This window comes from Taudactylus pleione, unplaced genomic scaffold, assembly GCF_031769625.1.
Source record: "Taudactylus pleione unplaced genomic scaffold, aTauple2 ptg000504l, whole genome shotgun sequence".
Taxonomy (NCBI): Eukaryota; Metazoa; Chordata; class Amphibia; order Anura; family Myobatrachidae; genus Taudactylus; species Taudactylus pleione.
In genome coordinates this window covers 966,120-1,027,500 of record NW_028284906.1, presented here as the reverse complement: position 1 = coordinate 1,027,500, position 61,381 = coordinate 966,120, and the positions used below count along the sequence as shown (strand labels likewise).

General features: G+C 42.9%; 1 protein-coding gene and 1 pseudogene across 4 annotated transcripts; one reads left to right on the top strand and one right to left on the bottom strand.

Moving 5' to 3' along the window:
- Nucleotides 1-17,343: 17,343 nt before the first annotated feature.
- LOC148501734 (uncharacterized) lies at nt 17,344-40,526 on the bottom strand. 3 transcript variants are annotated; one of them, XM_088450047.1, is made up of 10 exons: nt 40,506-40,526; nt 33,929-34,117; nt 33,132-33,210; nt 32,915-33,012; nt 32,630-32,768; nt 21,837-21,932; nt 19,155-19,223; nt 18,790-19,033; nt 18,175-18,383; nt 17,344-18,088 (listed from the first exon to the last, which is right to left on the bottom strand). In XM_088450047.1, exons 1-10 carry the CDS (start codon nt 40,512-40,514, stop codon nt 17,556-17,558), a joined length of 1,665 nt encoding a protein of 554 aa, XP_088306173.1. In that variant the 5' UTR covers nt 40,515-40,526; the 3' UTR covers nt 17,344-17,555. The 3 variants fall into 3 exon arrangements, with proteins under 3 accessions (XP_088306173.1, XP_088306174.1, XP_088306175.1); XM_088450048.1 differs by lacking the exon at nt 21,837-21,932; XM_088450049.1 differs by lacking the exon at nt 18,175-18,383 and having other exon boundaries at nt 18,005-18,088.
- A 10,531-nt stretch (nt 40,527-51,057) lies between these two features.
- Nucleotides 51,058-54,849, top strand: LOC148501733 (uncharacterized; annotated as a pseudogene). The gene is made up of 2 exons (XR_015870023.1): nt 51,058-51,144; nt 52,362-54,849. The product of XR_015870023.1 is annotated as an uncharacterized LOC148501733 (transcript).
- The last annotated feature ends 6,532 nt before the right edge of the window (nt 54,850-61,381 follow it).

Sequence of the window (61,381 nt, the reverse complement as noted above, 5' to 3'; positions counted from 1 at the left end):
GTGGTGTAACCCTCAAAGTGCGCTCCACAAACAATAAAAAAATTCTTTTTTTTTCTCTTTGTGAAATGTGTGGGCTGTAGCCGCACCTGCATCCTTAAAGCAGCAGCGACAAGCGTGCGTCTGTCTGTTAAATGGTGGTGTAACCCTCAAACTGCACTCCACAAACAATAAAAAAAATTATTTTTTTTTTCCTGTCTTTGTGAATTGTGTGGGCTGTAGCCGCACTTGCATCCTCAAAGCAGCAGCGACAAGCGTGCGTCTGTCTGTTAAAGGATTACATCGGTGACAGCAACCAAGTAGGCATGTCAGACAGTCCGTACCTGTACTGGCAGGAAAAAGAAGCAATTTGGAGGTCCCTGTACAAACTGGCTCTATTTTACCTGAGTTGCCCCCCCTCCAGTGTGTACTCCGAAAGAGTGTTTAGTGCAGCCGGGAACCTTGTCAGCGAAAGGCGTAGGAGGTTGCTTCCACAAAATGTGGAGAAGATGATGTTCATAAAATGAATTATCAACTCTTCCAGGGAGACCAGCCTCCAGGACGTACAGAGGGACCTGTGGTTGTGGATTCCAGCGGGGACGAATTAATATTCTGTGAGGATGAGGATGTACACAACACTGAAGAGGGTGAGGATGGAGGATGAGGACGACATCTTGCCTCCGTAGAGCCAGTTTGTGCAGGGACAGATTAATTGCCAGCTTGTTTTGTGGGGGCCCAAACGAACCAATCATTTCAGCCACAGTCATGTGGCAAACCCTGGCGCTGAAATGTTTGGTTTGTTAAAGTGTGCATGTCCTGTTTATACAACATAAGGGTGGGTGGGAGGGCCCAAGGACAATTCCATCTTGCACCTCTTTTTTTTCTTTGCATTATGTACTGTTTGGGGCCTAGTTTTTCAAACTGCCATCCTGTCTGCCACTGCAGTATCACTCCTAGATGGACCACGTGTTTGTGCCGCCCACTCGTAGCTCTTAGCATAGTCATCCAGCTACCTCGGTGCAACCTTTTGGATATAAAAACACTATTGTGAGGTGTTCAGAATAGACTGGAAATGAGTGGAAATTAAGGTTATTGAGGTTAATAATAGCATAGGAGCAGAAAAACACACAAATTCTGTGATTTTAGCTGTTTTTAAAAAAAAAATACAGATCCAGAACCCAAAACACGGAAGGGTGGTTTTGGCAAAACCAATCCAGATCCAAAACACGAAGAAAGATCCAGATCCAAAACCAAAACACAAAATATGAAAAGTGGCCGGTGTACACCCCTAATTATATATATATATATATATATAATATGAAAAAAAGGACAAGCGCCTGTAGCCTATATCCGATGTGGGATCCTACGACTGCGATCTAAAGGAGTATTCTCTTATATGCTTAATAAACAAGTATATTCACGGTATGCGCAAATTAGTATTCATATACGTACTTCACACTGTAATTAATTACTACACTATCAGGCGCTTGTCCTTGTCCCCCTTTTTTTCTTAGATTTATCCGACTTACCAATTGGTTTCTTCAAGGACTAAGCAGCCACCTGTATACAGAAAGGAGTATAGTGTGATTTAATACAAGGAGGAGGAAAGAGACTTCCTGAATAGTACACCCTCCCCATGTGATTAAACAATTTTAGGGGCAGCGCCATAGTTCTATTCTATTTGTTATATATATATATACTATATATATGTGTGTATATGTGCATAATTACTGAATAATCATTAATATAAATACACTTACTTTAGTATATCCGGTGTCAAGTTTCTCTTGATATGACATTGCCCTAATGATTTAAAGCTATATTATAACCGTTCAAGTAAATTATAAAAATAGAATATTTGCTTCAGGCATAGGAGATTAATTCCAAGCAGCAAAAGGTAAAATGTCAGGTTGCGGCCTAGGATCGGCTGTGACTCACCGCGTTGCCGGCTTCCCCTGATCCCTCGGGTGGTCAGACGCCAGGTGCAGCGGCGGGTGATGCGCTGAGCATTATTCTTAGTGCCATGTGGACATACGTGTGCCGCGCCGTGCCTTGGTTACTGCGGTCGCCGCCATGGACGCGGCCATGACAGTTCACATAACCTGACTACCCTTTACCCAATGGTAGCATGGTAGTTTTCAGCTGATGCTGTCCACCTATGATCTGCTACCTTAGGGTATAAAGCCTGCCTCCGGACAGAAGGAAGTTGCTTGTTCAATGTTGTCCCTATCCAGTGTTTACAGCCGCTACCTCGTTCCAGGTCCTCTCTTCGTGTTATCCTTGTGTCTACAAATACCAACTCCTTGTGCAACAGAGCGTCCTAACATCTTGCCTGTGTGCTGGCAAATACCAGTTCTTTGTGCAACAGTGCGTCCTGTAACATCTCGCCTGCATGCCGAACAACTGCCAACTCCTTGTGCAACAGTGCATCCTAAACATATCGCCTGTGTGCCGAATAACTGGCAACTCCTTGTGCAACAATGCATCCTGTAACATCTCGCCTCTGTGCCAAACAACTGCCTACTCCTTGTGCAACAGCGCGTCCTGTAACATCTCGCCTGCATGCCGAACAACTGCCAACTCCTTGTGCAACAGTGTGTCCTATAACATCTCGCCTGTGTGCTGAACAACTGCCAACTCCTTGTGCAACAGTGCGTCCTGTAACATCTCGCCTGCATGCCGAACAACTGCCAACTCCTTGTGCAACAGTGTCCTATAACATCTCGCCTGTGTGCTGAACAACTGCCAACTCCTTGTGCAACAGTGCGTCCTGTAACATCTCGCCTGCATGCCGAACAACTGCCAACTCCTTGTGCAACAGTGTGTCCTATAACATCTCGCCTGTGTGCTGAACAACTGCCAACTCCTTGTGCAACAGTGCGTCCTGTAACATCTCGCCTGCATGCCGAACAACTGCCAACTCCTTGTGCAACAGTGTCCTATAACATCTCGCCTGTGTGCTGAACAACTGCCAACTCCTTGTGCAACAGTGCATCCTGTAACATCTCGCCTGCATGCCGAACAACTGCCAACTCCTTGTGCAACAGTGTGTCCTATAACATCTCGCCTGTGTGCTGAACAACTGCCAACTCCTTGTGCAACAGTGCGTCCTGTAACATCTCGCCTGCATGCCGAACAACTGCCAACTCCTTGTGCAACAGTGTGTCCTATAACATCTCGCCTGTGTGCTGAACAACTGCCAACTCCTTGTGCAACAGTGCGTCCTATAACATCTCACCTGTGTGCTAAGCAAGTGCCTAACCATTGTGCAACAGTGCGTCCTAAACACCTGTGTGCTCAGCAAGTGCCTATCCATTGTGCAACAGAGCGTATTGACATCATTACCTGTGTGCCCATCAAGTGCCCTCTTGGTGCGCAATTGGGCGTCAGGACACCACACCGGAGTGTATTACCAGCGCCACACCTTGGTGCAACTCTGTGTCAAACCACCTTCATTTGTGTACTATTACAAGTGCCACCTCTCAGCACAATTGCGTCAAAGACCTTTCCAGTGTACAAGTTGCAATCTTCTCATTGGTGCAGTATACTTCTTACAGAAGTAGTTCTCTAGGGCCACTGTAGTAATTTCTCTTTCTGTGGGTACCAGACACCTGACCAAAGAACTGCAACCTGCCAGCTGGGTACAGCTAAACCCATATCCCGCTTGGTGGGGTCACTGGTGAACACCTCCCGGCTGGTTAGACTCTGCACCTTTGGTCAGGTCTCGCCAACATCTGGTATTCGTGGATGAGGAGATCTTACATACAGGCACCACGTCTCCGATTCCTTCCTCAGCCCGGGACCTCAGCTTTCATCCCCTCAGTAGGGGGTTCCACAAAGCTGGTCGTGACAAAAATGAAGTGCAAACAGATAAACAAGGAAGCAAAAACCCCTTAACATCCTCCCAAGGCTGGACTTGTGACAATTAGCAAATTTCCTGGGAAAGTTATCACACTGAGCTGTCCCAGGCTTGAACAAGGGAGTGCTGCCTATTGGTTTGCTGTAGTTTACGTGTGGCTCCACACTTGTTCCCCTGCATAGTGTCAGTCAGGCAGTGCCCTGGATACCCCTTACTCTGTGCAGCTGGCACTTCCCTCTCCGTCCTTGTGGCTGCATTACTGGGCACGCACCTCCAGGAGACAGGTAGACAAAGGCATTTTTCTCTGGGAACATGGAGTTGAGGGTCTGCTGAGCTGCTGTCTGGGTGTATATGCGAGACGAGGATGCTGACATGGGAGAGAACAGGCTTCCAGATCATCTGTCCTAATGTCTGTGTCACTTACATCCCAGTGCCTGCTGAAAACCGGGGTCTCCTTCCATCATCACTAAACAGTAATGGACATCAGCCAGGACTTCTGTAACATGTAGTTTCCTGTATACAAGTGTGTGACATTTACATTTCCGCTCTATTACATCCAGCAAGTGGTCAATATGTAGATAGAGGCCATGTGGGCAGTGCCCTGACTGGCACAGAACAGTAACGGGCATTGATGTCTGCTGTGTACATTTCTGTATCACACTCACCTGGTTGGGTCTCTCTGTATGTGTCACGGTTGCCGACACATGAGACTCCTGGGACGAGGCAGGTCTACTAGGCACAATAAACTGGGGTGGCTTTAGGAATGACCTTTTTATGAAATCTCGATAGCACAGAATAAAAGTAAATAGAATTTATTCACAGGAGAAATATAATAGCAACGTCTCACATAAAGTCTCATCAACACAGAGGTTCACATAAGCAATAATGAATATAGGAGAAAACCCCCCCATATAGTCTTTAACACAGAAAAGTTAATATGGTAGGGAACCTCGAGTCCAGTATGAGGCTAACACCTCAGGATGGTATAGAGGAGCTTCACCTGGGTGGAACCCTGTAGTGATGGAGATCCGGAGCAGAGTGAGCCGTGATGCGGTGAAAGACAGAGCAGGGTTGAGCCCTGTGATGCGGTGAGGTCGGAGCAGGGTTGAGCCCTGTGATGCGGTGAAGGTCGGAGCAGGGTTGAGCCCTGTGATGCTGTGAGGTCGGAGCAGGGTTGAGCCCTGTGATGCGGTGAGAGCGGAGCAGGGTTAAGCCCTGTGATGCGATGAGGTTGAAGCAGGCTTGAGCCCTGTGAAGCGGTGTGGTTCCGGAACAGGGTTGAGCCCTGCGGTGTGACTAGAATCCGGAACGGGGTTGAGCCCCGCTATGCGGTGATAACTGTAACGGTGCAGTTGACAACTATAATGAAGATGGATACGATGTCCACAGGAGTGAGAGGCAACGGGTAAAGTAAATAGTACAGCAAAAGGTGAAACCACAGCAATGAAGCAGAAAGCAATACTTAGGCAATGGCTATGCTGAGCTCTGTAGTGCGGCTGGTAACTGGCATCAGAAGTTTAGCTGGAACATGAGCAATATATAACAAAGTCCACAGCAACCCACAGGCACAGCAGGGATCTGGCAGGGGTCCAAGAAAGACCTGAAAGTAACGTTGCACAGACACTAGACACAGTAACAGGCTTTATACTAGAGGTCTGTGATCCATATGAAGTTCAGAGCATGTGACCCAAATGGAATCAGGTTAGAGTTAATGAGCAATCTAGGAATCCCACAACCTGACAACACCTTGGAAACAGATGATCACTTTAACTCTATTCCCTGTATGTGAAGAACACCAGCAAGAAGGATAGCTCCTCCAACGACCACAAAGGAACTTTGGAAAAAGTAATCTTTATGTACTGAAATAGTCGCAGTCCTGACAGTATGCGCCACCATGGCTTCTTTTATTGGCTGCCAGTGATCAGACATTCTTACTGGGCCTGTGCCATGTACACTGAATGGAGGTAAGGGGGGCACTGATAAGCACCAGACAGTAAACAAAACAAAATAAAGCAAGACAACATCAAAGTCACATTTTTGCAAGTGATGTTAAAGGGGTCGTTATGATGAGGCTGAAAGAGTTAAGACTTATGGGTGGGAGTTAAGGATGGTGTTGATTATTATGTTGGGGATGATTAAGAGATGATAATGACATGAAATAATGATTATGAGGTTAGTGGCTAACGACGAGGGGATTTATTAATGAGGGGGTTCATCCTAATGGGTGGCCACTTATTATGCAGATAATGAGTGGAACAAACCTGACAGAGGGGGTAACAGTCAGTACAGAGGAGGGATAGAAAGGGATTGATGGGGAAAGTCACACTGAGATGAGGACATGTGTGTGGGAGGGAATATAAAGAGCATTGAGGAGGGGTATGACATTGATGGAAGGGTGAAAGTACTGGTCTGCGCGGCTTGCCCCAGCTTCATTGGTCATTCTCCACCATGCCTGGGCCAGATCTGTCTTAGACAAAGTCGACCCCATGACTCCTCCCTCCCAAACACCAGAAAACAGACAAAATGGGTCATTCAGACAAAGTGGTTAAATCAAATGAATTTAACCAACTTTTATGAGCGACCATTTTCTTCCTTTTTACGGCATTTGGGAGAAATTGTCACTTCCTCCCTTTCATTACCAGATTTTTAATAAATCCAGCCAAATAGTTGGCTAGTTGGAGATATAATCTTTAGGGTGTATGGCAGTTATAATCTTTAGGTGTATGGCAGTTTTCACTACATGAACATCAATATTGTACACTATTTGCTCCCACTACTAATCCCAGTTTGCACAGTATAGCAGCTTTAATCCCCGATTTGAAATTAGATACATGGGCGGCTCAGGGGGCGATCTTAATGAATGATGTCATGTCTGATGGCGTACTTCTCCCCTTCCCCCGCATTCCAGATTTGTTCTCGTTCTCATCAAGGGGTTTCTATAAATACCTACAATCACGTCACTGGTTGCACAGTTTACATTTGGGCTCTCAAACATTGCAGGTTACCCCAAAGCATATATTTGAGAGACTTTCATCAGGGGGCTATAAGAATAGTATGTCTTGGTGGTATAGTTTATTGGTAGGTGCCTCCAAACCTGTAGCTTTTCCGGCTCTCTTAAAGTGGGAATCGGAACTCGCTAAATCCCCTACGGAAGATGACCGGGGCTCTATTTTTAGATCGTGTTTTCGTATTTCTAAATGTATTTCCCATGTGGAAATGTTTTATAAATTTATACACAGGATGTACTTAACCCCCCTGATAGGCTCCATAAAATCTGGCCTTCTCTTCCTAACCAATGTTGGCGTAAATGCGGCCAAATTGGGGATATTTATCAATGTCTTCTGGGCATTTGCAAAATTGAAAATATTGTGGCAAGTTATTATGTTAATCTCTAAAGTGACTGGGATTACTGTAATTCCCGGTCCTCTTTTAGCACTATTCCATGTCTATCATGGCAATGTTTCTTCTGGGTATAAGTATGTGATGGGGCATACTTTATTTGCCTCTAAGGCCCGTATTCAATTAGCCATGATAATTTTGCCGCTGACTTTCCGCCTACATCACGTGTTTTGGCCACGAAAACTTAACGGGCGCGTCCCCGCTATTCGCCATATTCAATTCCAAAGGACACGAAAAGTCGGACCAGTCATTAGCTTCAATTTAGCGTTTTTGCGCAAGTGGTGAAGAATGGCATTAGGCAGGTTTTTTTGGAGAAAATAAGTTGTCCTGTCAAATTTGGGGTACGTGAAAATGGGTGCCAGCATATTTTAAAGTCTCAAAAGTGAAGTTTAAAAAAATTTTGCAAGCACCTGCAATAAAAAAAATACCTCCCCCATACTTGCAGACCCCCAAAAAGTCTATTTCGCTACTTTATAAGTTTGTACCCCAACTTTGTACTTTTTTGCCCCCCTATGTTCAAAGTAATTTTTTGGGAATGTTCCACATATTTTTTAGGGGGAATTTTTTGATGTAGTTATCCTTTGTGGGAATGTCCCAAGGATGCAGAGTGGTTTCCCCACCTTTGCACCCAAAAATAGCGATTTTGCACTTCTCGCCACCTATTCATAGGCAAATCTTTTTTGCCTATTACATTGCATTTTCGCGTACGCGAAAAGGATTTGCAATTGAATGTAGCGATCCTTTTCCACCAGGCGAAGTGACATCATCCGCCATACTTTTCGCCGCTAATTGAATACGGGCCTAAGTCTCTTATTGCATATCATTGGCGTTCAGAGGTAATACCAAAATGTAATACTATAGAGGATAAAATACAAGCCCACTGCGATTTTGAGATAGCTGGAGTCTCGTACTCCACCTCAGCCAATAATCCACTAATGATATGGTTAGGTTGGAGTGACTATCGAGTCCCGACGTAATCATTGCACTGCTCAGCTCAATGATGGGAGTTCTCCCTGTATATATGATGTTTCCATTAGGTTTTGCAATAACTTGTTTATCTGTAGGTTTTTATATTGTATGTTTACAGTACTTTATTGATAAGCCCTTTTTATGTTTTGATGGACCCTGGCCCTAGGGCCAATTTTTCCCCTTTCCTATTTTTTGTATTATTTTATTGTTTATTTTCTTTTATTGTATGTTTTGATGACGAAAATCAATAAAAATGTAATATTGAAAAAAATAAAAAATAAAACATTGAACACTATGTGGAATATTGAATATGATTCTGTTGCAAAAGTTAGTAGATGCATAAAAAAAATCAGCCAGCAAATGTAGTGGAAGCAGACTTTACACAAACTGGACAGGTCTTCCCTAGTGAAAAGCAAAGTAGGTATATTATCTTCTGCCAATATGTTATACTTTAAGATTTACATTTGTTTACAAAGAGATGAATATTAAGTTCTTGTGCTCAAATGACAGAGCTCTGGGTAACTGTAAAGTGTTATTTGCACTTTAAACTGATCTTACATTTACATATTGTAAATTGCCTCCTACAAAACTACATGTGAAATTGGAAGGTTATATTCAATTAGAGGCGAAAAGCCTTTTTCGCCTGTTTTTTTGGAAAGATTTTGCCTAAAAACTTTTCGCCTAATTCAATTCCAGGACAATTTCGCCTAAGCGGAAACTCCATGCATTGAATTCACCAAAAAAGATTCTCCAATCAAAAGCAGGTGAAAACAAGTGCAAAATCTTTATTTTGGTATGCTAATGTGGGGAAACGACTCAGAGCCCTTGGGACAGCTCCCCAAAATACAAATCTGCAAAAAAAACAACAACCTAAGAACACCCCAAAAAAAGACGTCATTTTTGGGGTGGAAATGTAAAAAGTGGTGGGACAAGCATAAAAACTAGCGAAATAGACTTCCTGGGGGTCCCCAAGTATGGGAGGGTGTTTTTGGGATAGCAGGTGGATTTTTCACGTTTTTTTAAAAAGTTCACTTTAGAGACATAAAAATATGCTAGCTCCCATTTTCAAGTATCCCAAATTTGATGGGACTACTTATTTTCACCAAAAAATACTGCTTAATGCCATTCTTCACCACTTTTACAAAGAGGCTAATAGCAAGCAATTTACACAACTTAAGTACACAAAATAGTCTTATTAGGGCTATTAGCACACATCTATATTGATTTCCTATGTTAGTGCATCTTTTTCTGGGGTACAGACTGATTTCCCCAATTCTTTCAGTACTTTTCGCCTGTTCTGCATTCACCTATTTCCATTTTTGCCTGTTTTGCAATTGAATTAGGTGAAAAGCTGGGACGCACATGGAATGATTTCGCCTCTGAAACAGGTGAATGAGGCGAAAAGTCGGACAGGCGAAAATTTTTGAACTTTTCGCCTCTGACTACCCTTCTAAATTTTTGTGTGGCATTATATGAACTGTGAACCCTACTCTTTGTCATAATAAGAACTGTGTGCACTGAGGGAGGCCCCTAACATGGACAGCAACGACAAAAAGAAGGATCCAGTGGCGAGGTTACAGTGTCCAGGTAGAAGCAAAGTGGCCAGAGGACCATGAGAACACAGACTCCCAGTGGCCAATTGCATGTTATCCACACAGGAAGCACCACCAGGTGGGTGAAAACAGACTAGAAGTGCCACACACACACTGGGACAATGCCTGGAGATCGCACCCTAGACTGGCCCAGATCAGGATGCTCCGGTCATCAGAATGGGTGATCACACAGTGTGTGACCTGCCAGAGCTCCACGGGCTACAGAAAGGTAAGGCCAGCTGCATGGCATTGTCGGACAGCAATATGCAGCCCACAAATTGAACACCAGCTGGAGTTATCGGAGAGGCACCAGAGATTGTCAGGGGGATTCACTTTGATTAAGATAAATGACAGAATAATGTATATGGCGCCTCGGTACTGCTGAGCTGTGTTCAGATGCCGTTAGGGCCAGAGATCAGCAGGAACCATCCAGGTCACGTCCCCAGGAGTTAGACTTTTAGAGTAAACTTTAACACAACTAGATCCCCATAACCTATAAAGATGAGAGATTACATTTGCACTGTGAAATACATTTTTTCAGCCATGCAAATGATTCTACCCAATGGGACAGTAACCGATAACAGAACTAATTATATAAACCATATCACAAACCCCAAATTGCATTGCTACCTCATAGCCAAGATTATACATTAGTACCCTTTATAATAATCTGATCTTTTTACTACTGTGGAAAGTGATACCAATATCTAATAGAATAAAGAAACTGCAGCAAGTTCCCCATGAGCGATCTGCACCAATCGTATATTGATGACACAAACTGCAATTGATAATTAAATAATATGATATATTGCGTGGCTGATGTCGGGAGACAGAGTAGACTTGGGCTAAATTAGGAGCACATATCTACACTACTCAAAGTCCTTTAGGCTGATATGCAGGTGTCAGAGATAACAGTAAAGCAGCCTCTATATATCCGGTCAACCTCAGGTATAATAGCTTCACGACCAGAGTCAAGAAACTGAGATTAAGACCCAGTGGAGCAGGACAGAACAATGGAGCAAAGTAGGAAGCTGAGACACAGGGCCAAATGTAATAGGGTGAGAGTTTAGAAAATGTGAGAGTTTAGCAGTAACCTCCGAGAACATGCAAACTCACTGATGTTTTTAGACTAAAAATAGACTCTCACGATTGAAACTCTCATCCAGATGTTTTCCTATTTTGAAGATAAAACTCAACCAAATATGAGAGTTTACTGCTAAACTCTCACCCTATTACATTTGGCCCACAGACTGACGACAGCACGGCACAGAGGAGAGGACCAGAACAGAGTTGGGGAATGTAGAAGAAGGGCAGAACAGGACACAAGACAGGTCAGCAGATGAAAAGCTACAGTACAGAGCATCCAAGCATGGTGGAGGAGGAGGGGTTGTGTTATTACAGTGCTGTGTGTGAGAGAAGGTGGCGTCTGTGTGATATTAGGATGAAAGGGAATCACCTATTTTATGTTATTATCACAGTTCTACTAAACTCATATAGAGAATCATACACTCATGTAATATTACACAAGGAAGATAATCAGGATTTTTTACTTACATTAAATCCCTTTCTCTGACTCAGTGGGGGATACTGGAAACCTTGGGAATAGCGAGTAGAGAGAGAGGCCAGGGCTCTCTTATATGTGGAGCTTAAACAGGCTCCTCCCTGTCTATATACCCTGCTGGCTGCAACAACAGAAAATAAATTAACCGAAAGCGCTAGGGAGGGCGTCCAGCATTCACAACGGGAGTAAAAAGAAGGGATTTAACATAAGTAAAAAAAATCCACCAATTTCTCTTTCCTCGGATGAGGGATACTGGACACTTGTGGAGTTCCCAAAGCAGGTCCTAAAGGTAGTGTCACCCCTGGGCAGTGAGGAGCACCTTCCACCCAAAGGATACATCCCTGGGTGCAAATTTATCAAACTTTATTATTATCCTTTATTTATGTGCAGCACATCAGACGGTACATGAACAGGTACAGTATGAACGGGTTTGGCTACGGCATCCCAACGGATTTTGATATTTTAACTCTTACCCACCCCTCCCACAGCCTAACCCTAACCGTCCCGTAGTCTATCCCTAACCCTCCCCCTAGTGCCTAATCCTAATACCAACCATCTGGAAGCTGCTGTCAGTATTGTGACTGCCGGGATTCTGGCTACATCCCGTATGACCATTACAAAAAAAAAAGACTTACAGCTCAGAACATTGCAGGACATGGACATGGTTTATAAACACTGCTGCATCAGCCGTCAAAATGCTGAAATAAGCATCAGGGTGGCAGAACCCTGGGTTCTATGTTGGGTATCATTGTTGGCAGTGGGGAGGAGATGATGGTATAGGAGGAAAGGCAAGGCACATGAGGGAAGAGGGCCCTGCTCATGAAAAATTAGTCTGAAAGGGAGGGGCAGGCACCCTGGAGTGACATAGAAGGGGGAGACGGTGAATAGGGGCATGAAGCGGTGTGTTAGGATGAAGTAGGTCTTCAGAGTCCATTTGACTTTTTGTAGAGGTGGAGAGTCTGTTAGGAAGAGGGAGAGAGTTTCAGAGATGAAGTTATGACCCTAGTTCACTGCTCCTCATCTCCAGATATTGGAAGAAAGAAGTCAGAGTTTGTAAAATAGATGGGGAGAGGCAGGTTTGGGGAGGAAGAGGATGGGGTGATAACGGTCTGGTGGGCTGTGATAAACCTTTGTGAAGGTATGTATGAAAAAACAAGGTAGCCACCCTGCACAACTGTTCCACTGAAATCCCATGTATCTCTGCCCATGAAGACACCACTGATCTGGTGGTATGTGCCTTAAGTATGTCCAGAACAGGAAACCCTGCACCCAAATAAATCTGTTGCATATCATCAGTTATCCACCTTGCCATGATCTAATTGCAGGATGGCAAAACTCACTTAAGTGACCAATGCTGAATAAACAGGTCATTCGACCAGCAAGCCTCTTTTGTCGTGAGAACCTAAATCTTGAGAACATCTAACATATGCATGGAACCTTCCACAGCCACTGAACCATCTGTAGGAAAAGCTGAAACCAAAAATACTTGGTATAGGTGAAATCTAGAAACTATTTTTGGTAGAAATAAAATTTAGTCCTATCATGAAAAAAATTAGGTCCTATTTTTGACACATTTCTAGCTAAATCAATGGCTAGAAGGAACAGAGTCTTCCAAGTCAAAAATTTAAAATCCATCACTTCTAATGATTCAAAAAAGGTGCCTGTTTTAAGACCATAAGGAACCACTAGATGCTCATATTGCAGTTGTATTTGAAAAACACCCTGGAAGAACATTTTAAATTCTGGAACCTCTGCTATCTTTCATGCATGTAGTTCATCCTGAAGAAACAGAAGAAATCTAACAAGTCTAAAAGAGGAACTAGGAAATTTTCTTGTTCTCACACTAGGTAACATATTTTTCAAACCTGGTGATAGTTCATGGCTGAGCCTGGCTTCCATGTGTTTAACACTGAATAATGACCACAATCAAAAATACAACTGGCCTTTAAGATTTTGGATTCAACAACCATTCCATCAAAACCACTCCTGGTAAATCTGTGTGATGGAAGGGACCTTGACATATATGGTCATTCCTCAATGGACTGAGCCATGGAGGGACTAATGGCATGCCCAACAGATCCAAATACCAGGCGCTCCCAAACCAATCTGGGTGATTTCAATGACCCAAACCTTTTCTCTTTATCTTTTTGGGTAACAATGTTACAGGAGGGGGAAAAAAAATTAGGGGATCATGCCAAGGAACTACCATGGTATCTGCCAACCTTGCTTCTGGATCTCATTCTGGCACAGTAACACCTTAGCTTGTGTTAAAGTCTGGATTACATATCTACAGCAGGCTGCCCCAATTTATTCATCAACTCCTGGAAAGTCTCTGGGCGTAGATACCACTCCCAGTGGGTGCAAGTCTTGTCGGCTGAGACAGTCTGCTTCCCAATTGTCCACACTTGGGATAAATATCACCATGAGCAAATTAAACTTTTTTTTGGTCCACCTTGTGATCCTGTCCTTCATGACTTGAGCACTTATATACTTGCATCAGGAAGGCATAGTACTGTGACTGTTATGGAATCTCCCACTTAAATCTTTATGGCTTTCCCCTTTAGAAGGCCTTCGGTTCTCATTAGGGTCCTGAAGACTGCTCAAAGCTCCAGTGCATTTATTGGAAGTAAAGGCTCTTCCTGTAGCAATAATTTAGTTACCACAGCCACCCAGCCTCTGATGCAGAGGTCACCAATACCCAATTGCACACAGCAAATAGACAACCCCTGCAAAGGTTGCCTCTGTGCAACAAACACAGGAACAAAAAGGTAGACATGAGCAGATAGGCTTATCCACGATGGCTATGTATAATTGGGACTTGCTCCACTTCTTCAGTAATTCAAATTGAACAATCAAAAATGGGCAAACTGAGCTGCTTTGAACACAGCCACAATCTTTTCTAACATTCTCATACACAAAGTATTGACAGCCATCTTTTTGCTCACAGAAGCCTGCCCCGAAACTGTAGGGAAAGAATTTTGCATTCCAGTAGAAACTTCTGCTTGGTGTCAAAACAACATCCCTCCAAAAAATCTTTTGGAGTTAGAATGAAACTGGACCGGTGCTGCAGATCTACCCAGTCACTTCCATAATCTCCTGTCTGTCTCACATGATCTAAAAGGATCTCTTCAGAAGAAGTTTGTACAGATATGGGATGACAATCACCCCTCTGGACCTGAGAATGACCTGTCATTGCTTTTGTAAAAATCCTTGAAGCTATGGCAATGCCAAAAGGGAAGAGCACTCAATAGGAAATTATGTGAAAAGGTCACAAATATTAGAATATTACTCCCATACCAGTAAATGTAGGCAAATATCTTTGATATCTATCATTGCCATAAACCTCAGCTCCTCCATACAGCCGACAACAGCTGTCAGGAATTTCATCTTGAATTTGTCTGCCTAGAGGTGAACATTCAAATATTTTATTTGAGGATGGGTCGAAAGAGCCTATATGGTTTCTGAATCAGAAACCTGCTGGAATAACATCCTAACTCTCTCTAGTTCACTGTCAAAGGAAAAATTACAGCTTCTGAGAGCAAAGCTTCCTCCAATCAGACGCTTTATGGGATCTACAGGCAGACCTTTGGAAAACCTCCTTATTGGGGTTCGACATGTTAAGTCTATGATATAACTCCTTGAAATGATTCCTTTCACCCAAGTACCGGAAGTGGATTTCATTCACTTTTCTCTGAAGCACAATAGGCAAGCCTCCCACCACAGGTGTCCTTGAGTGGGTTTCCCAATCTTCAAGTCGGTCATCTATTGTCTGGTTTAGTCCCAAGTCAAGATATCCAAGGCTGCTTAGTTTTCTGACCAACTTGAGAACCAAAGTATTGCCCCTTTCTGTCCTCTATGGTCAGAATAAATGAAAGGATGGAAAGGATGAATCTTTCAGCCTTGAAGCAGGCAATGAAAAAAAAAATTACTCTTACCTACCAAGGCCAAAAAAATAATTTTGTCCAATTCAGGACCAAACAAAACTTCCCCTTCAAATGGAAGAGCCCACAGTCATAATTAGGTATCCGCCTGCCAGGAGCGAAGCCGCAGGGCTCTACATACAGTAACTGTGGTTGAAATCTGGGCCTGAACCAGCCTTCCCCCAAGGTTCCCTAATGTGCTCCACTGTGGAAAGTAACTATCCTCTGGTATTGCCAGAACAGAGGCCTTTTTCTACCCAATTAGCTGAATGTCCTTTACCTTATTTACCCTGGCAGATGACAGGATAGGTTTCAAGCCCATGTTGCCTTAAAAATGAATTTGATGTGAATTCAACCTTCATATCCATGCTATCCCTCAAAGAAGCACCACTTTGAAAAGGAATGTTACTTTAGACCAGTGGTTATCAAACTCAGTCCTCAGGACCCCACACAGGTCACTTTTTCAAGTCACCCAGCAGGTGCACAGGTGTAGTCATTACTCACTGACACATTTTGAAAGATCCACAGATGAAGCTAAGAATTTCACTTTTGAATCTGTGAGGAGACCTGGAAAAACATGCACAGTTTGGGGTCCTGAAGACTGAATTTGAGAACTTGTGCTTTAGACAATACGAGATTCCCATTTAACTCTATTGACCACTAGCAAAAAGATACAACTGAAAGTTTTTGGAAAACACAGAACTGCTATCCTGAGGAGTCCATGCTTCACCTGACAGATCATCCAACTGGAGGGAGGCTGGAAAAGGAATTTTATTTTTCCTCTAAAAGAGGGGACTATAGAGATCCTTGTCCGCTTAAAAATTAATCACAAGAAGGGGTAGAACTGTGGCACTCAAAGATTCGGTTAAGAACTTTAGCTGCCGGATATATTATGAGGTGCCCTTATCTAATTACATAATGACAGCAAACATTAAATATCAATGAGGGAATCAGGCGCTCAGGGAACTGTTGCGTTATCTACATGCAGTAAATCACCATTGTTACAGCGATACTGTCAGGATCCGGCAGCCTGCTCACTTACATGTCAGGTGGGCGTCCTTCCTCCCACAAAGGTCACAGCATTTCTGTGGCTCCTTGGTGACTGCACGCTGCTACTCTGTTCTAGGGGGGGGGGGGTCAGTCTCAGATGGCACCCCCCCAGTATCTCCTGCCGGCTCAGTCTGATAGGCACCGCCATCTTGGGTCGCGTCAGCTGACCATCCACACGAGGCTTCTGATATACTCCCAAGTCCAGAACCTCCATCCAGGGACTACCCATTAGTCTCTAGCCTCACCTCATGTGTAGAACCTACATCCATCTGCCCAGCTTCCTACACAGTAACCACACTATTAAATAAGCTCTAGAATCATCTCCAGGAACACAAGATCCCTCAAACCTGACAGATACAACGTTCTGCCAAAAACTAGTACAGATCATAGAAGATACAGGAGATATATTTGAAAAACTAGCTGTTGCCAGTGACTTTGTTCAATATTATTTTTAGGAGTTTCCACTATACAATGATGCAGTTTTCATGGAAATTGGGGCCCGATTCAGCAAGGAACGCAGCCGCGAATTCACACGTGGCAGTGCACGAACCGGCCGCTGCGATCGGCTAGCGATCGCAGGGAGTACGCAGTCTCATCACACATTGACAGAAAGTGACTGTTTGGGAGTGGTGACGGGAGAAACGCAGGCATGCCAGTGCGTTTGAACGCCGTTACAGGGGCGTGTATAATTAAGCCCCTGCGATTGCATACGTAGCCAGAGCTTACGGCACCGAAAAGGAGGTGTAGATATCTCTAAGACATGGACGGCTCAACCACAACAATGCGTGTGGGTCCAATGTTACCCGATGTTTTTGCAAAGGTGTTGTGGATGTCAGTAATGGGAACTTGGCGCCTGCACACAGTGATGCATTCGCATTACATAGAACACATGCAGCTGATGGTATGCACACTGATAAATGGAATGCGGTTTAGCATCCTTTCTGCAAACATGCATATGCAACTGTTCCAGAAGCTAACCGATTAAAATGTAACAAGGTTGAGAAAGACTTCAAAAAGGACAGGTAAAGTTTGGTTTATTACCACAACGAAATGAAAAATTTTGTAGTTTTTTTTTTTTATTTATTTTTTTAAACAAATTAAATAGTATTCATAAGTCAAAATAATGAGTATTGGAATATAAAGCAAGACACCATTCTGTAGGAAGGAACAGCATACAATGTACATATTGGCTAGTGGAATACGGAGGCCATAGGAGATTGCAGATGCTGTTATTTTCGGCGTCGTTTCTTCTGTGCAGGCTTTAGGGAAAGATGTTCTGTTTGCACCCGCCGTGTAGATCTGTGGTTGCCCTGACCAGAGATGGTAGGATTCCGGTCAGGGGTGGGGGATGTCACAGCATAGGTGGTGGGCCTCAATCGTTGATCGAGAATGGAGGTTAGCTCCCTCATGGCGTCCCTGTGTATTATGTTGCCCTGCTCCTGGGCCTGTCGCTCCAGGGCCTGAGCCTGTCTCTCCTGGGCCTGAGCCTGTCTCTCCTGGGCCTGAGCCTGTCTCTCCTGGGCCTGAGCCTGTCTCTCCTGGGCTTCGACCAGTCGATGAATTCCAGCTAAGATGTCTGAGAAAATTCTGGAATTCTTATGCGTCTCCTCCAGTAATTTTTGGAGGATAACTTCAGGCCTCAGAAGGGGTGTCTCAGGAGGGTTGTCTACTGGGTCAGCAGGTGACACAGGTGCCTCATCCCCAGCAGTACCACCTGACACACCCTCCCTGGAATTTGCCTCAGGAGCAGGCTCTTCAACATCTGCAAATTAAAACAAACAAAATAAGAATATTACTTTTGTGTTTCCAGTAATTTAGAATAAATTAATATTATTTAAAATATATTACCCTGACCAACATGCGGGGCTGCAATGTTAGGCATGTCCGTGTAGATATTGGACACGCCTAACACTTCCTCCTCTTCGATACACCCCAAAGCCATCTCTTCTAATGGGGTGTATTTCAATGACTCTGGGGTTTGCCCACCACCTGTGCCCCTCGCATGTCTATGGCGGGCAGCCATCTTTCCCTTCAGCCTGTACTTGAAGTCTGCCCATCTGTATAAATATTTTTAGATTATTTTTATTTTTGCTTGTAAAGCTTTGAAAACAAAAACATTTTGATTGTGCCCTTGTTTACATGTTAATGTTATAAATAAATTATAAAATTAACACTATATAGATATACTGTTGCAATGCAATTTAAAAAAAAAAAAACACTGGTGATAATTAAAAACATAATACACATTTAATTTTTTTTTTTTTTTTAAATGAACTTTTAAAATTGTAGATGTTTTTCCAAAAAGCTTTACACAATTCAGAATGTGTAATGTTAACATAAAAAAATAAAAAAAATGTGTAAACATTTTTGGAACAACATCTAGAATTTAAAAAGTTAATTAAAAAAAAAAATTTTTTTATATTATAATTATATATATCATTTTTAAATTCCTTTTTTTCTTACCGTCTCTTCACTTCATGTGATGAGCGGAATATGGGCGCCTCAGTGTTAACAGCATCGGCAATCTCCTGCCAGATTTTCTCTCTCTGACCAGCTCCCATGTTCCTAGGGCCATGATGGATCCTCTCCATTGCCTGGCCTATTAATATGCTGAGCTCCTTCCTACAGAATGATGGTTGTCTCCTACGGCCCAGTGGTTGAGTTGCTTGGCTTGGGCCTGTTTGTGTTGCTTCATCCTCAGAAGCCCCTAATAAATAACATATGCACATTAATTTAACCAATGTACAACTGTGGTTTTATAGCACAATAAAAATGACATCTTCCATTGTATGTGATTCGTAATTTACATGTAAAAACATAATACACACCTTCCTCGGAAAGATATCTCCATCTAAGGTCCTCAGTCACCCTCTCAAGATGCGTACCAGGGTCCATAACTGCAAGATATATTGAGTTTGGAATACTTAGTTTTTTTTTTATATAATGCGTACGCATTGCATATGTGTATCACCTGCGCGTGAGAGCCTACGCTTTTAATGTACACAGCCAATGAGTGCGCAGTTGCTGACCTCGTGACCACCACCACTGTCCACATAAGGTCAATTACACATAGGGGTTACTGTAACTATTTCACAGCCATAACTAGTGAACACTGACATGCAGCCATTTTTATGTAGTTAGTCAATCAGAAAGCACCAGCGCCTTGATAAAGTATGCATACTGTAATATTCGCCATTGCCATCCTTCAGCCAGCTGGAGCTCCGCATACTCTCGGAAGTAATGGACTGTCGGCTGTGGCATGAGGCGCCCTTTGTGCCAGATGCCATGAAATGAAAAGTCTACGCGGAGGCGCCTCCAACGCATAGGATGCTGCCGTTCCATTGTGCAGCAGGAGTGGCGGTGGTCCGACCTAGGGTGCCGCACACCGGACCTCCTGGCCCGCTTGCAGGAACTCAACATGCGGCACCCTAGGTCGGACATTGGCATGTATGCCTTACTATGTGTATGCAGATTAGTGTGACTTGTATGCATGTATGCCATTATACGTGCGCAACTCGCGGGCGTGATGTTGCTTGCTGCTACAGTGTATCCGGAAAGTATTCATAGCGCTTCACTTTTTCCACATTTTGTTATGTTCCAAAATGGAATTCATTTTTGTCTTCAAAATTCTACACACAATACCCCATAATGACAACGTGTAAAAAGTTGAGATTTTTGCAAATTTTATAAAAAAAACAAAAACAAACTGAGAAATCACATGTACATAAGTATTCACGGCCTTTGCCATGAAGCTCAAAATTTAGCTCAGGTGCATCCTGTTTCCACTGATCATCCTTGAGATGTTCCTACAGCTTAATTGGGGGCTACCTGTGGTAAATTCAGTTGTTTGGACATGATTTTGAAAGGCATACACCTGTTTATACAAGATCCCACACTTGACAGTGCATGTCAGAGCACAAACCAAGCATGAAGTCCAAGGAAGAGTACAGAAAAAAATATCTGCTGCTTTGAAGGTCCCAATGAGCACAGTGGCCTCCATCATCCGTAAATGGAAGAAGTTCGGAGCCACCAGGACTCTTCCTAGAGTTGGCTGGCCGTCTAAACTGAGCAATCGTGGGAGAAGGGCCCTAGTCAGGGAGGTGACCAAGAACCCGATGGTCACTCCGTCAGAGCAACAGCATTCCTCTGTGGAGAGACGAGAACCTTCCAGAAGAACAACCATCTCTGCAGCAATCCACCAATCAGGCCTGTATGGTAGAGTGGCCAGACGGAAACCACTCCTTAGTAAAAAAGCACATGGCAGCCCGCCTGGAGTTTGTCAAAATGCACCTGAAGGACTCAGACCATGAGAATCATAATTCTCTGGTCTGATGAGACAAAGATTTAACTCGTTGGCGTCAATGCCAGGCATTATGTTTTGAGGAAACCAGGCACTGCTCATCACCAGGCCAATACCATCCCTACAGTGATACATGGTGGTGGCAGCATCATGCTGTGGGGATGATTTTCAGCGGCAGGAACTGGGAGACTAGTCAGGATAGAGAGAAAGATGAATGCAGCAATGTACAGAGACATCCTGGATGAAAACCAGCTCCAGAGCGCTCTTGACCTCAGACTGGGGCGACGGTTCACCTTTCAGCAGGACAACGACCCTAAGCACACAACCAAGATATCACAGGAGTGGCTTCAGGACAACTCAGTGAAAGTCCTTGAGTGGCCCAGCCAGAGCCCAGACTTGAATCAGATTGAACATCTCTGGAGAGATCTGAAAATGGCTGTGCACCGACGCTTCCCCAACCTGATGGAGCTTGAGAGGTACTGCAAAGAGGAATGGGCGAAACTGCCCAAAGATAGGTGTGCCAAGCTTGTGGCATCATATTCAAAAAGACTTGAGGCTGTAATTGCTGCCAAAGGTGCATCAACAAAGTATTGAGCAAAGGCTGTGAATTCTTATGTACATGTGATTTATTAGTTTTGTTTTGTTTGTTTTTTATTATTAAATTAGCAAAAATCTGAAAAAAACTTTTTACACGTTGTCATTATGGGGTATTGTGTGTAGAATTTTGAGGACAAAAATGAATTTATTCCATTTTGGAATAAGGCTGTAACATAACAAAATGTGGAAAAAGTGAAGCGCTGTGAATACTTTCCGGATGCACTGTATGTGCACGTGTGTGATGTTAGACTTCTCTGTCAGTTTGGTGCATCCATTTTGTTTTATTCAGTGGCCATTTTGATTATTTTCTCAGTGGTGTACGGTGTAGTGCAAGTGCATTTTGTGTCATAACACAATAATGTCATCTATAATAGGCTGTTTTATTGGTTATTACTTAATTGTGTGTGTGTGTGTGTGTGTGTGTGTGTGTGTGTGTGTGTGTGTGTGTGTGTGTGTGTGTGTGTGTGTGTGTGTGTGTGTGTGTGTGTGTGTGTGTGATTAAAAACTTGCATAATTTGTTGTTTTAATACATATTTAGATGTGTGTATATATTGCATCTCCTCCTTCCCCGAAACCTCTCCCTCCCTTGTCCAAACAACCTCCCCTGCCCAACCTCCTTCCTGCCAGTCCATCTCCCCTGGCCCAGCTCCTTCATCGGAGTCCTCGGCGGGGTCCAACTGGGCAGCATCCTCACTGGGAAGACCTGAGGCTGAAGGTACATGAAAAAGCTAACATCATTTACATCACATGTACAAGTAAAGTTTGTATTTGCAGCACTTACAATGAAAAATGTATGGTGAAGATAGACACTTACCAGGTCTATCTTAGGGCCTGGTACAGAGAAGGACGGATTGGTGCAGCCACACACAAGCAGCTGTGCAAATCCATCCATCTCTGATGCAGCCTGTACTTGAAGTCTGCCCATCTGTATAAATATTTTTAGATTTTTATTTTTTGCTTGTAAAGCTTTGAAAAAAAAAAAACATTTTGATTGTGTCCTTGTTACATTTTAATTTTAGAAATAAATTGTAAAATTAACACTATATAGATATACTGTTGCAACACAAATATTAAAAAAACAAAAAACCCACTGGTGATAAAAATAAATAAATGTGTATGTTTTTAATTATGTTAACATTACACATTTTGAAATGCGTAAACATTTTTAGAAAAACATCTAACATTTTAAAAGTTAATAAAAAAAATAATTTATAATATATATATGTATATATTTTTTTTTTTTCTTACCGTCTCTTCACTTCATGTGATGAGCGGAATATGGGCGCCTCAGTATTAACACCATCGGCATTCTCCGCCAGACTTTCTCTCTCTGACCAGCCCCCATGTTCCTTGGGCCATGATGGATCCTCTCCATTGCCTGGCCTATTAATATGCTGAGCTCCCTCCTACAGAATAATGCTATATTTGCAGAAGGAGGCATCACACACATCATTGCTGCTCTGTGTCATCCCATCACTGCAGACAAGGCTGCAGCCTGGGATCACCATTGGAACAATCACAAACATCTATCGATGTTAATAACATTCAATTCTGTGGGAGACCATTTTCCCACCAGCCTGGTCGGTGCCTGGTGACAGGAGAGGCCAGGAATCTGCCTCCATTGATGCAGACCCCGGGCCTCTTGCCTCATGATAAATGGATCCATCACACCTCCATTTCTGGGAATGGGGCACAGGCAGGTCCCTACGAGGCAGCACGTCAATCATGCTGCAGGTTGGGTGGTCTGCAAGGGAGATCGCAGGACACATTCTGCACATGTGCTTTACATATGTTATAACGTATCCTGGGATGAATATTCAGCTCTGAATCAGGACCTTAATCTATACTCAAGGCATCATTTTATTGTAAGGGCCTCACGTATCTCCGAGAGTTAAATATTCTCCAGAAGTGTGTACAGTATACTTGTGGTGTTTAGTAATGTTATTACAGCTTATCAGATACTAGATTTACTAAAGTGCAGGATGTTAGAAGTTGAAATGTTGGCCCTAGCAACCAATCTGTAGCTATTATCTTCTAGACGGGTGTTTGATGAAAGAGAGGTATATTCTGATTGGTTGCCATGAGCAACATTTCCACTTCTAAAAACCTGCACTTTAGTAAATGCACCCCCAAGTGTCACCTGTGCGCTTCTGCTCCATTTATCAAACGCAACAAGCTTCATGCATGCAGGTACAATGGGCAAAGGGATGACACCATGCATGTCAGGTGTATACAATCATCACCAGGTTATCATCAGCGACATAGCCGGTACACACTGAGCAGTGCTGACACCCCCCTTCCTGCATTCGTAAGGCCAAAGGTCATAGGCTGGGATTACTAAATAGACCGTTGGGCCTCATTCATTAAGGATCACAATTGCAGACAGCTTTGCAATTTTTGATCCTGGCAACAATTCAAATGCAGCAAGGGGGGTGTCTGATACCCCCTGCTACTTTCGCAATCCCAGCACTGCGATGGAGGTCGCAGACCAAGATCACCATCTTGACCATCAGTGGCCGATGGCTACGATGGTGGATTATAGATTAGAAAGAGAGTTTTAGGGCGCCCACCTCTCTTCAATCAGATCGTGACCAGCAGCTATCCTAGGTGTCCTCCAAATCCCTAATTCCAATAAAGGAATAAATGCAAAGTGTAGATGGGAATAGCGCATATAGGTCTAACCGGACCAAAAGAGACACACTATACTGATTCATATATTTATTAAGAACACAAGTGACAATGCACTGGAATGTTGATCAACATTGGTTAATACAAATACTGCAATAACCTAGGCATGAGATTGTAAAATGCACATATAAATTAACAACATATCACAAAAAATCCAATAAAATGTAATTCAATACACAAATCTGTACATACGACCATAAAAGTTGCACATATAAAAATAAATTGGATAAAAACATCAATTGTATACACCAATCTCATATGGATATTGGGCCTGATTCAGAGCCGCTCGTAAGCGGCCGCTCGTTCGTTCCGAGCGATGTTTGCCCAACAGCGCATGCGTACGGATCGTAATACGCATGCGCGAACCAGTCAGTGCGGCCGAAAATCTTTTGTTCGCTAAATAGCGAATGCCTGCTAATATGAGTGACAGGAGGCGGCGTATGTGGGTGGTAACAGGGGAAGGTGCTTGAAAACGGGGAGTGGAGATCAGAACGCAGGCGTGCTTAAAGGTCAAAATGGGCGTTTTATGGGTGTGCATAATTAATACAGCAGCGTCACTGACCACGTCACTGGGTTATTTTATAGTCAGAACTGCTCGCAAGATTGTGGTAGGAAAAACCAACCACAAGAATAGCGAGCAGTTCATACTCTGTACGATGTACTCGATTAATCTAATAAATAGCGGACATGACGTAGGATGCGAGCAGTCAGGGGGCGTAGTTATCCAAAAAACGACCGCAAGTTTTGTTCGCTCGTTCAGACATAGAGGCGTGACCAGACCGCAAAGAGCGAACGGTTCATTTGAATAGCCACCCCTTTTTTTGGAACGAACGACCGCAAATAGCGACTGGCTCTGAATCAGGGCCATTATTTGTAAGTCCATGAGACTGAAAAAACCCTGTTTAAAGGGTGTACCAATCCTGCAAGAGTATCAGTTTGTATCCGTATTAATTTACTGTGTAACAGTTTTAAGTAGAAATCTGTGGTAACAATGTTTGTGAACTGTTTCCAATTGCTGTTGCACGTGGTACCATAAGTCTTAGATGTACAGGGGTATAAGCTGAATTCAAATTAGCCCCTTGTAACGAAGGAGGTGAGCGTAAATGTGCTAACCCTTCTGTTGCCCACCTAGGATATCGGGCTGGGGAAATCAATAATAGTACTGCTCACCTTCCTTCTGTCTCCTGCTATGGTCTGGTAATGCTTCTCAGATCAGAGAGGCCACAGCCGTCAGTAAGGCATTTAAGGGAGATGTAATATCCCGTATCAGCGCTTGATATTGCGTCGTGTGCCGGCTGGAACTCAGCTGTTGTATAGGCTGGCGGTGTACGGCTTCAGCCGTGCTGGATCTTGGAAGCTCAATGGAGGCTCTAGTTAAAGTATCTCAACTCCGGAGCTTCACAGCCGAATATTGAATCCTGGCTTGAGCCGGTCTCCAAAATAGCAGGCTATACCACGATCTCTCCAGAAATGCAAAGCAGGTTGAGAATACCAGCTAAAATCCAGGGCCCCCCTAACGCGTTTCTTTCTCAATCGAGAATTTCTTCAGAAGGATGTCTTATTAACAGGAAGCTGTCATACTTAAGGGAGATGCCTGCCAATCAAATTTCGTTAATTAGTTCAGACAGCACCTGCAAATTAATTTGTCCCTGTTTAAGCTGCATTCCTTGATGTATTTCAAGTAGTGTAGAGATCATTGCATTTATTTTAAAACATGTGTAAACCAGTAAAACAAATAATACAGATTGTTTGTATCTGTCCTGAGTAACAACAAAATAACATCTAAAATTAAGATTATATATATATTTCCATAAACACTTATACATATGAATCAGTATAGTGTGTCTCTTTGGTCCGGTTAGACCTATATGCGCTATTCCCGTCTACACTTTGCATTTATTCCTTTATTGGAATTAGGGATTTGGAGGGCCCCTAGGATAGCTGCTGGTCACGATCTGATTGAAGAGAGGTGGGTACCCTAAAACTCTCTTTCTATGCGATTATCCCCAAAGGGCAGCACTCTCCTTGCAATCAGACCACCCCGGACCTCTGAGACACTATAAAAACAATTGGATTGTGAATATCCATTAATATTATTTGAACTGAAATTGTTGTGAATACTCTATACTGTATTTTTTCTTTTTGATATATCACTTAATTGATAGAGATTAGACATGGATCTTCCTTTCTATAATGATAGAAACTCAAGAAGACAAACCCTATTAGAGAACTATTGTAAGGGGGAACCATCTATAGTAAGGGAGGATTCACCAGAAATTTCACAATTATATAACAAGCTGGAAGACCTCCTAAAAATGGAAGCCAGACATTGGTGGGATAAAACAACCTTATGTAAATACATAGAATATAAAAGAATCCCTAGGGGGTTAAGGATTTTTAAATCTTTATCATTTAAGGATGATGACAGATTACAAGAGAGGTGGAATACCATATTACATGAATGTTCTATCTCATTGATGTGATTATTGATTGAATATAGAGAATCTAAAATTATAAAAGCTGAAAAGGAGATAGAAACTTTGAGGACACAAATAGAGAACTCTAACCCTAGCTCAGAACAAAAAGAAAGGGAGGCACTCCTCATTAAAAGAGTAGAGGGTTTTGAGAAAGAACTAATTCAGAACAAAAACTAAAAATTTCACAGAGATTATCTTGATTATAGCGAAAATAATAGTAGAATTTATAATAAGAAAAACCTCAATCAGGACTATAGACAGGATAAGAAGATTCCGAACACTCAAAGAAGTCGGAACCAACCTTCTTTTTCAAATCAATTGAGACCACAAAAAATACAGCACAATTTGGACACAGAGAGAGGCTCCCATGTCAATTGGAATAAGAAATATTCATCTATGAAACTGATACATGATCATGAAGGGAAATTATCTTCCCCCCATCATAACTTAAATGCAAGGTCCCAATATGGGGGAGCAAGACCAAAATTATACCCACAGAATACACATAAGGTGCGTACACACTGGGCGATAAAGTGGACGACTGAACGATAACGATATCGTTATCGTTCAGTCGTCCACTTTATCATCCATTTTAACCCCAAAACGATGAACGATAACGACGACGCGCGTTCCCGCGGGTCGTTCGTCATCATCGTTCATCGGGCTGACATGCAGGCCAACCTGACGATCTCGTCAGGTTGCTGCATGTTGGGGAATGGGGGAGAGAGCCCGGCGCTGAACGATATCGTTAATGATATCGTTCAGCGGCTGTGCTTAATGTCATGAACGACATTGAGCACAGCCTGCCGGGGACACACTACACGATATCGCTCAGGGAGCATATCGTGTAGTGTGTACGCACCAATAGAGAACTAGAATCTAGGAGATCTCCTTTTCAAAGAGGACGGGAAGAAGCCCCAGATCCAAGAAGAGAACTTCCCCTCCTAAACAGATTCGAACCCCTATATCCGGGTACCCCAAAAAGAAGAAGAGACTTAGACATAGGGGTTCCAGAGGAGGAAAATTCAAAAAGACGAAATATAAAACCTTACTAAAGCCTTTAAATGTTTTTAATTTGTCATCTCGTTCCCTTAGTGAGGTTGAAATTAGGCTACTCTCTAAGGGAATGAAATTTGCCCCTATGTCTAGTCCAAATTTCTTTGAATTGTTCATTGAACTCAATCGCTATGTGAGAGCCTTGAGCCGTAAATGGTACTTCACCCATAAGAAAATGGGAAAAAAAGAAGTAGAAGGATTACCTATTATCCTAGATGAAGGAGATAGAGAGAGCCTAATTCAGCGTACGGAATTATTGGGAGAAAACGATATAGAGACAGATAATGAGGATACTAATCAAGTACCTCTTTTTGATATCAATGTCTCTCAAAGCAAAAGCGATAGTGGAACTAAATATAAAATTGTTCACGAAAAAAAAAAAATCTAAATTTTTTCCTTTAAAATTTAAAAACGGATGTATAGATACGTTTTATAAAAATAGTTTATTCAATTCAACAATTTATGTAATAAAGTCACCAAACCCACTTATCATAATCTGACTCTACAAGAAAGAGCAGCTCAAAAAAATCTCTCTAAAGATACAGCCATAACAATAAAACCAGCGGATAAGGGGGGAGGGGTGGTAGTATTAAACACTTCTGACTATGTAGCCGAAACCCTAAGGCAATTGGGGGATACGATTTTTTACACACCCCTACCACGGGATCCGTCTCAGTCATTTCAGAGGGAATTAAAAGGCCTCCTAGATAAAGCCCTAGAAGATCAAGTGATATCCAGAGAAGAGTTTGATTTTTTATTCACCCTTCACCCTGTAACACCAGTTTTTTATTATTTGCCAAAAATACACAAATCACTCACTAATCCACCTGGGAGACCTATAATTTCGGGGATAGGGTCTTTAACGTCTAATTTATCAGCCTTTGTTGATCAATTTTTACAACCATGTGCAGCCTCTCCGAAATCCCACCTTAAAGATACCACTCAGTTCCTTAACCGAATTCAGAATATTGTCTAGAAAGACAGTTATCAATTTCTTACTTGTGATGTAACAGCGCTCTATACGAACATCCCACATGATAAAGGAATAGAGGCTGTAGATCAATTTTTGATTTTACATGGTGGGATCTCATAGGAGCTAAAACACTTTCTTACAGATTCTATATTATTTATTTTACAACACAATAATTTTATTTTTGATAGGTCTCACTATTTACAGCGCACGGGGACGGCCATGGGGACCAGGTTCGCCCCGAGCTTCGCCAACCTATATATGGGCAGAGTGGAGGAGGAGCTCATTTGGGGGGCGGACCTCGGGGCGTACCTGGTTCTCTATGGCCGGTATATTGATGATTTATTTTTCATTTGGGATGGGGATGATAATTCCATTATAGATTTAGTTACACGGTTGAATCATAATGCTTTTAATTTTTCACAAATCCAAAATACATTTTCTGGATATCACTTTAGAAGTGATTGGGGGGAGAACACATTATACACATATAATAAGGAGGTAGACACCAATACCTTTATCGACTATTCAAGTAACCATCAGAGACAGTGGATTTCTAGTATTCCTCAGGGACAACTGCGCAGAATAAAAGCGGAATTGTTCCTCAATAACAAAATATGAAGAACAAGCCTCGAAATTATGCACAGCCTTAGAAGAAAAAGGTTATCCCCACGGTTTATTAGCCCAGGCTAAATTGAGGGTTGACAACTTAGATAGGATCACACTTGTATCTTTGCCAACAAATCAGGCAGATACATCTAAAAAATTACCCACAGAAAAGTTGGATAACTTTGGTATGAATACTAAGAAGAAATGTAAAGATATAGATCCATCAGTAGTATTCATATCAAAGTACAATGAATCTGCAAACCAAATTAAGAAAATTATTAAAAACAACTACTCAATACTATTATTAGACCCACTATTAAAAGAGGGTCTGAAAGAGCAACCTACGATAATTTTTAGAAAAGCTAGAAACTTACAAAGTTTTCTAGCACCCAGTACGTTCAAATCGACAGTTAAACTTAATACAACATGGTTAAAAATCACAGACAGTTGGAAGTTTTTGTTGTGGACATACAAGATGCCTCACATGCGGGTTCATACAGAATAGAAGCACCACAGTTAGATCTAAAGCTACAAAGAATGTACATCAATTTACCACCATTATTAACTGTGAAACTCCATACGTAATATATATATGTTACAATGTAACTGTGGATTGCAGTATGTAGGCCGCACCACTCGCCCCTTGAAAATAGGCTTCTTAGAACACCGTAGGAATATACTGAACAAAATATCAACCCATAGTGTCCCCCTGACACCATTTGGAGAAACATCGTGGAGAAACCACAGGACTGAAATTATGGGGATTAGAACATATACCACAAACCCTTAGACAGGGAGATAGATATTCCAGATTGTGCACGAGAGAGGCCTACTGGATCCACCTATTGAATACCCTCCATCCGGAGGGACTCAATGAAATGGAGGATCTAGAGTTTTTGTAATATAAAGAACCACTTTCTCTAGGATGAACATATAGAATTAGTTAGCTTTCACTTATCACTCTACTCATTATTAATACACGGATATTGATATTGAGACCAAAGTACTGGAGTTGAACTATTTGGTCATTGTTCTCTGTCATTTGTGGGAATCATCTGTAGAAGGATACTAACACTTTCAAAAAGATAAATATACATATCTGCAGATCTATAGTCTAGTACGGTGTGTATATGTGTATATATTTTAGACTATTTTTTCTATATATTTTTTTTTTTATATTTTTCTATATATTTTTTATACTTTGTCATTTTAATAATGAAGTTATTTACTGTAAATTGTGTCCTAATTGTGCTAGGCTTTATTTAGATGTTCGAAATAAAATATCATCACAGGTTAGCTAAACAGTTTAGAACTATTAATGTAAGGGGATCTTCGTGTTTGATGTGTGGCATGGGTGATTTCCGATGCAAAAAATGTCTGGCATCGTATGTCACACAATATATGTCATGCATCACACATTGATCTCAAATGAATTATAAAATTATATTTATTTGATTTAAGTATGTATAAGTGTTTCTGGAAATATATATCAATCTTTATTTTATGTTATTTTTATTTGTTATGCAGGACAGATACAAACAATCTGTATTATTCGTTTTACTGGTTTGCACATGTTTAAAATAAATGCAATGATCTCTACACTACTTGAAATACATCAAGGAATGCAGCTTGAACAGGGACAAATTAATTTGCAGGTGCTGTCTGAACTAATTAACGAAATTTGATTGGCAGGCATCTCCCTTAAGTATGACAGCTTCCTGTTAATAAGACATCCTTCTGAAGAAATTCTCGATTGAGAAAGAAACGCGTTAGGGTATCCCTGGATTTTAGCTTGTATTCTCAAGCTGCTTTGCATGTCTGGAGAGATCGTGATATAGCCTGCTATTTTGGAGACCGGCTCAAGCCAGGATTCAATATTCGGCTGTGAAGCTCCGGAGTTGAGATACTTTAACTAGTGCCTCCATTGAGCTTCCAAAATCCAGCACGGCTGCGGCCTCTCTGATCTGAGAAGCATTACCGGACCATAGCAGGAGACAGAAGGAAGGTGAGCAGTACTATTATTGATTTCCCCAGCCCGATATCCTAGGTGGGCAACGAAATTTACGCTCACCTCCTTCGTTACAAGGGGCTAATTTGAATTCAGCACATACCCCTGTACATCTAAGACTTATGGTACCACGTGCAACAGCAATTGGAAACAGTTCACAAACATTGTTACCACAGATTTCTACTTAAAACTGTTACACAGTAAATTAATACAGATACAAACTGATACTCTTGCAGGATTGGTACACCCTTTAAACAGGGTTTTTTTCAGTCTCATGGACTTACAGATAATATCCATACGAGATTGGTGTATGCAATTGATGTTTTTATACAATTTAATTTTATATGCGCAAGTTTTATGGTCGTATGTACAGATTTGTGTATTGAATTCCATTTTTTTGGATTTTTGTGATATGTTGTTAATTTATATGTGCATGTTACAATCTCATGCCTAGGTTATTGCAGTATTTGTATTAACCAATGTTGATCACCATTCCAGTGCATTGTCACTTGTGTTCTTAATAAGAATATGAATCAGTATAGTGTGTCTCTTTTGGTCCGGTTAGACCTATATGCACTATTCCCATCTACACTTTGGATTATAGATTAGTATAGATTCCACTGTATATTAGTAAGAGTTTTTTGGCTTTGGGAAGTCCAAAAATTGCAACACTGATCAGATACCAATAGACTCACATTGTATCAATGCAATAAAAATAAATAATTCTCTATCATTTTACCTACGAAGAATTACGTCAAAATTAAAATCCATATGGGGAGGGCAAGACGCAGCATCACACGAGCTCCCGGGCAGTCACAAAATACTGAATGGCTGATGCAACATTCCGAGTGAATGTACCTAGACTCCTTGTCTCTACTTACTATGTCCAAAGTTTCCAGTATTTCCATCAGAGGAGCCACAAAATGGGTAATGACACATGTGGTAGTGCACAGGCAGGATTATGGGTAATGAGTGCTGGGGAATTATGTGTTTTCTCTTATCTAGATAACCACAGAGAGTGTGGGGAGGAGACTGGTCAGATCTCTGGGCTGGTAACACACAGTGACATGATGTGAGGAGGAGAGCAGGAGTATATTAGGGGCTGATGGCTCCTGATGTATGAGATACACCAGAGAGTGTGGGGAGGAGACTGGTCAGATCTCTGGGCTGGTAACACACAGTGACATGATGTGAGGAGGAGAGCAGGAGTATAATAGGGGCTGATGGCTCCTGATGTATGAGATACACCAGAGAGTGTGGGAGGAGACTGGTCAGATCTCTGGGCTGGTAACACACAGTGACATGATGTGAGGAGGAGAGCAGGAGTATAATAGGGACTGATGGCTCCTGATGTGTGAGATACACCAGAGAGTGTGGGAGGAGACTGGTCAGATCTCTGGGCTAGTAATACACAGTGATATGATGTGAGGAGGAGAGCAGGAGTATAATAGGGGCTGATGGCTCCTGGCTCCCCCCCGGGGCAGATACATTTCCCTCATTAGTCTGTACTGACAGAGGGGGGTGTAGGATAAGAGATTGTTGTAGTGATTGGACAAGGAGAATATGTGACTCTTTTCTGTAGAAAGTTTATTACTCACCTGTGCTGATATCTGTAGGGTTTTCCTCCTCCTTACACTGCTGATATCCCCTCACATACGTCTCTTCTTCTCCATCTGTATATTCTGCCTTTATATTAGTCACATAAAACTCATCTTTTAAATCAGTCAGATTTTCACCCTAAATAACAAAACAATAAAATAACATTCTGATTTCATTCACTGAAATTAAACAGAATATCAGTGTATAAGATAGACACAGCTTCAGTACAGATCATATAGTGACAGTCACTGTAGTATATTGGTGAGACCCTAAATCCCATCTACCTGATGCTCCTGTGGGATCCTGTGATTCTCCTCTGTACAATCCTGTGAATACAGAGGACGAGAACATCTCTCTGGGGTATTTCTGTTACTGGGTCCATCTGTAGGAGACACACAGTGACTGAGTACATTGTATATATGTGATTATCAGGTGATGTGTGTATATAGGGGGTCCCCATACCTGCTCTCCCCTATAAAATAAATGACAGTCTCCTCTTACCCAGTGATGTGAGGGGCCGGTGATTCTCCATCATCACGTCCTTGTACAGACCTCTGTGTTCCTCTATATACTCCCCCTCCTGCATGGAGACATAGACAGTGACATCATAACACCTTATAGGAACCTGACAGACACAATGATACAGTCATCACCCAGACACATCCCCTGGTGTTACTGTATAATGTCCCATTCCCAGCAGTCACCTCTCCAGTCATCACCCAGACACATCCCCCGGTGTTACTGTATAATATCCCATTCCCAGCAGTCACCTCTCCAGTCATCACCCAGACACATCCCCCGGTGTTACTGTATAATGTCCCATTCCCAGCAGTCACCTCTCCAGTCATCACCCAGACACATCCCCTGGTGTTACTGTATAATGTCCCATTCCCAGCAGTCACCTCTCCAGTCATCACCCAGACACATCCCCTGGTGTTACTGTATAATGTCCCATTCCCAGCAGTCACCTCTCCAGTCATCACCCAGACACATCCCCCGGTGTTACTGTATAATGTCCCATTCCCAGCAGTCACCTCTCCAGTCATCACCCAGACACATCCCCCGGTGTTACTGTATAATGTCCCATTCCCAGCAGTCCCCTCTCCAGTCATCACCCAGACACATCTCTTGGTGTTACTGTATAATGTCCCATTCCCAGCAGTCACCTCTCCAGTCATCACCCAGACACATCCCCTGGTGTTACTGTATAATGTCCCATTCCCAGCAGTCACCTCTCCAGTCATCATCCAGACACATCCCCTGGTGTTACTGTATAATGTCCCATTCCCAGCAGTCACCTCTCCAGTCAGCAGCTGAAAGATCTGTTTGGAGAGTTCCAGGATCTTCTGGTCATTGTGTCTCTCATGTATCAGTGAGTGAGGTGGAGGCACCGTGATGGGGCGCTGGGTCCTGCTCAGTCCACCTGACACACGAGGATAGCTGTTGGGTGTCTCACACTCACCGGATGTCTTCGCTACTGTGTAATCCTGTGTATTGGGGGAGACATTAATAAAATGCTAAAATGTAACATCACCTACATTGCGCTGTTTATAAAGGAGTTAATGGTGCATAATATACAAGGGTCAGTCTTACAAAGACAAAAGAAATACTCTATTCATTCTGTAACTGTGTAGCAAACATTGCAAAGTGGGGAATATAAAGCATTCTTCCTGCAGCTCCTGTCATTTTAATTTCAGTGATAAAGACAAAAAACAAGATACCGAGAGCAATGTAATATATCCCAGCTCCTGTGAGGACTGAGCACTAATACTATATCCAAGAGCGGCTCAGTCACAGCTGTTAATTACAATATTACTACCCATTATTATAGATATAAGTGATGTCACTGTGACACTCCCAGATCCCCTCACCTCCCCAGTCATGTCCCTGTATTGTTACTATAGATATAAGTGATGTCACTGTGACACCCCCAGATCCCCTCACCTCCCCAGTCATGTCCCTGTATTATTACTATAGATATAAGTGATGTCACTGTGACACCCCCAGATCCCCTCACCTCCCCAGTCATGTCCCTGTATTATTACTATAGATATAAGTGATGTCACTGTGACACTCCCAGATCTCCTCACCTCCCCAGTCATGTCCCTGTATTATTACTATAGATATAAGTGGTCACTGTGACGCTCCCAGATCCCCTCACCTCCCAGTCATGTCCCTGTATTATTACTATAGATATAAGTGATGTCACTGTGACACTCCCAGATCCCCTCACCTCCCCAGTCATGTCCCTGTAATATTACTATAGCTATAAGTGATGTCACTGTGACACTCCCAGATCCCCTCACCTCCCCAGTCATGTCCCTGTAATATTACTATAGATATAAATGACGTCACTGTGACTCTCCCAGATCCCCTCACCTCCCCAGTCATGTCCCTGTATTATTACTATAGATATAAGTGATGTCACTGTGACACTCCCAGATCCTCTCACCTCCCCAGTCATGTCCCTGTATTATTACTATAGATATAAGTGATGTCACTGTGACACTCCCAGATCCCCTCACCTCCCCAGTCATGTCCCTGTATTATTACTATAGATATAAGTGATGTCACTGTGACAATCTCAGATCCTCTCACCTCCCCAGTCATGTCCCTGTATTATTACTATAGATATACGTGATGTCACTGTGACACTCCCAGATCCCTTCACCTCCCCAGTCATGTCCCTGTATTATTACTATAGATATAAGTGATGTCACTGTGACACTCCCAGATCCTCTCACCTCCCCAGTCATGTCCCTGTATTATTACTATAGATATAAGTGATGTCACTGTGACACTCCCAGATCCCCTCACCTCCCCAGTCATGTCCCTGTATTATTACTATAGATATAAGTGATGTCACTGTGACACTCCCAGATCCTCTCACCTCCCCAGTCATGTCCCTGTATTATTACTATAGATATAACTGATATCACTGTGACACTCCCAGATCCCCTCACCTCCCCAGTCATGTCCCTGTATTATTACTATAGATATAAGTGATGTCACTGTGACACTCCCAGATCCCTCTCACCTCCCCAGTCATGTCCCTGTATTATTACTATAGATATAAGTGATGTCACTGTGACTCCCAGATCCTCTCACCTCCCCAGTCATGTCCCTGTATTATTACTATAGATATAAGTGATGTCACTGTGACACCCCCAGATCCCCTCACCTCCCCAGTCATGTCCCTGTAATATTACTATAGATATAAGTGATGTCACTGTGACACTCCCAGATCCTCTCACCTCCCCAGTCATGTCCCTGTATTATTACTATAGATATAAGTGATGTCACTGTGACACTCCTAGATCCTCTCACCTCCCCAGTCATGTCCCTGTATTATTACTATAGATATGTGAGGTCACTGTGACACTCCCTGATCCCCTCACCTCCCCAGTCATGTCCCTGTATTATTACTATAGATATAAGTGATGTCACTGTGACACTCCCAGATCCCCTCACCTCCCTAGTCATGTCCCTGTATTATTACTATAGATATAAGTGATGTCACTGTGACACTCCCAGACCCTCTCACCTCCCCAGTCATGTCCCTGTATTATTACTATAGAGAATGATATCACTGTGACACTCCCAGATCCCCTCACCTCCCCAGTCATGTCCCTGTATTATTACTATAGATATATGTGATGTCACTGTGACACTCCCAGATCCTCTCACCTCCCCCCAGTCATGTCCCTGTATTATTACTATAGATATAAGTGATGTCACAGTGACACTCCCAGATCCCCTCACCTCCCCAGTCATGTCCCCATATTATTACTATACATATATGTGATGTCACTGTGACACTCCCAGATCCCCTCACCTCCCCAGTCATGTCCCTGTATTATTACTATAGATATAAGTGATGTCACTGTGACACTCCCAGATCCCCTCACCTCCCCAGTCATGTCCCTGTAGTATTACTATAGATATAAGTGATGTCACTGTGACACTCCCAGATCCCCTCACCTCCCCCCAGTCATGTCCCTGTATTATTACTATAGATATAAGTGATGTCACAGTGACACTCACAGATCCCCTCACCTCCCCATTCATGTCCCCATATTATTACTATACATATATGTGATGTCACTGTGACACACCCAGATCCCCTCACCTCCCCATTCATGTCCCCATATTATTACTATACATATATGTGATGTCACTGTGACACTCCCAGATCCCCTCACCTCTGGTTCTTCAACGTGCCTGGGAATAAATATAATAAATATCACAGAGTATATGTAACATATTCAAACAGTAAACACTAAGTGACCATTAAGCCCTCCTCTTTTTCCCGATCCATATTACACACCTGATGGAATATGGTCATCACTACACACAGGTCACACCGATATCACATACCTGATACACACTGATCACTATACACAGGTCACACTGATATCACACACCTGATACACACTGATCACTACACACAGGTCACACTGATATCACACACCTGATACACACTGATCACTATACACAGGTCACACCGATATCACACACCTGATACACACTGATCACTATACACAGGTCACACCGATATCACACACCTGATACACACTGATCACTATACACAGGTCACACTGATATCACACACCTGATACACACTGATCACTACACACAGGTCACACTGATATCACACACCTGATACACACTGATCACTACACACAGGTCACACTGATATCACACACCTGATACACACTGATCGCTACACACAGGTCACACTGATATCACACACCTGATACACACTGATCACTATACACAGGTCACACTGATATCACACACCTGATACACACTAATCATCACTATACACAGGTCACACACCTGATAACCAGTGATTACTACACATAGTATAATATACACAACACCATATGACAAGATATTTCCCCAGGCCAGATCCCTCACAGACCACCCACCTTTTCCTCCTCATTCCACCCTCAGGTCATTCTCCTCAGTAACCTAGGATAAAGTCTCTGTCCCCATCATCTTAACCTACTTATCTGCTCCCCCTCCCCCATTATATGCCCCCGATAGCGCACCACAACTCCCAGCCCAGCCTCTCTCCTCCACTACTGCCGTATTCCCCTGTCTCCTAATATCTGGGCGACTTGTGTACAATCACCCATCTTATTTTCTCTGCTCCCACATCTGCAATAATTACTGAGTGTCAGCAGTGTTATACAGTCTGTGACTCCGCAGCTGTAGTAGAACAATAAGTCCCAGCATGCCTGATCATGCTATAATCCATAGTTAGCATACCACTGTAGGATGTACATTCTATATGTGACAATCCTGCCGGCCATGTGTATGAAGCATAGGGTAGAGGCTAAAGCATTACTTGGAGGATAATCACCTATACACTGAAGATCTATAACAGGGTTTCCAATCTCCATCCCCATCCTCAAGGATCCCTAACAGGGCATGTTTTCCATATCTCCTTATTGGTGCCTTCATTACTGACCGACACAATCTAAACGATCCACAGGCGGTGCTAATGAGCTCACTGATGATTATGTGAGACCTGGAAAACATGTACTGTCATGACTCCCCGAGGACTGGCACTGGGAAACGCCGGTCCCCTACACACAGGGTAGTAAGAGAGAAAGTGCTGGGAGCTCCAAACAGGTTGGTGATAATTAGAGGAATGAAAAGAAAGTCTCAGACAGGTGAGGACTCAGCAGGGCCTATTACAGAGGACGTCTGTGCATCTTATACAGCACCCGGTGTACACTATGGTGTCTCTCTGTGTATTCTGTCACTTCCACACTAATAACCACCTACTGAGGGTACAGCTGATACGTTCTGTATGGGGGTGGGGGGTCTGAGTGCTCCGTACACCTCCCTTTCTCTATAGTCTGTTACCCACCGAGCAGTGACTGCTCCATCTGTATTATATGTAACACCAGGGTCTGCTCCACCTGTATTATATGTAACACTAATAACCACCTACTGAAGGTACTGACCGCCAGCTACAGCTGATACGTTCTGTATGGGGGGGTCTGAGTGCTCCGTACACCTCCCTTTCTCTATAGTCTGTTACCCACCGAGCAGTGACTGCTCCATCTGTATTATATGTAACACCAGGGTCTGCACCACCTGTATTATATGTAACACTAATAACCACCTACTGAGGGTACTGACCGCCAGCTACAGCTGATACGTTCTGTATGGGGGGTCTAAGTGCACCGGACACCTCCCTATCTCTATAGTCTGTTACCCACCGAGCAGTGACTGCTCCAGCTGTATTATATATAACACCAGGGTCTGCTCCACCTGTATTATATGTAACACTAATAACCACCTACTGAGGGTACTGACCGCCAGCTACAGCTGATACATTCTCTATGGGGGGTCTGAGTGCACCGGACACCTCCCTTTCTCTATAGTCTGTTACCCACCAAGCAGTGACTGCTCCAGCTGTATTATATGTAACACCAGGGTCTGCTCCAGCTGTATTATATGTAACACCAGGGTCTGCTCCAGCTGTATTATATGTAACACCAGGGTCTGCTCCACCTGTATTATATGTAACACCAGGGTCTGCTCCACCTGTATTATATGTAACAACAAGGTCTGCTCCACCTGTATTATATGTAACTCCAAGGTCTGCTCCACCTGTATTATATGTAACACCATGGTCTGCTCCACCTCTATTATATGTAACACCATGGCCTGCTCCACCTCTATTATATGTAACACCATGGCCTGCTCCACCTGTATTATATGTAACAACAGGGTCTGCTCCACCTGTATTATATGTAACTCCAAGGTCTGCTCCACCTGTATTATATGTAACACCATGGTCTGCTCCACCTCTATTATATGTAACACCATGGCCTGCTCCACCTGTATTATATGTAACACCATGGCCTGCTCCACCTGTATTATATGTAACACTAATAACCACCTACTGAGGGTACTGACCGCCAGCTACAGCTGATACGTTCTGTATGGGGGGTCTGAGTGCACCGGACACCTCCCTATCTCTATAGTCTGTTACCTACCGAGCAGTGTCTGTTCCAGCTGTATTATATGTAACACCAGGGTCTGCTCCACCTGTATTATATGTAACACCATGGTCTGCTCCACCTGCATTATATGTAACACCATGGTCTGCTCCACCTCTATTATATGTAACACCATGGCCTGCTCCACCTGTATTATATGTAACACCATGGCCTGCTCCACCTGTATTATATGTAACACCATGGTCTGCTCCACCTCTATTATATGTAACACCATGGTCTGCTCCACCTCTATTATATGTAACACCATGGCCTGCTCCACCTGTATTATATGTAACAACAGGGTCTGCTCCACCTGTATTATATGTAACTCCAAGGTCTGCTCCACCTGTATTATATGTAACACCATGGTCTGCTCCACCTCTATTATATGTAACACCATGGCCTGCTCCACCTGTATTATATGTAACACCATGGCCTGCTCCACCTGTATTATATGTAACACTAATAACCACCTACTGAGGGTACTGACCGCCAGCTACAGCTGATACGTTCTGTATGGGGGGTCTGAGTGCACCGGACACCTCCCTATCTCTATAGTCTGTTACCTACCGAGCAGTGTCTGTTCCAGCTGTATTATATGTAACACCAGGGTCTGCTCCACCTGTATTATATGTAACACCATGGTCTGCTCCACCTGCATTATATGTAACACCATGGTCTGCTCCACCTCTATTATATGTAACACCATGGCCTGCTCCACCTGTATTATATGTAACACCATGGCCTGCTCCACCTGTATTATATGTAACACCATGGTCTGCTCCACCTCTATTATATGTAACACCATGGTCTGCTCCACCTCTATTATATGTAACACCATGGCCTGCTCCACCTGTAGCATGGTAATGGAACGCCAGAGACTGCTTCAGCAGTAATATAATAAAAATAGGGTCAGCTCCACCCCTATTATACCAGCACCGGATTCTAATATACCAATGTAATGATCATTAGCTCTACTCTACCTTTATAATAATAACACACTAAAGGCGTTCCTACCTGTATACTGATAATGCAGCACCACTGTCTGCTCCCCCTGTATAATAATCGTAAATACCATTACCTGCTGCCAGACACAACAATGGCCGCTTTCTGCCTCTACATGCTAGGACCATCACCGGAAGTTGCAATTATAGAAGAAACGCCCCTCTACATAACCACGCCCCGCTCCCGTATCATAGTGACCGCCCTCCTCTCATTCCCCTCAGTGCGGTGATTGGCAGCAGCGAGTAGCCAATCAGGCGGCAAAAAGTAGGAAGGACGTCCTGTAACTAGAAGCCACCTACACAAACAACAGTATCATAGTCTAATGGTGTCCTCATGTACGGCGACCGGCGGCCATATTCTTATAGTCTCCCAGTCACAGAGCAGAGGGGGCGGGGCTACAGGGGCTTTAGAAGCCATTTTGTCATAGACATTCCTGACAGCCGAAGCCAGGTAACGTGTCCTGTTTATATTATATTATATAATATTATTATTAATATTATTATATAGGGGGAGGGGACCGTACAGTGATATATGAGGGGGAATAACACAGCTCCCAGCACACACTGATATGTGGTATTATTATTATATAGGGGAGAGGGGACTGTACAGTGATATATGAGGGGGAATAACACAGCTCCCAGCACACACTGATATGTGGTATTATTATTATATAGGGGAGAGGGGACTGTACAGTGATATATGAGGGAATAACACAGCTCCCAGCACACACTGATATGTGGTATTATTATTATATAGGGGAGAGGGGACTGTACAGTGATATATGAGAGGGAATAACACAGCTCCCAGCATACACTGATATGTGGTATTATATAGGGAGAGGAGACCGTACAGTGATATATGAGGGAATAACACAGCTCCCAGCACACACTGATATGTGGTATTATTATTATATAGGGGGGAGGGGACTGTACAGTGATATATGAGGGGGAATAACACAGCTCCCAGCACACACTGATATGTGGTATTATTATTATATAGGGGAGAGGGGACTGTACAGTGATATATGAGGGAATAACACAGCTCCCAGCACACACTGATATGTGGTATTATTATTATATAGGGGAGAGGGGACTGTACAGTGATATATGAGAGGGAATAACACAGCTCCCAGCATACACTGATATGTGGTATTATATAGGGAGAGGAGACCGTACAGTGATATATGAGGGGGAATAACACAGCTCCCAGCACACACTGATATGTGGTATTATTATTATATGGGTGGGAGGGGACCGTACAGTGATATATGAGGGGGAATAACACAGCTCCCAGCAGACACTGATATGTGGTATTATTATATATAGGGGGAGAGGGGACCGTACAGTGATATATGAGGGAAATAACACAGCTCCCAGCACACACTGATATGTGGTATTATTATTATATAGGGGAGAGGGTACTGTACAGTGATATATGAGGGGGAATAACACAGCTCCCAGCACACACTGATATGTGGTATTATTATTATATTGGGGAGAGGGTACCGTACAGTGATATATGAGGAGGAATAACACAGGTCCCAGCACACACTGATATGTGGTATTATTATTATATAGGAGAGAGGGGACAGTACAGTGATATATGAGGGGGAATAACACAGCTCCCAGCACACACTGATATGTGGTATTATTATTATACTGGGGAGAGGGTACCGTACAGTGATATATGAGGAGGAATAACACAGGTCCCAGCACACACTGATATGTGGTATTATTATTATATAGGGGACTGTACAGTGATATATGAGGAGGAATAACACAGCTCCCAGCACACACTGATATGTGGTATTATTATTATATAGGGGAGAGGGGACAGTACAGTGGTATATGAGGGGGAATAACACTGCTCCCAGCACACACTGATATGTGGTATTATTATTATATAGGGGAGAGGGGACTGTGAAGTGATATATGAGGGGGAATAACACAGCTCCCAGCACACACTGATATGTGGTATTATTATTATATTGGGGAGAGGGGACCGTACAGTGATATATGAGGAGGAATAACACAGGTCCCAGCACACACTGATATGTGGTATTATTATTATATAGGGGACTGTACAGTGATATATGAGGAGGAATAACACAGCTCCCAGCACACACTGATATGTGGTATTGTTATTATATAGGGGAGAGGGGACTGTACAGTGATAAATGAGAGGGAATAACACAGCTCCCAGCACACACTGATATGTGGTATTATTATTATATAGGGGAGAGGGGACCGTACAGTGATAAATGAGGGGGAATAACACAGCTCCCAGCACACACTATGTGGTATTATTATTATATAGGGGAGAGGGGACGGTACAGTGATATATGAGGGGGAATAACACAGCTCCCAGCACACACTGATATGTGGTATTATTATTATATTGGGGAGAGGGTACCGTACAGTGATATATGAGGAGAAATAACACAGCTCCCAGCACACACTGATATGTGGTATTATTATTATATAGGGGAGAGGGGACCGTACAGTGATATATGAAGGGGAATAACACAGCTTCCAGCACACACTGATATGTGGTATTATTATTATATAGGGGGGAGGGGACTGTACAGTGATATATGAGGGGGAATAACACAGCTCCCAGCACACACTGATATGTGGTATTATTATTATATAGGGGAGAGGGGACTGTACAGTGATATATGAGGGAATAACACAGCTCCCAGCACACACTGATATGTGGTATTATTATTATATAGGGGAGAGGGGACTGTACAGTGATATATGAGGGAATAACACAGCTCCCAGCACACACTGATATGTGGTATTATTATTATATAGGGGAGAGGGGACTGTACAGTGATATATGAGAGGGAATAACACAGCTCCCAGCATACACTGATATGTGGTATTATATAGGGAGAGGAGACCGTACAGTGATATATGAGGGGGAATAACACAGCTCCCAGCACACACTGATATGTGGTATTATTATTATATGGGTGGGAGGGGACCGTACAGTGATATATGAGGGGGAATAACACAGCTCCCAGCAGACACTGATATGTGGTATTATTATATATAGGGGGAGAGGGGACCATACAGTGATATATGAGGGAAATAACACAGCTCCCAGCACACACTGATATGTGGTATTATTATTATATAGGGGAGAGGGTACTGTACAGTGATATATGAGGGGGAATAACACAGCTCCCAGCACACACTGATATGTGGTATTATTATTATATAGGAGAGAGGGGACAGTACAGTGATATATGAGGGGGAATAACACAGCTCCCAGCACACACTGATATGTGGTATTATTATTATATTGGGGAGAGGGTACCGTACAGTGATATATGAGGAGGAATAACACAGGTCCCAGCACACACTGATATGTGGTATTATTATTATATAGGAGAGAGGGGACAGTACAGTGATATATGAGGGGGAATAACACAGCTCCCAGCACACACTGATATGTGGTATTATTATTATATTGGGGAGAGGGTACCGTACAGTGATATATGAGGAGGAATAACACAGGTCCCAGCACACACTGATATGTGGTATTATTATTATATAGGGGACTGTACAGTGATATATGAGGAGGAATAACAGAGCTCCCAGCACACACTGATATGTGGTATTATTATTATATAGGGGAGAGGGGACAGTACAGTGGTATATGAGGGGGAATAACACTGCTCCCAGCACACACTGATATGTGGTATTATTATTATATAGGGGAGAGGGGACTGTGAAGTGATATATGAGGGGGAATAACACAGCTCCCAGCACACACTGATATGTGGTATTATTATTATATTGGGGAGAGGGGACCGTACAGTGATATATGAGGAGGAATAACACAGGTCCCAGCACACACTGATATGTGGTATTATTATTATATTGGGGAGAGGGTACCGTACAGTGATATATGAGGAGGAATAACACAGCTCCCAGCACACACTGATATGTGGTATTATTATTATATAGGGGAGAGGGGACCGTACAGTGATATATGAAGGGGAATAACACAGCTTCCAGCACACACTGATATGTGGTATTATTATTATATAGGGGGGAGGGGACTGTACAGTGATATATGAGGGGGAATAACACAGCTCCCAGCACACACTGATATGTGGTATTATTATTATATAGGGGAGAGGGGACTGTACAGTGATATATGAGGGAATAACACAGCTCCCAGCACACACTGATATGTGGTATTATTATTATATAGGGGAGAGGGGACTGTACAGTGATATATGAGGGAATAACACAGCTCCCAGCACACACTGATATGTGGTATTATTATTATATAGGGGAGAGGGGACTGTACAGTGATATATGAGAGGGAATAACACAGCTCCCAGCATACACTGATATGTGGTATTATATAGGGAGAGGAGACCGTACAGTGATATATGAGGGGGAATAACACAGCTCCCAGCACACACTGATATGTGGTATTATTATTATATGGGTGGGAGGGGACCGTACAGTGATATATGAGGGGGAATAACACAGCTCCCAGCAGACACTGATATGTGGTATTATTATATATAGGGGGAGAGGGGACCATACAGTGATATATGAGGGAAATAACACAGCTCCCAGCACACACTGATATGTGGTATTATTATTATATAGGGGAGAGGGTACTGTACAGTGATATATGAGGGGGAATAACACAGCTCCCAGCACACACTGATATGTGGTATTATTATTATATAGGAGAGAGGGGACAGTACAGTGATATATGAGGGGGAATAACACAGCTCCCAGCACACACTGATATGTGGTATTTTTATTATATTGGGGAGAGGGTACCGTACAGTGATATATGAGGAGGAATAACACAGGTCCCAGCACACACTGATATGTGGTATTATTATTATATAGGAGAGAGGGGACAGTACAGTGATATATGAGGGGGAATAACACAGCTCCCAGCACACACTGATATGTGGTATTATTATTATATTGGGGAGAGGGTACCGTACAGTGATATATGAGGAGGAATAACACAGGTCCCAGCACACACTGATATGTGGTATTATTATTATATAGGGGACTGTACAGTGATATATGAGGAGGAATAACACAGCTCCCAGCACACACTGATATGTGGTATTATTATTATATAGGGGAGAGGGGACAGTACAGTGGTATATGAGGGGGAATAACACTGCTCCCAGCACACACTGATATGTGGTATTATTATTATATAGGGGAGAGGGGACTGTGAAGTGATATATGAGGGGGAAAAACACAGCTCCCAGCACACACTGATATGTGGTATTATTATTATATTGGGGAGAGGGGACCGTACAGTGATATATGAGGAGGAATAACACAGGTCCCAGCACACACTGATATGTGGTATTATTATTATATAGGGGACTGTACAGTGATATATGAGGAGGAATAACACAGCTCCCAGCACACACTGATATGTGGTATTGTTATTATATAGGGGAGAGGGGACCGTACAGTGATAAATGAGAGGGAATAACACAGCTCCCAGCACACACTGATATGTGGTATTATTATTATATAGGGGAGAGGGGACCGTACAGTGATAAATGAGGGGGAATAACACAGCTCCCAGCACACACTATGTGGTATTATTATTATATAGGGGAGAGGGGACGGTACAGTGATATATGAGGGGGAATAACACAGCTCCCAGCACACACTGATATGTGGTATTATTATTATATTGGGGAGAGGGTACCGTACAGTGATATATGAGGAGGAATAACACAGGTCCCAGCACACACTGATATGTGGTATTATTATTATATAGGGGACTGTACAGTGATATATGAGGAGGAATAACACAGCTCCCAGCACACACTGATATGTGGTATTATTATTATATAGGGGAGAGGGGACAGTACAGTGGTATATGAGGGGGAATAACACTGCTCCCAGCACACACTGATATGTGGTATTATTATTATATAGGGGAGAGGGGACTGTGAAGTGATATATGAGGGGGAATAACACAGCTCCCAGCACACACTGATATGTGGTATTATTATTATATTGGGGAGAGGGGACCGTACAGTGATATATGAGGGGGAATAACACAGGTCCCAGCACACACTGATATGTGGTATTATTATTACATAGGGGACTGTACAGTGATATATGAGGAGGAATAACACAGCTCCCAGCACACACTGATATGTGGTATTGTTATTATATAGGGGAGAGGGGACCGTACAGTGATAAATGAGAGGGAATAACACAGCTCCCAGCACACACTGATATGTGGTATTATTATTATATAGGGGAGAGGGGACCGTACAGTGATAAATGAGGGGGAATAACACAGCTCCCAGCACACACTATGTGGTATTATTATTATATAGGGGAGAGGGGACGGTACAGTGATATATGAGGGGGAATAACACAGCTCCCAGCACACACTGATATGTGGTATTATTATTATATAGGGGGGAGGGGACCGTACAGTGATATATGAGGAGGAATAACACAGCTCCCAGCACACACTGATATGTGGTATTATTATTATATAGCGGAGAGGGGACCGTACAGTGATATATGAAGGGGAATAACACAGCTTCCAGCACACACTGATATGTGGTATTATTATTATATAGGGGGGAGGGGACCGTACAGTGATATATGAGGGGGAATAACACAGCTCCCAGCACACACTGATATGTGTATTATTATTATATAGGGGAGAGGGGACCGTACAGTGATATATGAGGGGGAATAACACAGCTCCCAGCACACACTGATATGTGGTATTATTATATAGGGGAGAAGGGACTGTACAGTGATATATGAGGGAGAATAACACAGCTCCCAGCACACACTGATATGTGGTATTATTATTATATAGGGGGGAGGGGACTGTACAGTGATATATGAGGGGGAATAACACAGTGCCTGATTCAGCAAGGAATGCACAGGAGAGAATGCACGCACTTGGCCAATGTTTTAGCTCTGCGCATGCGTATGAATCGCAGTGCCCGTGCGTGATCAAGCTATTGCGATGTGAACTGCGTGTGCAGTGGCTACGCAGACCCAGAGTACAGTGATTGACAGGAAGTGTTATTTCGGGTGGGTGGTCGGGCAAACACAGGCGTGCCTGTGCGTATGGACGGCATTTTAGAGGCATGCATAATTAAGCCCTTGCGGCAACGGACGTTGCTTGAGGTCTAGTAGTACACAGGAAGCGCCACAAATCCTGCGTGAAGTCAGATCAACCACTATTATGATAATGTTCTCAATGTAACCGATATTTCCTCTGTCTTGCGGGATATAGCATTATGCACAATATGGGAAGTGGGAGGTATTGTGTAGTGCTAGGCGTCTTCTTATTCTGAGTAATATGTATTTATTGGCATATACTCGCAGCGGACGTGTACGTGCATCTGCATCCGTGCGTTCCTTGCACAGCTCCCAGCACATACTGATATGTGGTATTATTATTATTATATAGAGGGAATAGGGAACCGTACAGTGATATATGAGGGGGAATAACCCAGCACACACTGATGTGTGATATTACTATTATTATATAGGGGGGAGGGGACTGTACAGTGATATATGAGGGGGGATAACACAGCTCCCAGCACACACTGATATGTGGTATTATTATTATATATAGGGAAGAGGGACCATACAGTGATATAATAACACAGCTCCCAGCACACACTGATATGTGGTATTATTATATAGGGGGAGGGGACTGTACAGTGATATATGAGGGGGGAAAAACAGCTCCCAGCACACACTGATGTGTGGTTTTATCATCATAAATAAGGAAAGATTATCGGCCCAAAAATCGTTAGTGGATCGAATCAATGTCAGCAGACCAGGGCATAGCGGCTCAGGTGCATGGCTGCATTAGTCTGTAGTTTTATGAAATAAGTGATGAGCTGCACAGCTGGATTATTGGAGAATACATAAACACAATGTGAAAGCATTGAGCAGCAGTTTATAGGAAACGTGAAGCGACATGAGTGATAACTGCATAAATGCATACTTACAGCAATGGCGCTCTGTATATTTTTTATCATAAGTGATTTTACCATTTAGGTGGTGTCTGCCTCCATGGACAATTGAAGATAGCCAGTTCCATTATAATTGAAGATTGCCAGTTCCATATAATATGCTGTCAATTGAATATACCATGGTTTTACACACTACATAGGCGTTACAAGATACAGTACAATACAAAACACAGCTACCTTCAATCCACACTATGGCCCTGATTCAGAGCCGGACGCTCTGACCAGAGCGCTCGCTCTGAATCAGGGCCCACCTCCATTAATATGGAGCGTCCTCCTGGACGCTCGTATAGCTGTGGGTCACCACCCACAGCATATACGAGCGTGCAGGATGATGGTCGCGATGGTCTTGACCATCGCGACCATCGAAACTGCGAGCAGAAGCCTGCGGTTGAGTTTTTCAACCGCAAGGCCAGGAGTGATTTTGGCTCTATCAGAGCCAAAATCACTCCCACTGACATCACTAGTGATGTCAGTGGGGCCGGCTTCAGACGGTAGGCGTTCCCTTGGGAACGCCTCCGTCTGGCAGGCACGCCCCCGGCACGCCCACCAAAGGGGGCGTGCTGTCAGTCAACATCGACAGCACGCCCCCTTTGATGAGACACTCCGAGCGAAGGAAAGTCCTTCGCTCGTAGGGTCTCGCGCATGCGCACGACGGAGCTCCCTCCGTCGTGCGCAGGCGCAGTGCGGACCATCGACCCACTTGCGAGCGGACAGCCACTCGCGAGTGGGTCTGAATGAGGGCCTATGTCTGGCATCATGAGGATGCCAGAGTCCACATCACTTACTGTAGCTGGAGACCAAGAAGGGTGAGCTGGTCCAGAGTCCTCTACAATGAGGCAGCAGATGGTCCCCATCCACTGTAATGGTGATGCGGAGCTGCACTTAAAATGGCTGACAAGAAGGGTCCTCACTGGCATCTCCTTTTATAGCCGGAGACAGATGAGGGCTGGATTTACCTCAGTGGGAATAGGCAAACGCAGCCCTCATGTCTCTCACCTGAGACTGCTGCATCCAATCGCTGATGTCCGTAACGTTGAGGGCGGGGGGCGCTTCAGCCGGAAAGTGGTGACAGCAGGAGAGAACCTAGTAAGTTCACCAGCATGTCAGCATTTCGCTACGGCACTGCTGATGTCATCAGAAGGTCGGCAGGGTGCATGCAACAGGGCAGAGCACATTTTGTCAGTTTAAATTTGGGCAGAGCACAGAGCCTAGTGGAAATGCTATATATAGTCTATCATACAGTAATATAAGGGGATGTGTCTGGGTGATGACTGTATCATTGTGTGTGTCAAGTTCCTATAAGGTCTCAGGATGTCACAGTCTATGTCTCCATGCAGGAGGGGGAGTATATAGAAGAACACAGGGGTCTTTACAGGGACGTGATGATGGAGAATCATCGGCCCCTCACATCACTGGGTAAGAGGAGACTGTCATTTATTATACAGGGGAGAGCAGGTATGGGGGACTTCTATATATACACATCACCTGATAATCACATATATACAATGTACTCAGTCACTGTGTGTCTCCTACAGATGGACCCGGTAACAGAAATACCCCAGAGAGATGTCCCCGTCCTCTGTATTCCCAGCACTGTACAGAGGAGAATCACATATATACAATGTAATCAGTCACTGTGTGTCTCCTACAGATGGAGCCAGTAACAGTAATACCCCAGAGAGATGTCCCCGTCCTCTTTATTCACAGGATTGTACAGAGGAGAATCACACGACCCCACAGGAGCATCAGGTAGGTGGGATTTAGGTTCTCATCAAATGCCAAGGTTACATTTAATATAAATGATCTGCAGAGTAGTTGTTTGTCTTATACACTGATAATACACTGATGTATATATTATCTCACTAAAATCAGACATTAATAAAGTGGTGATTTTTTTTGTAGGTTCACTTTGAAGATTTGACGGCTAATATGGCAAAAATTATAAAGAAAGAAGAGACGTATGTAACTGATATAAAGGCAGAAGATATGGAGAGAGAGGAAGAGACATATGTGACTAATATGAAGACAGAAGATACAGAGGGAGAAGAAGAAACGTATGTAACTGATATGAAGGCAGAAGATATAGAGGCAGAAGAGCCGTATGTGACTGATAAGGCAGAAGATATAGAGGGAAAAGAAGAGACGTATGTGACTGATATGAAGGCAGAAGATATAGAGGGAGAAGAAGAGACGTATGTGACTGATATGAAGGCAGAAGATATAGAGGGAGAAGAAGAGACGTATGTGACTGATATGAAGGCAGAAGATATAGAGGGAGAAGAAGAGACGTATGTAACTGATATGAAGGCAGAAGATATAGAGGGAGAAGGAGAGACATATGTGACTGATACGAAGGCTGAAAATATAGAGGGAGAAGAAGAGACGTATGTGAGGGGTGATCTGCAGTGTAAGGAGGAGGGAATCTCTACATATATCAGCACAGGTGAGTAATTAATTACTGAAAAGAGTCACATATTCTCTTTGCTCAGTCACTAAAACAATCTCTTATTCTACACCATCCTCTCAGTACAAATTTTTTAACAATATGTATCTGCCCAGTTAGGTAGTCAGGAGCCAATAGCCCATATTAGTCTCCTGCTCTCCTAATGTCACTATGTGTTACCAGCTCAGAGATCCGACCAGTCTCCTCCTCACACTCTGGTGTATCTCATACATCAGGAGCCATCAGCCCCTATTATACTCTTGCTCTCCTCACATAATTTTTCTGTGTTTTACCAGCCCAGAGATCTGACCAGTCTTTTTCTCACACTCTCTGGACACAGCTAGTCAAAGCAAACCACAACTTATTCTGGGCACCCACCACTATACGATATATTGGCTAATCTTTCTGCTTGCAATGGATTGCAACAAGCATTGTATAGTGTGTTCCCCCTATTCATGGTTTGATGAACTGTGTGGTCTCATCTTCTTATCTGATCTGCTGCAAATCATATGGGACATTGCTGTAACATTACCCTTATAATGGTATATTATCAACATACAGCGGAATGTGCAGTGTGTTCACAGACAGGATGTATTGTTACATTGCATTGGATAATTGCTGGTTTGTACCAGGTGTGTACCCAGCTAAATAATCCTGCTCAGGAGTATGTTGGTGAGTTCTTGTAGACCTCCCAAGTGAAGACTTCTCTCTTGCAGACCTGCCTGGACCCATCTACCCCACAGCTTCTGATTTGCCACCACTGGCTGTGGCATCGTCTAGTGATTAATCATAGGACTCAGATGAGTAATCTAATAACACCCTTCCTCATTTTCTACCAAGAGAAACTGATTGTTAAATAAAGAGGCTTCTGACTCTCACAGAATAGAAGTGTCTGCATTCGGAAGTGATGGCTTTGAGCTGGTGACAACAACCCATGTGGATAAGGGAACACACAGAACCTATTCACTAGCACATTTTACAGCTGTATTATCACCACACGTTGCTTTTATGTTCTAGAGTAATTTCCAGCACAAATGATTACAATAAAGCTGTAATCCCTGCTCTATACATAACAGCGTAAACTGTCAGGTGATGAGTTTTACATTGTAGCATCGTGAATTTATCCATTTGATGGTGATTTAAGGACCTTTGATCGGTATTTATTGGAAAATTAAATTTATGGGGCATCATTCATATATTTATTTTATTCCTAGCAGATGGATGTAACAGCAGGAATATCTCGAAGGAAAATCCAGTTTTCTCTCCAGATTATGAAATAGAAGATAATGACATCAAACAAGATTCTCCTGGAGAAAACCCCATTACTCCAATTATACATCCTGTACCTCACAGTGCAGATGTATCACCTGATCCTGCTTATAATGAGGAATGTTCTCCTGGTACCTCTATTACATCTCTTAGAGTAGATAAAGTATTTCCCTCTTCTATAGATGCCAAATGTCTTACACGGAACTCAAATCATATTACCCATCAGCCAGCTAAGGCAGTTGAGAGGCCATTTCCATGTTCTGAGTGTGGGAAATGTTTTACATCCAAATCACAGCTTGTTATACATCTGAGAAGTCACACAGGTGAGAGGCCATTTCCATGTTCTGTGTGTGGAAAATGTTTTACACACAAATCACATTTTGTTAGACATCAGAGAAGTCACACAGGTGAGAAACCATTTCCATGCTCTGATTGCGGGAAATGTTTTACACGGAAATCACAACTTGTTATACATCAGAGAAGTCACACGGGTGAGAAACCATTTCCATGTTCTGAGTGTGGAAAATGTTTTACAGGGAAATCACAACTTGTTATACATCAGAGAAGTCATACAGGTGAGAAACCATTTCCATGTTCTGAGTTGAAATGTTTTAGATACAAATCATATCTTGCTACACATCAGAGGAGTCACACAGGTGTGAAACCATTTTCGTGTTCTGATTGCGGTAAATGTTTTACACATAAATCAGATCTTGTTTTACATCAGAGACATCACACAGGCATAAAGCTAATTTCTTGTTCTGAGTGTGGGAAATATTTTCCAAATCAAAACTAATAATACATGAGAGAGTTCACACAGGTGAGAAACCATTTCCATGCTCTAACTGTGGGAAATGTTTTACATATAAAATGGATCTTGATAGACATCAAAGATTTCACACAGGTGAGAAGCTGTTTTCCTGCTCTGAGTGTGGGAAATATTATTCACATAAATCAGAATTTATTAGACATCAAACACGACACATAGGTGAGAGACCATTTCCATGCTCTGAGTGTGGGAAATGTTTTACACAGAAATCACATCTTAATTTACATCAGAGAACTCACACAGGTGAGAAACCATTTCCGTGCTCTGAGTGTGGGAAATGTTTTACACAGAAATCAGTTCTTGTCAAACATCTGAGAAGTCACACAGGTGAAAAACCATTTCCATGTTCTGTGTGTGGGAAATGTTTTACACAAAATTCAGATCTTGGTAAATATTAGAGAAGTCACACAGGTGAGAAACCATTTATATGCTCTGAATGTGGAAAATGTTTTACACAGAAATCATATCTTGTTTCACATCAGCTAAATCACTCGGGTGAGAAACCATTACCATGTTCTGAGTGTGGGAAACTGTTTAAATACCAATCTGCTCTTGTTATACATCAGAGAAGTCACACAGGTGAAAAACCATTTCCATGCTCTGAGTGTGGGAAATGTTTTACGCAGAAATCACTTCTTATTACACATCAGAAAAGCCACACAGGTGAAAAACCATTTCCATGCTCTGAGTGTAGAAAATGTTTTACACTAAAATCACTTCTTGCTAAACATCAGAGAAGTCACACAGGGGAGAAACCATATTCATGTTCTGAGTGTGGGAAATGTTTTACATATAAAATGGATCTTGTTAGACATCAGAGATTTCACACAGGTGAGAAGCTGTTTTCCTGTTCCCACTGTAGGAAATGTTATGCACATAAATCAGAATTTATTACACATCAGAGACGTCACACTGGTGAGAAGCCATTTCCATGTTCTGAGTGTGGAAAATGTTTTACACAGAAATCACATCTTGTTATACATCAGAAACGTCACACAGGTGAGAGGCCCTTTCCATGTTCTGAGTGTGGAAAATGTTTTACACAAAAATCAGATTTAGTTAAACATCAGAGATGTCACACAGGGGAGAAACCATTTCCATGTTCTGAGTGTGGGAAATCTTTTTCACAGAAATCATATCTTGCTAAACATCAAAGACGTCACACAAATTAGCTGTTCTCATGATCTCACTAAACCATGCATGTTTACACATTTAAATTATTTCTAAAAAAAACACAAATCTCGTTAACCATAATGTTTCTTCTGACAGGTGCTTGATTGCAAACAACGAAAATGTATATCCGCACATACCAATCCAAGGTATACCCTTCCTTCGTGTGTTCTATCTATCTTTTAGGTATAATTCATGAAGTGGTGCTCCCAGGAATATAACAATACATTAAGAAACAAAAAGTATTCCTAAATTGGGGCACTCGCAGGATTACCAATTACTTCTAATCATATAATATCAAATCGTGATCTGGTGATCATGAAAAAGGTTAAATGCTCTATACATAAAATATAACTTTTATTAAATCATTAAAATAACAAGCTCACAAAATATGACAAATAAGATATGAATTAGATTGTACTTCTATTAAATATATTTGTCTCCATTAACTTGTCTCTTGTCATAATTTATTTATTTCCAATTGTACACTGAATTATAAGTTGACCTTATATTCCCTATGTAGTTACAAACAGGTGTATCCTTTTCTAAAGGAAATAATGAGGGTTATAATAACTAGGATCCTAAATATCTACCTTATATCATTATTGGCAAATAGGCCCTTCAGTTATTTCAAAGGAGTAACACTAAGGACATTCATGTTACACACATGTATTATCTTCACATAAAGGTGTCACCACCAGCAAGTGTCCACTATTAAATATCCTATATAATAAATAAAACCACGATAATAGATTGATACACCAACTCCTATTGTATCACGTGGTCAATTAAAGCATGGTACTTACTCCTTCATATACAATCAATTATAGCTACCATGCTATTAATAAACTCAGTAACATCAAAGACACATCGAAATCAAATCGTATTTAATCATGTATCAAATAATAGTGGGAATATTAATGAAGCACAGGGACACACTGGATATTCCCTTCAAATCACTTGTCCAATATATAGTGTCACCTCAATTATGAGTAATAGGGTAAGATATAAGATACCCCATCAATGTGAGAAAGTATAATTAGTATAGTAACTTCTCACTGGGTACCCTCCTACACATTTATATGTCCCAATTGTTTGCTCTCAGTGCAAATCTCCCCTTATCTAACATTGTTGCAGTTATAATCATTGGGTTATTCAGTGTTATATTTCACCACAATTTGCAACAGTGTTACTTATTTACTTCCCCGTTATTTGCTTCACATCTACATAGCACACTATGGAAACTATAATGTATTATATGTAGCTGCTTCATTAGATCGGGGACAGAGACACACTGGACCTCATTCAGAGTCGGTCGTTGCGGCCATACGGTAAAAGGGGCCGGATATGCAAATGATTCCCTCGCAAGTTGCGTCCCTAAGATCGGATCGGTAGCTGGCCGACCAAGGGAAGGAAGCGGCCGGAAGACAAAAAAATATGCCCCCTTCTCGTACGCATTACACGTAATTTCCGGGCATATAAGGATTAATCGAGACCATCGAGAACCATCGGAACTGGTCGTAGAGCTTAAGGTTGGCCATACCCTCTCTTAAGCTCTACGATCATGTCAGTGTAAAAACCTCCCATATCACATGTGCCATGACACTACTTTGTTAATTATGCACTCCCATAAAACGCCGTTCGCATAATTAGGCACACCTGCGTTCGGATCTCCACTCCCCCATTTTCAAGCACCTTCCCCTGTTACCACCCACAAATGCCTCATTCTGTCACTCAAACTACCGACCTGGCTGTGTTCAAGGAGAGAGAAATTTCTGATCGTAGCAGCTAGTTTGTGCACGCGCATTGTGAACTTTACGCACGCGCAGTTTAGCGAACATTGGTGGCGTACGACCGTGCGGCCGCTACGACCGACTCTGAATGAGGTCCACTGTGTGTAACCATTATACATAAACAGTCCCCGGTAATTCACATATACACACTCGTTATATCTTAATCTGTTTCTTGTTTGTAACACAGTATTCGAGCAGTATGGAGACCTTCAAACTGCTAAAACCGCAGAGCACGCTAACAGCATGCACTGCTGACCTGACGTACGTTTTGCAAAGGCTTAAGGTGCATACACACTGGGCGATTAAAATGAAAGATTAAACGATTACGATATCGTAATAGTTTAATCATTCATTAATCGCTCAGTAATCTTTTCAGTGTCAAAAACGACCAGCGATGCGTGCTCCCATTGTTTATCTTCTGTTTCCTGTTTGTAACATTATTCGAGCAGTATGGAGACAATCAAACTGCTAAAACCGCAGAGCACGCTAACGTACGTTTGGCAAAGGCTTAATCATAGGAGCAACCTGACCGCTGGGTTGCTAATCCATTTATTCCGGGCTGGACCCTATCAGATTCCAGGGATTTGATAGACATCATATTCATCCAATCATCGCTTTTCTATTGGTCAGTACATATTTCCCTATAAACAAAGAACGAAGAAAATCATCTATTATGATCTGGACCCTATCCGATTCCAGGAATTTGATAGACAGCGTATTCATCAATCAGCGCTGCCTGTCAGCCTTTCTATTGGTTAGTACATATTTCCCTACACAGAAAAGCACAGGAGAAAATTCATATATTACATGGTAAGTACCTATCTCATCATACCTAAATACTGAAATTCTAGCCCTTTGTAATAAGTTTTATTTAATATTATACTTATTACTTTACACACTTTTTGCCACTTATTTAATGCACTAGTAACAGATATTAAACAAAACAAGTTGGTAATTGTGACCGGATGGCTTCCAGCCCGGACTCCCGATCACAGGTTGGGGTTTCGATCCCCACTTGACCTTGGGGTATCAGGGATTCCTGCTTACCATCAGTGACTGCCTGTTACTTACTCCGCCAACTGCTCCATGGACTTAATAATGCTGCCACCACCGAGCTCCTATCAGCACTGGGAACCTCTTTTGAATATCCAGACTCCAACCTTGGCACCTGGAACCGCTTCTGCTGCATATGCATTTGACTAGCTGCAGCCACACCCCCTGATTGGTGTTGGATGATTCCTTCTGATCCCTCGCAATGGACCAGGTCTGCACGGTAGCTGGCAGAGGGCTTGAACTTGGAGATGTGGAGCTCCACCCAGAAAAGCTGGAGAATGGAATAGTGTTTGGCGCACTTCTGTTGGTCACAGGATTGAGATGCTATTGTAGTCAGGCAAGATGTTTATTGCTCAAAGTCTTGAAAAAGACCTTCCTTCAAGTTGAAGGGGTACATCAGCATACAGGAATCTTATCAAACAGCAGTTCTTCTCCACAAAGGATAAACAGGGTTGTACCATTTTTACCAGGCATGAAGCGTTTTATGCCACTCCAATACACATTACCACAGGGGGTAAGTCCGCCCTGTGGTTTCCAACCAATCACCTTAAGTGCATTACTTGTGCATGTGCAGGCCACTTGTACATTTAACATTGTCCCCTATGGACAGGGGGAGTGGTCACTCCCCTGAGCCTGAGACTACCTGGTGTTTTGGTCACCACCCAGGAGTCGGCTCGTCTAGGGTCGGGGGAGGATTCCCTCCAAAAACTGATTCCAGGAATCTGCTAAGGGACCAAGCCTGCCATCTCTACCTGAATCTGAGCTCCAGAGGTGGGCAAGCAGGGTCCCCTGGCACGGTTTCCTGGCCATGGAAGAGAAGCTATTTGAAGCTCCCTAAACCCACGTAGCTGACCGCATTAGCCAGCTTCCTGTGCACCCTCTCATACCACTTCCAGGCATGAGGCTGCATAGGGGAACATTTTATTTCCTCTGGAAGGGGCTGGGGAATCCAGCAGCCCATGGAGGACTCTAGATCCCCTGGTCATCCAGAGCATCACAGGTAAGTGCATTTTCTTTATAAATTATACACTTAAACTTAACCACATACATGAAATATATAAATTCAAAATACATTATGTGTTAGCACACTTCCACCAGGTCTGTGCCCTGCACCAGGCTGTTACACACTGTAGCACTGTAGCCCAGGACCTGCTTTCCTGGCTCAGTGCTGCACATACCACTTGAAATACATTTATTATTATTTTTCTCCCTTATTCCTGCAGTCCTAGACTGCTGGGGCTCTACCAGGGGTTAATCCTCCTGAGCGCCGCAGCACAGAACTCTGGCTGTGAGTTTTCCATACTGCCCCCTCTCAGTGCTGGGGACTCAGGGAGCCAATGCTCCCTGTCCTCCCAACCGGCGGCCACATTGCCCTAGACAGCCCTGCTGCTGCACTGCACTGGGAGCCGGCTTCTTCGGCTCCCAGTGTGGCCTCTCTGCACTGGGGTATCAGGAGCCAGAGCTCCTGACCCCCAGTGTGCGCCCATCGCAATTCTCCCCTCGGTGCAGCACACCAAGGGTTAACTGCTGGCCACATTGCGCTGGGGCGATGGGAGCTAGGATCCTGGTCCCCAGCATTGGTGCACAGGCACAGAGAGTTAACCAATGCCATTCAGGGAGCCGGCTAGCCCGGTCTTCCCCTGCATGCAGCCCTTAGCCCTGCAGTCCGGTACACTGTCCCGGCTGCAGCGGCTTCCTGTTGTCCTGGAGCGTGCTGGAGGGCCGGGAGCTGTGCTCCTTGTCTCCAGCGGTCGGCACCCCACCCGGCACTCAGCCCCGACTGTAGGGGCAGCCTCCGCCATCACCGCCTCCCCGGAGTTCACCTCCGGCAGAGTGCAACGCTTCACTACAGTCCCCTAGTGCATCGCACCAGGGGTTAAAGCACAGCGCTGCCTTGGCCACAGAGCGGGTCTGACCGCGGCAGCACAAAACACATCCCCCACACACCTAGTGCCGGTAATACAATTCAAAAATGGCATCGCAGCACGGGGGTTAACCCCTTCAGTGCCGCGGCCGCCATTATACAGTGGGGCCGGCCTACGGCCACAGTAATATATCACTTACATATATAGGGAATTATTTATGGTTACTATATATCATTATATTTTAGTTAATGTTAGTAATTATTTTAATATTATAATCTATGATTGGATTTTGATATGATTATTATATAGTTATAGTGATTGGTACACAATAAAGGTTACTTTAATATTACACTCTATTGAATATGCATTAGCTAATATATGTTCTAATTATTTGATGTTTTTTAATTATTGGTGTTATGAATAATAGCTAGGGTACAACACTGGATTAACTGAAAGGTTTAATTGTCAGTAATTAATTATATATATTATGAAAGGATATATTATTTCTGGATTATGAGTTTGACAATTTGGATAAACCATTATTTATCAGAATAGGTACCCATGTTTGGCTAGAATTTAAGTATTTAGGTATGATGAGATAGGTACTTACCTTGTAATATATGAATTATCTCCTGTGCTTTTCTGTGTAAGGAAATATGTACTAACCAATAAAAAGGCTGACAGGCAGCGCTGATTGGATGATTACGCTGTCTATCAAATTCCTGGAATCAGATAGGGTCCAGATCATAAAAGATGATTCTCTCCGTTCTTTGCGTGTAGGGAAATATGTACTGACCAATAGAAAAGCTGACAGGCAGCGCTGATTGGATAAAAAGAGAATGATCAACAGCGCTGAGTAACACCTAAAACTTAAATCAATAATAATGGGTTAAATGATATAATACACAAGTATGTGCCAGCTATACCAGAAATAAGAATATTAAATTTTTAATAAAAAATACAAATTTAATAATAAAAAATACATTGGCCAATGTAACATAAATATAAATGCACATATACAATGTGCCTAAAAAACATAACATCAAATATATTGATAAAATAGCCAATGTAACAATTACACAAAAATAATCGATTTGTTTAGATCACCACAATAATCTATAGCAGCTGGGACTTTAAATGCTGAATGTTTTAGGCGTAGATGATTGTAATCCCATATAATATATCTCCTTTTATGTAAACATGGAGCCTAGGTTATGCTTAAAGTTCCAAAAACAAGAATGTAGCAGCTTTCAAAAATGTCTTATCCGGATATATGATAATATGTTTATACAATGATCCTTAGACCAAATCCTGCTGAACATTAAATGACAACTGCCCAGAAATAGAGTTGCATTAGTTGAGGTAGTGTTCCACTATTAGGTGCAAGTTTTGTGGATTTAATGTCTCGTGGTGATCAAAAATACACTAATTCAGATCTTTTTGATCACCGCTGTAAGTCTGGGTTATGCAGCATCTACAGAACCTCCACAAAGACACACACAGCTGATGGGATAAAGCTATCATCTATTCAACTGTACAAGTGTTCTTTCACAAGGAAAAGCCAGGCGGTGCCCGTCACTCGAAGATATCTTTAACCTGCCAGCACGTTGCTATTGGTTATTTTTATATTTGGTTGATGTTATGTGTTTTTTAGACACATTGTATATTAGGGATGTGCAGGCTCGGATAGGTTCGAGTTTGCACGTTGAGTTCGGATTTTTCCCTCCAAAAAAACGGAACTCAGAAAGAGGCTAAACGTCATCTTACATGGACGAACATCATCATTCCTGGACAAGCGGGTCAATGGTGGGCCAGTGCGCATGCGCACGATGGAACCGTCGCTCCAGATCTCGTACCAAAGGGGGCGTGTTGTCGATGTTGAGTGACAGCACACCCCCTTTGGTGGGCGGGCCAGGGGAGTGGCTGCCCAAATGGAGGCGTTCCCATGTGAATGCCTCCATTTGGGGGCGGCCCCACTGACATAACGAGTGATGTCAGTGGGAGAGATTTTGGCTCTGTGAGAGCCACAATCTCTCTGAGGCTTGCAGCCATGAGACCCTACCACAAGGGTCTCGTCACAAGCCCGATGGTCACGATGGTCTTGACCATCACGACCATCTTCCTGTCCACTCGCTATAGCTGTGGGTGGTCACCCACAGCTATGCGAGCGGCCAGTGGGCCGCTCTAAAAAACCAGAAGGCCGGCCCTGATTCAGAACGAGCGCTCTGTCAGAGCGTCCGGCTCTGAATCAGGGCCTC

Excerpts from the sequence above, each read along its gene's own strand:
- LOC148501734 (XM_088450047.1), bottom strand. Across the intron at positions 21,933-32,629 it reads CCCTACAGATATCAGCACAG|CCTCAGGTCTTCCCAGTGAG; the intron begins GTGAGTAATAAA and ends ATGTACCTTCAG. Across the intron at positions 19,034-19,154 it reads GAGATATCTTTCCGAGGAAG|GGGCTTCTGAGGATGAAGCA; the intron begins GTGTGTATTATG and ends GTTATTTATTAG.